This window comes from Ambystoma mexicanum, chromosome 5p (assembly GCF_040938575.1).
Source record: "Ambystoma mexicanum isolate Mex_15411 chromosome 5p, UKY_AmexF1_1, whole genome shotgun sequence".
NCBI lineage: Eukaryota > Metazoa > Chordata > Amphibia > Caudata > Ambystomatidae > Ambystoma > Ambystoma mexicanum.
The window spans coordinates 64795329-64867417 of record NC_090930.1 but is presented as its reverse complement, the minus strand read 5'-3'; positions in this window follow the sequence as shown (position 1 = coordinate 64867417).

Here is a 72089-nt window from a genome sequence, read left to right as displayed (position 1 = left end):
TAAAGTGTGGGATGCTCATCGTATGAGCCATGATAGATTGCAGGTCAGGTCTGTCGGGGTACAAGGCCGTTAATATGTTCCATACTTGCATTCGACAGTTGTTAAATGGGGAGCCATCATGGGTGGTATTATTAAACGTTGTCCCCTTATACCCTAGCTTTCTCCATACCACGTCCGCCTGCTCCCCCAGCAGGGAGGCAAACAGACTGTCCATGTTCCCCACCGGTAGTTGATGCCTGCTGTATGTTTCTCAAGGGCATAAATCCACTTGCCAGCTCCCACTGTAAGGAAGGGCAGGGCACCCATTAAATGTTCCCAATTCATAAGAGGTCAACTGGGCACCTGTGACCTCTGAACCTGCTCTATGCCCCTTGTAGAGCAGGTGCTGCAGGTCAGGATACTGATACAGCTGGGCACAGGTTAAATACCTTGACACTCTTCCACTGCAGTGCCCCATAAAAATGTAATAGGGTTATTTTGCATATTAAGTTTAACATATAATTACACACAAATTGATTAAACTCTTTACCTTGTGAGACAAAAAGCCTGCAGGATTTATTATAATGTTAAATCAACAATATCACATCAACCCCATCATTACATTCCTTATGGACAAGGAGTGGCGCAAGCGACCAGCGTTTGGGAATTGTTCCTTCAAGCCCCCACCGGGGTCGGGCTGCAACTCCTTACCCATGTCCCCTCAGCAGCTGGCATGTTTATGCTGGTCACCACTGGCCTGAGCTAAAAGGAGTGTTGCTACTTTCAGCTCCTGGTGAAGGGGGCAAGTGGCAAGGGGTCTGCAATTTTATACCAGAGTTCCCCTGCGGTTTGACATCCAGAGGGTGCTTGTCCATTTGTGGAGGGGGCAGAAATCCCACTCATTTTTTTAATTTGCTTGTTGCATATAACATTGGACAGCCTGGTTGCATTTGTAACTGCCAATCTGTCTCTTGCGACAAAGTAATGTCTTATTCTGCCAACAGGGCGGGTCGGAAGGTAAAAGGTGATGGCCACCCATGCCCAAACACTGGGGGGAGAAAGCAATTGTCTCCAGACCATTGGTGCCTCCTTTTATGCAACAGCAGCTCACCCCTTTGATGGCCTCTTCCTTTATTTCTTTAAAGGTTCCTCGCCAATCCTCTGACCCTTGTCTTGGGCACTGCCATATTACCCCTATATTTCCATGGGCTTCACCTGGCAACTCTGTCCATCCCCAGGGTGACCATCCCCCAACAGCCTGGAAAGTAGATTCATAGTACCATCCTCACTATGTCGAAGGCGATTGTTGCATCCTTCACTTGCCCAGCGTTGCCAGGTCAGAAGGAAAATGTTAGCTGAATGCACCCTTCAAAACAAGCCCAAAACAAGCTGACTCCCAACCAAATGAGCTGGAAAAGCAAGGGCACCTCTAAGCCACTGTGGATAGGTCTCAAAAGTAAGACAAATAAAACAATGAAGCAAACATACAGAGAGAGAACACAGCCATAGTTTGTTAGAACAAAAAGCATTCATTAAAATTCCATTTTATTTTTCTGACAATTAGTGTCTATTTTGATTCTTGTATGTGTGTGACTTATAAAAGCACATCGTTGGCTTTTTGGGTCCTTGGCTTCTCGGGTCATCGTCCAACTGGTCTTTGATTAGCGGCCCTCCTCTGGCCCTTGGCTCCCTTGCATACCTACCGGGTAGCCCCGGCCATGCATGACACTGAACCAGTTCATGCATTTCCTGTTGAATGCTGGGACTGGTATTTGTGTTCTACTTATTATAAGTAAGGGCCTACAAGAACTAGCATGGAAAGTGAAAATCCAGGAATGGCTCCTGGTGTCTCACATGACATAGGCCCCCCACTTGGCAGCAATCCCTCGTGAGTTTCTTCTCTTGCCTGTCACCACTCTGGTCCTTGACTCCCATTTGTGAGTCACTCTCCTCTGGTCAGTCACCGTTCTGGTACTGGACAACCTGGTTGATCGCTCTCCTCTGGTCTTTGGTTCATATGGTCCATCACCCCTCTGATCATTGGCTCCCTCGTGAGTTTCTCATCTGGTCCCTACCTCCCAGATGAATCACTCCCATCTGGTCAATCACTCCCCCCCCCGTGTTCCTTGGCTCTGGGTGAATCACTCCACTCGGGTCAGTCACTCCACTGACCCTTTCCTCCCTAATGGGTCTCTCTCCTCGGGTCCTTGTCTCCCTGGTGGCCCACACCTTTCTGGTCTTCGGTTCATACAGTCCATCACCCCTCTGGTCTTTGGTTCATATAGTCCATCACCCCTCTGGTTGTTGGCCCCCTCGTCAGTTACCGCTCTATTCTCTGCCTCCCAGATGAATCACTCCCATCTGGTTAATCACTCTCCCTGGTCCTTGGCTCCCCGGTGAGTCACTCCCCACTGGTCAGTCACTCCTCTGACTCTTGGCTCCCTAATGGGTCACTCTCCTCTGGTATTTGGCTCCATAGTGGGCCTCTCTTGTCTAGTCCTCAGCTCATATGGTCTATCACCCCTCTGGTCATTGGCTCCCTTGTGAGTCACTCTCCTCTGGGCAGTCACCCTCCTGGTCCTGGGCAACCTGGTTGATTATGTTCCTCTGGTCTTTGGTTCATATGGTCCTTCACCCCTCTGGTCTTTGGCTCCCTTGTGAATCGTCCTCCGGTGCATCAATTCTCTGGTGCTCGGCATGTGGTGCCTGGTTGGCTTTGTCAGCTGCTACTTGATGATGCATGTCCAGTTCCATTGTGCCATAATCCCATGTAAGACTGAGTGTTGCTGGAGTGTCTGTAAGGAGTCAGTGGGCAGTAAGAACGGAGGTCCCGGGAAACCCACTAGAAACTGTGGGCCCTAAATTGTTGCCATGGCAAAATCATCTGGTTTAGCAACGCTTAGCCCAACATTACACAAAAGGGCATAAGTAGGCATAAAAGCTGGAGAATTAATCTTGTGCATTGAGTTAAGCAAATTATTGCAACCAGCTGTAATGTTTCCAAATGAAATTGTTGTCCCAAGCTGTCATTAGGTGGTCTGTTGAGCAAAACATGTTAAGAGTAACCACATGAAAAGCATTCTACATCCTACCCTAATCAACAACACATCTTTAAACAGAATTGCACCAGCGAAACAGCACAGGTTACACAATAGAACACACACCACCTGAAGACATATCTCTACATTACATGCGCCTACATAGTACACTAACCCACTACAGATAAACCAACACAACTCTCTGCACGCCTTAAACACCACATTGACAAACACTACAATAACACCCAAAATGTACGTTAGTAACCAGAAGTGCACATTAACCACTGCTCCAAACTACTCACAACATGTATCAAACTTGCACACCACAGAAACCCCTAGATTTTCACTTCAAGCACACATGAATACTGCAACAAGGAAGCCTTGCCATGCTTGTACGTTAGACCACTACCCCACCTCGTGCACATCCTGAACTCCAAGAAAGTGTGAAAATGATAGTCTGTGTGCTATAAAAGACTCAATAACATAGCATAAGAGGGCATACCAAAGAGTTTCACTCATTCTCCTGTCGGGCACTCTGACATCCCCACACAACTTTCTGTTCTGGGAGGAACAGAGGAAGAAATAAGATTTGGCCCTACTCAGTTGAGCCCTCCATACTAGCTGAGATTACATTATTTGCCTAGGATCACCCACTTTGGTCAAGAAGATTTTAACCCATGCTACAGTTTAGGCACTTGATCACATACCTTCCAAGTGCTGGTTAGCACAAGTATTTACATTCTGTATTTCAAGGCCTACATTAATGTGTTACAGAGCAGAGCTCTCAAGCTTCCTGTGGCGGCTATGCATGAGAATGGCACCTTGTCTTGATTTTGCTTGGCATCCTTGGACTTTTAGGTTTCCTTAATTTCAAATGGGAAAGAAAACTACTAGTCGGAGAATGCAAAGGGGCAAACAGGACTGCATGGACTTCTCACGCATGGTCACAGGAAACTTCAGAGCTTCTGAGTTTACTGGCTAAATACACATATCTCATTAAATCAACATTACAACATGTACATCTTTAGAGAAACATGCTAAGCAGAAAGAATGTTGTTGCAGATTATTTTCCCACATCCTAAATGGAAAACTACAAATCTCAGAATGTAAAATAATACAAGCCTGAACAAATATCTTCTTTTTAGGCCACTGCAGTAATGTCGCTTGATACTGTTATGCATCCATTGAATCCAACCCCTTTTTCATGTCAGACACAGTGGCTTTCCTTTAAAAAATAAAAGTTTTATTTTAGGTGGCCCCTATGAGGAAGATAAGGGATACAAACTGCAACAAACGACGAGGAAACCCTATAAGCATCTACCCTGTGGATCCCAGCCTTGACCTGGGTCATAGATATTCAGAAGGGATTATGAGCCGCCCACTCCTTACAGAGGGTGGCGAGTATGCAGGTACTGCGCATATGCAAATGACATCCGGGTCATTACCGTTGGGCCTCAGACATTTCTTGTCGCTCTTTCTCAGCGTTTCCCTTTATTTGGGTATTGGAGCTGCATGGGCATGAAACAGGAAGGGCATTGGAGCAGCCAGGGCATGAAAAGGAAGGGCATTGGATCTGCCTGGGCATGAAGGAGGAAGAGCATTGGAGCTTCCTGGGCATGAAGCAGGAAGGGCATTGGTGCTGCCTGGGCATGAAGCAGGGAGGGCATTGGAGCAGCCTGGGCATGAAGCAGGAAGGGCACTCGATCTGCCTGGGCATGAAGCAGGAAGGGCATTGGATCTGGTTGGGTATGAAGCAGGAAGAGCATAGGAGCAGCCTGGGCATGAAGTAGGAAGGGCATTGGAGCCGCCTGGGCATGAAGCAGGAAGGGCATTGGAGCTGCCAGGGCATGAAAAGGAAGGGCATTGGTGCTGCCTGGGCATGAAGCCGGGAAGGGCATTGGAGCTGCCTGGGCATGAAGCAGGAGGGGCATTGGAGCTGCCAGGGCATGCAGCAGGAAGGGCATTTGATCCACCTTGGCTTGGAGTTGCTTGAGCATGAGGCAGGAAGTGCATCCAGAATGAATGCAGCTTTTGGGCAGTGGCAATATTACAAGTCTTCCTTATACATAATTTAGACCTCTAACGAGGTCTTCCAAAAATTGATTGTACCGTCATCACCGCCACACGAAGGGCAAGTGACGACGTGTATAATCGGGCCAAGCAAACGAAGGACGATCAGTAACCTTATGTAGTACCTATAAGAACCAAAACACTGCTCACCTATGGTCGCCCATAGATGTTCACATATTATGGGAAAGAAGACGTGAAGCGCCGTCGGGCAGAAATTAGGAATTTATTTAAGATTAGAAGAGAAACTTGAGATCATTCAGAAGATTGCACGGATGCAGATTACCGCAAGGCGTTATGGGTAAACTGATATTCACCACGGGTTTCTTGAGGAAGGGGGCGGGGCGCGAGGGAGGGGCTACATTCTACACCCACTGAGTTGACCCTGTTTAATTCACCCTCTGGATGCCCCTTATTGCCAGGACTGATAGTGGTTGCCCACCCTCTTACCCCACCCCCGCGCCCCCCTCTGGCAGGTGCTACCCCTGATTATCCCTGTAAGTAGCTGCACCCCCTGAAAGCTCTTGCACCAGTGTCCAGTGTGCAGCAGGGGGGCATTTACAGTTTACATTGATGGGGCATTGGGTAAATGCTGCTGTTTGTCACCTTTATGGCACTTTGCTCCAGTGGGCAGAGCCTGCAGGATTTCTTATGGGATTTCAGAAGGAACATGCAGCCCTTGGCAGAAATGCAAACCTTTATCAGCTTTTACCCATCACAGGCTGACCTGCCTGCTTCTGATGCTTCCTTGGGAGGACATCTGTAGGTTGCCAGTGGTACTGCAGCATTTTTACCTTCATGCCATCTCTAGTGCTTTCTAAAAAACGAATGTAAAATAATCACTTTCAGCCAAGACACACATGCCACCAGCAAAGGTTCATGCCTGTTCAGAGCCACCGAGCAATGCATTGTGGGTATGCAAATTATCACAAGTGCATGCTTCATCATTAAAACTGCTTGTCTTATAAGGCAGAGGTGAACTTCCATAGGAGCCTCCTGGGTCCCTGAGCAAGTGTTGATTGCTGTCCTCCGCACAGCAGGTCACACAGGAGCATATCAAAGGACGCTCCTGCGCAACCTGCTGCACAAGGGACAGCAGCCCAGGGACCCACAAGGCTGCATGAACACGTGCGGGCGCAGCCGCACACAGTAAAGACACAGTAACCCTGTACAGGTTTCTCATCAACATTCCACTCAACATTGCACACTGAGCATGTGGCGCCTGTGGACTCCTCTTCAGAGGATTCTTCTTCTGATGCACCATTTTTAGTGTTGGCTTTGATTTCTTTTATACTTGTACTCTTATTGGACGGGCTGCGACAGAATTTGGTGTAGTGCCCTGGCGCTCTAGCGGCTCTGAAAAGAAAAGAGGGAGGGGGTTAGTTAGTGGGAATAAGCTGGAGAAGTGCAAGAGAGCAGTGATGTGCTGTTGGCGGCCTCAACCCAGTGGGTCCATTGGTGGGGCTTAGGGTGTTTTACAGTTGGTAGTCATTGTGTGCTGTTGTGCGAGTCTATGTGTGATTTGTATTGTTGTTGCAGTGTAGTGAAGTTTGTGCGGATTGTTGTGTTGTAGGCTTGTGGTTGTGTTTGGTTAGAGTTTGAGAGGTGTATGCAGAAGGGTGAAATTGTTAGTGGATTGGTTAATTGGTGTTGTTGTCCGGAATGGAGGAGTCGAATTTCCGTGTTCTCTCCAGGTGAGGTGCGGGAGCATTTTTGCATCTATGTCCTGATCTGGGCCGTCTGATCCTCACAGTCCCTTTCAAACGTGGCATCCATTTACATTCATAACTTTGTCCACCTTCGGTCTCGGCCACCTATGTGACACCTGTCTGTATGCGGGGCAGGCAGACGTATGTGCAACCCTTCAAATCTGGCCCAGAGAGCATTCCCGATCCAGTCGGTGCGTGGCCTTAACTAGCCAGGCTATGCCATCCATTTGTGGCGAGTGGTTGGCATTCATCATCTTATTCAGTTATTCATGCAGGCTACTGCTCCCAGCCCCTTCGAATCGTGGCACATGCCAACGCTTCCAATTACATTCAGGTGTGGCACCTGCCTTCATTCACAACTGCATACGGTCACTGTCCATGCCATTGTCCACAACTTAGTTCAAGTGTGGCCAGTGCTGACATTCACACAACTCTATACAAGTATGATACCGCATAGCAATTATGGGGCGGGTGAGGTTGTTGGCCGGAGATGGCTAGGGATGCTGATTTCTCTGGTCGGTTCTGGGTGTTGGCAGTGTCATCCGAAGTTTAGTCATCCTTTTTTGTGTTTCCTGTTTGGTTGTTTCGGTTTTTCAATTTGAATCTGTGGTGTTGAATAGCCAGGTTTTTAGTAATTTCTTGAATTGTAGGTAGTCTTTGGTGTTTCTTATTTCTTTCGGGAGATTGTTCCAGGTTTTTGCTAAGCATGAGAAGGTGGAGCCTCCAAGTTTTTTCTTAAGGTATGGTTTTTGTTCCAGGTGGATTTCGTTGCTTGATCTGAGGAGTCTCGTTGGCTTGCAGTTTGTTATTTTCTTTTGTAGGAATTCAGCTCCTTGTCCGCTGATTGCCCTGTGTGTTATGCACATTGTTTTGAAGGTAATGCAATGTTTGACTGGGAGCCAGTGCAGTGTTTTTAGGGCTGGAGTGATGTGGTCTCTTTTGGATAGTTTGAGGAGCAGTCTGCCTGCTGTGTTTTGGATCCATTCTAGTTTCTTCAGGAGGTAGTCTGATATCCCGAGATAGAGGCTGTTTGCATAGTCGATTCTTGACATGATGACGGCAACGATTGTGAGTGTTTTGTGCGTGAAGGAGAGGAAAGGTAGGATTCTTCTTGCCGTTTGGAGGAGGAAGAAGCATTTCTTGATGATGCATTTATTTGTGGTTATAAGGTTAGGGTGTTGTCCATTAGCACTCCCGGACTTTTTAGTACCTTTTGGTGCGGTTCCCATTCCCGTTGGCCATGGAATGTAGGTGTTGTTCTCTTGGTTATTGGATATAATCATGATTTCTGTCATTCCAGGGTTGATTTTCAAGTTGTTGGCATTCATCCAGTTAAAGACTTCTTTTAGACACTCAATTAGGTTTGAGTGATCGGCTTGAGTGTCTTGGATTTTGTAGATGATTTGAATGTCATCTGCGTAGTTGAAGCATGTAATGTTGTATTTTTTGAAGATTCTGATTACTGGGGTCTGGTAGATGTTGAAATACAGTTGTGATAGTGAGGACCCCTGTGGTACTCCACAGTTGTTAACTCGTGGGGTGGATTTGAAGGGTTTTATCCATACGGTTTCTGTTCTGTCTGCTAGGAATGATTTAATCCAGAGTAGTGCTATGTCCATTATGCCTATGTTTTCCAGTCTTTTGGTTAGGGTGTCATGGCTAACTGTATCAAAGGCTGTGGAGAGGTCGAGCAGAATGTGGGCTGAGGTTGTGTTGGAGTCTCTGTTAGTTTTTAGGTCGTCCCAGATGGATAGTAGTGCTTTTTCTGTTTCTATTGCAGGTCTGAAACCAACTTGTGCTTGGTCAAGTAGGTGGTGTTTTTCTACGTGTTCTTGGGTTAATTTGTATACGTAGGTTTCAAGGAGTTTTGCTGGGTATGGAATGTTTGAAATCGGCCTGTAGTTGCAGAGGTCTTCTACGTCGTCACTTGTGTTTTTTTAAAAGTGGCTTGATATATGCTGATATGAAGGCTGTTGGTACAGTTCCTGTTGCTAGTGAGAGATTTAGGAGGTTTCTGTAGTACTCTGATGGCGTTCCTTGTGCGAGGATTGACTTGTAGATGTTAGGGGGGCAGGGATCCATGGGTGATCCTGCTTTCTTGCTGTGTTTTACCAACAAGACAAATTCCTCTGCTGATATTTATGGATAGTTTTGGAGTTTGTGCTGTGGTTCTGTGTTTGGTCCGGTTGGTTGAATGTTGTGGTTGGTTGGTCTGTTCTGTATGATTTGTCGGATGTCGTTGATTTTGTTCTTGAAGTGGTCTGCCAGGTCATTGCAAAGTTTCTCTGACGGGGTTGGGGTGTTTTCTCGCAGCCTGGTGGGTTTCTCATTTCTTTAATGATGTTGAACATTTCTTTTTGTGTATTGGTGGCATTGGTGATTGTGTAATCATAATGCCTTCTCTTCGCCTTTTGTATTTCCTTCTTGTATGTGTGGATTCGTTTCTGGAACCATATTTTTTTGTCTGGATTGTGTTCTTTTCTCCATTCCAGTTCCATCTTCTTCTTGTTCTTTTTGATGGTGCTTAGTGGTGGTGTGAACCATTTTGCCATTGTTCTTTTTTTTGATGGGGTGAATGGTTTTTCCGGGCCGATCTTATCAATTGTATTAGCAATCCATTTGAGTAGTAGCTCCCCTTTCCCGTCTAGGTCAGCCAGCTCTAATTCTATAGTTGAGGGTTTGGTCATCTCCAGTTGTTCGAATAGGTTGCTTGCCTTGACGCTTTTCCAGTTTCTTTTTGAGGTGGTTGTGAGTTTGGAGGGTTGGATCAGACTTGGGTTGGTAGTCTGATCACGAAAAGAGTGATGAGCTGGTCATTCCACAGTATTTGTATCAGCGGTGCCGTGGTGATAGGTTTTTCCTTGGCAAATATTGCGTCAAGGGTGTGTCCTGCCGAGTGTGTTGCCCCTTTGACCAGCGGTTGTAGTTTCATGGCTGTAAGTTGTCCAATCAGTGAGTTTTGGGAGTTGGCGTGACTTTCTTCAAACCAGATGTCGAAGTCCCTCAGGATGATTAGATGTTCGTGCTTGATGGCTATGTTGGTGATGGCTTCTATGAAGTTATCGACAAAGGTTGCATCGTATGTCGGTGGTCTGTACACCAGGATGAATGTGATGTTGGTTTTTGGGTTTGCTGATAGGTGTATGACCATGGTTTCACAGTTGATGATGTTGAGAGGTTTGTCTGTTTTTATTTTCAGATGTCCTTTGAATGCTATTGCGATGCCGCCTCCTTTTTTATTTTTCCAGTTTACTTGAAGGTATTTGAAATTAGTTGGGGGGCAGCTTTGGAGTGTGATTTTGTAGTTGTCGTCCAGCCATGTTTCTGTGATGAATAGGATGTCAATGCTGTTGTCATCGAGTAGGTTAAAGAACTCAGTTGAGTGTTTTGACATGGATCTTGCATTTATTAGGTTGCAGTGGAGTTTGTAGGTGTAGTTTGCTTTGGGTTTTATTGTTGGGATCGTCTTCCGATCGGTGTTGAGGTTTCCTTTCTGGTCGATCTCTAGTTGAGGTGTTGGTGCAGGTGCGTCTGTGTCGTCGAAAAGTTCTTCTAGTTTCTGTCAGGGGTTTTTATTTTCATCAGGTTCTTCTTCCAAGAATTGTGGGTGTCGGGTGGAAGTTCCTCTTGTTTTGTTGATGTAAGGTGTTATAATGTCTATTGTGTTTTTGTTGTTTCTAGTGTTGTCCGTCCTTCTTCTGCGTTGTTGTGTTCGGTTGTCTGCTGTTGCTGGTTCTAGCGTTGGGTTGGTTTGTTCTGGTGACCGATTGTTTGCGAGGTATGGAGTTAAGTAGAGAGATTTGTCTCTTCTCTCAGCGTTGGTTCGGTTTTCGTTCCTGTCTGTGGGAGTGTGTTCTGCAGTTGTCAGTCTTTGTTGCTGTTCTGGTGTGTTTGTTCTGGGATGTCATTGACAAGGTAATACAATGACCTGAAGGATGACCCTCAACAGTTATTAAAATAAGTAAACAGGGGGGTCAATCAAGATGAAGAAACCTCTGTACCAATGATGGATGCAATAGCAACTCAGATTAGAATATGTTCTCAAGTATAAAGATCTTACCAAGCTAATGGTGGAACGAGGCAAGGCAGTATGCAAACAATGCCTATGACAAGAGCAATAATAATAACTTCACATATGATGCTCAAAGGCTATCAATATAAGTCAACATTATGGCTGCAAGATAAGCAAAAATCTGTACTAAAGGTAAATGCAATGACAACTCAGTTCAGCATAACATCCCAAGTATACAGACCTTATAAGGTTAATGATGGGACGTGCTGGAGGCAGTAAGTAAATGATGGCAAAGTCATAATACTAACTTGGCAGATGATCCTCAACAAGTATCAAAATGAGTGACAGGTAAGGCATGCAAGGTAAACAAGCATTTGCAGTATGGGTGTATGCAATAGTAATTCAGATCAGCAAAGCGGCCCAAGTATATGGACCGGACCAAGTTGAGGATGAGAAGTATAAGAAAAGAAGAAGTTGCTCTGGCAAAATGGAGCAGGGAATGGACTAGTCCATGTGAACAGAACGCCATATGCTGAAATGGAGAAGATCTGTTGAGAATGGAGGCTGAGTGAGGTTTGCCTAGGTTGGTAGGCAGATGAGGATGCTATACTGGCAACGTGGGTAACGCTGAGAAGGTAGCTCAAAGTGGAGTAGTGTGCTGTACTCTGAACCGCCTGACGAGGTGGGGGCCAAACCAGGTAAATGATGTTGTGAAACCTCCAAATTGAGCCTGAATGGCAGTCCACGGTGAGGCATCAGTGAGGACAGAATGAAGCCAGAGAGGCTCTGTGAAGGAGGATGAGCTCCTGGGTGCTGCTGGCTAAGGGGCTGGCTTTCAGTTACAGGTGTGGCACCTGAGAAGTGAAGCCCCGAACGTGAGAGGTGGCAAGAGACCGCCTGAAATGCCCTGAGAGCACGTTTGAAGGGCAGAAGGTGCTCCAGGAGGAAGTAAAATCCAGCCCAGAAGGAGCAGAAAGTAGAGCAGTATAATGAAGGTGCAGGAGGTCTTTTAGTAGACATTAGCTCGTCGCCATTCTGAAGTAAGTGATTTCCCGGAGTCCAGTAGGTTTCTCCAACTGAAGTACTTATTTTCATAAAGAAAAGAAGCCCCCCTGCTGCAGCTGATTCCCAACTCCAGAAGGCTGGCTCACACATATACACAATGCTGTAGAACCTTGTGCAGACTCTATATCTCAGTGATTCTCAACTCCAGAAGGCTGGCTCGCACACATATACAATGCTATAGAACCTTGTGAAGATTCTATATCTCACTGATTCTCAATTCCAGAAGGCTGGCTCGCACATATATACAATGGGCCTCATTACAAGGTTGGCGGTTCGGTAATAACGATACCGGTAAGGCATTACCGGCATCGTTTATGGGACCGGCCCATCACGACCTGCAACGCTGGTCCTACCGGCATTGACAGGGACCCGCTGTGGCCGCGCACCACTGTACCAGCATGCGCGCGTGTGCACGTCCGCCTTGCCTGTAATACCGGCATGCCGCAAGGAAGAGGACATTATGAGACGCACGGACATGCCCATACCGGCATCCAGATGCCGGTAAGAAGGGCCACCAGGATGCCGGCAATACTGGCATCTCAGATCACCCGTTAATAGGAAACTGCTGTGTTTCCAACTGCCACAGGTGCACACAATCAGCACAGGTGGAGACAATGGAGCCTGGCCCTGCACAAAAGGAGCACACACACACACCCCTTCAAAGACCAAAATGATACCACTTGCACTCGCCATACTGGAGCAGGAGGACATGCCTGCACTGCTACTCCTTGAGCAGGCAGTACAACAGGCAACACAGAGGAGATGCAGGAGGAGAAGGAGGGTGAGAATGGTCCAGCAAATCCCACCAGTGCAGGCAGTGGTTCCCCGCAGGCAGCCACAAATCCCACGTATAAGGGCCAATCCATTCAACTTAACCCCAGCACAGATCCACACCCTGTACTGTCTGGACAGGGACACCATCACCAACATAATGGAACTAATACATGAAGACTTGGTCAGCCTGACCAACATCTGCACCGCCATCCCCCCTCTGCTGAAGGTGGCATCTGTGCTCCACTTCTTGGCCACAGGCACCTACCAGCACACAGTGGGCCAGCTGCATGGCATCTCACAACCATGTTTCACTGGTGTGCTAAACCAAGTGCTGGATGCACTCTTAAAGTACGCAAGGGCCTACGTATCCCTAACGCGGATACCACAGGAGGCGAATGACACCAAAATAGCATTCCATGCACTGGCAGGCATGCCCAATGTAATTGGTGCCCTTGACTGCACCCACGTGGAGTTGGTAGTCCCACATGCCGTGAAGGTGGTGTACTGCAATCTGAAGCTATTCCACTCCACTGTAGATGGTGTGTGATGCCAGCAAGATGATAACACATTGCTGTGCCAGATTCCCAGGATCCACGCATGATGCAATGGTGCTGCGGAACTCCTCGCTACCCCGCTAAATGGAAGGTGATGTCGGACGACGTGGCTGGCTGCTGGGTGAATCTGCTCTCTGGGCCATGGGAGAGTGTTTAGGGGGGGGTGTACATGCATATGCAAGCAGTCTGCTCACTGGGCCATGGGAGAGTGTTTGGGGGGGTGTACATGCATATGCAAGCAGTCTGCTCACTGGGCTATTGGAGAGTGTTTGGGGGGGGGTGTACATGCATATGCAAGCAGTCTGCTCACTGGGCCATGGGAGAGTGTTTGGGGGGGGGGTGTACATGCATATGCAAGCAGTCTGCTCACTGGGCCATGGGAGAGTGTTTGGGAGGGGGGGTGTACATGCATATGCAAGCAGTCTGCTCACTGGGCCATGGGAGAGTGTTTGGGGGGGGTGTACATGCATATGCAAGCAGTCTGCTCACTGGGCCATGGGAGAGTGTTTGGGGGGGTGTACATGCATATGCAAGCAGTCTGCTCACTGGGCCATGGGAGTGCCCTCAATGGGGTGTCTGGACACTGTCCATGCTGCCTAAGACCGTGCCCATAATCAACCAAATAAGATGCATGACACAGACAATGGAGGCTGATGCACTCTGGCCGCACACCAATGTGTAAATGTCAGACTCACAATCAGTGCACACCCTTGAACATGTCCACCGGACATCACCTGACCATGCCCTCAGCATCACAATGCACCATCAGATGTCCACAAGGCTCAATACACTTGACCGCATTGAAGCACCTCGCAGGACAAGCATCCATGAGTGCACAGTATTAATTCCACCTCAGGCAATTCCGCGGTCACCGCTCCTCCCCGACAGCAACACTGCATAACACCATGGCAACATGTGTAGATGAATACAAATGGTGGAAGACATGCAACAAGGATGCTTCAAATTGAACCCATTAAGTAGGGAGCAACACCTACATGGGTGCGATTGGTGTGGGAAACCCCCACAGCACATGAGTACCAGCATGCAAGTTGACAACCTGCTTCATCTAAAGTACTCTTCCCAACACTGACGGACACTACCAACATTCACATTGTGCCATTGTGACTGGTGTGAAGAAGTTGAGGGTCACGTGCATGGCATCTACAATAAACCATATGCATCACAGTCTGAACAAGCAATATCAAGTAGTCCAGCAGCCTAATGCATCAAACATTGCCCAACATGCATTTAGCCTCATCCCTGCCACACAACCCTCACATGTGTGTACATCATGGACCTTGTCACTCCATCTGGGTGACAGGTGATTCCAATGTCAAGGCCCCTAAGTCGTGTACGTCACCCAAGACCAGCACCATGGATTGACAAGTAGTGTACAGGGCAGATAGTTGTGCAGCTGTGAAGTCAATTGCTGCATTGACGAAATAATGCATGCGAGCATGAACGATGTACAGGCAGAGCACAAATGGAAATTGAGAAGTACCCTTACACATACCTTCTTGTGCTCTCACGCAGGTGATGCTGGCTATCCCCCTCTCCCATGTCAGGAATCCGCAGAACAGGCACGAAGAGGACTTCAATCGTGCCCATACACGCACGCGTGTGGTCATTGAGCAGACCTTTGGCCTGTTGAAGGCACGGTTTCGCTGCCTCAGCAGGTTGAGTGGCGCCCTCATTTATGGGCCTAAGAAGGTGGGCAGGATCATCATGGTATGTCCCATGCTGCACAACATGTGCATCCGGCGGAACGTACCCCGGCCACCTGACATGGACCAGCCACCACCAGGTGAAGTTGAAAATGAGGAAGGAGTAGATGTTGGACATCGGCCAGGTCGCGATTCACTTAAGGGACGTGTTGTGTGCCAATCGGTCATAGACCATTCTTTCTGACACACTGGGATGCAGAGGGTGCTATGTTTGTGGGACTCTGGGCACTGGGTGTGGGGGTATATGGGCAATGTGCACTGTAATGCAATAAATTGACACACCCAGAAGAAGCAATGTCCACTCATGTGAAGTTTCTGTACACAACGGGTGTATTGAACTGACTGATGGTAAATACAATGTGAATTGACCCTCCACCCCACACACACCACCTCCGCCACCACCCTCCCCCCAAAATCCCTACCCCCTTCCACCCTCCCCCTCCCCCAACAACCCCCACACACCCGCTCCTCCCCTCCACCCTCCCTCCTCCCCCCAAAACCCCCACACGCCCCCACACACCCCTCCCAGACTGCACCCCACACCCCCCAACACCCCCAGACATCAATGGCACAACAGGTGACCAGATGCACTGCAAGTCAACATGGGCAAAGTGCCCTGGCTACTGCGGATCCCCCTTCGGAGGAGGGGGTTGCATCTCAGAGCACCGCGTGCTGCGCAGGGACCTGCGCACAGGGCTGGTCTGAGTAGAACTGGCAGGCGTGGTAGATGATGAGGATGTCGATGGTTGTGGCTCAGATACCGCTTATGCCGCTGCTCCATAGTGTTGGCTATCCTGGTGAGGATCTGGGCCACAGCAGCGAATTCATCATGGACGCGCTTAGAATTTCGGTTGATGGCCTTGATGACGGCCGCAGTGTTCTCACGCATTGCACAGCGTGTTGCCTCACCTTCTGCGAGATACTGTTTGACAAATCCATGCATCTCCTCCTGCCGGCCCTCTATCCTGGACAGACGTCCCTCGACGTCCCGTATTGCGGTGGTGGAGGTGGATGGGAGGTTTGCTGGTGTGCTTGAAGCTAATACAGGGCTGTCCTTTATCGGAGACCACTCTCCATGTCTGCCCTGTGCTTCACTATCCTGGTGAGGGGTGCCCTGTGGGGTGACCTGGGGGCTTGGGGTTTGATCAACATCCTCAGAGAAGATGCCTCCTACATTGGTGTCGTCATCATGGCCCTCATCCTCATCCCCACTATGAAGTGCCGAACGGGCTTTCTCCCCTATCGAGCTTGTGGCGGCGGACTGTGAGCCCTCACGCTCAGTTTCCACATATGTGGCCTCAACCTGTGTGGATTGTGTCTCCAGGGGTGCAGGGGCAGGTGTCTGCTGGTCCTGTGTAGGTGGCTGCAGGGTTGGTTGGGAGCTGGTGGCTGATTTGTGTGGCACTTGGGCCATCCTTGTACCCCTCGATGTGGATGGCCTGGTGCCATCATCCCGGCCCCTGGGCCTTTTGGCAGGTGTCCTGCCCTGTTCACTTGCATCGTGTTCATCACTGTCTGCATCAATTCCTGTGGGGGACAGAGAGAGGCAGGGCATCAGCGATGGTGGTACTTGCATCATGCATGCATTGGTCTTTGTGCAGTTAGTACCATGTGGATCGATGCATGCTTGTTGTTGCAGCGGACTGGGTGCGTGCATGGTTTGGGGGGGAGTATTGCCATCCCTCAGGTGTTCAAATGTTCACCATGGTGTCTGCTGTGGGGCCCACGGGTGTGTTGTGTCTTGCGTGTTGTGTGACACATGCAGTTAATCTGTGTATCAGGTGTGTATTTGGGTTTGGGGGTGGCATGCAGCATGCATTTTGATGTGATAGTGGTGGGGCCAGCATCTGGACAGGGAAATGTGAATGTGTGTATGATGGGCCATGTATTGGCTCGCCTCACAATCACAATCACATTTGTTGATCAACTATGATCATTGGATGTCATGTGTTTGTGGGGACACTCACCTTCATCTGACGATGATAGGACTCCGAACTCCGCTCCACTGACTCCTTCGATGGACTCGACATCGATTAATGTGCTGCAGGTCTCTTCCCACCTTGCCAATTTAATGGGTGGGTGGGCACCGCCGCTTGTTGCCTGCCCCTGGCTGCGATTGGCCGATAGGATGTTCCTAACTCTTAGGCGCAGGTCGTCCCACCGCTTTTTGCAGTCCCTGATGGTACGTGCGGTGATGCCAACCGCACTCAATTTCCTCGCTACCTTCTCCCAGATCTCCTTCTTCCTGAGCTGTGCTGGACGCCTCAGGTCAGCACAGACGACCACGTCCGCATGCTGCACTAACGTGTCCGCTAACATGTTGAGCTCCTCGTCCTTGAATCTGGGTTTGCTCAAGAAGTCAGTGCCTTTCTGGGTTGCTTTCAACATCTTCTCCAATGTGTGTTAGGGGTTTTGCCTGAACAGGTCCAGTCTGTGGAGAATGGCAATGGATTGTGTTTTTGAAGATGGCCGCCAAAGCATTTCCTGTTCCGACGCAATTACGTTACTTCCGGGGCCGGTAGTAACGGACCCGTTAATACCACTGTGCTAATACTGGTACCGCTATTTGGGGGCTGCCGATGGCAGAGGTGTTATCTGTGCATTTCTTGATGCCGCTATCTGGGGGTCGTTACCGGCATGGCGGTATGACCGTTACCGGCATGCAGGTATGCGCATACTCGCACACTCGTAATCTGCTGCTGTTTGCGGGATCAAAGCTACACGGACATGTTGTTACCGGCATGCCCGTAATGAGGGATTATTAGCGCCAATCTCGTAATGAGGCCCAATGCTATATTGTGAAGATTCTATGGGGGTCATTACGAGTATGGAGGTAGCCACGATGTTATTAGCGCCATGGATACCCCAATACCGCATACCGGGTCTGGGTTCCGTGAATGGGGAAATACCGTGCCATTCCACCTTGGAGGACCCGGAATTCCCCATTCAGGGAACCCATTCCCAATCGATCCCCGATAGGGCTCAATGGGAATGGGGAGGGAGCTAATAACAGGCCCGTCAATAACGGGCCCGTTGTTAGCTCCCTGGTCTGCTAGCGGGACCCGCTAAGGGTGCCTGGTTTTACCAAGCACCCTTAGCGGGTCCCGCGAGCAGACTCGTAATAGGGCGGTAAGGGGTTAACGGCGCCGGCATCATTACCTCTTTCACTCTGGACGCCCTCCTTGGGCCCTCTGCCTGTGCCTTCCTGCAAGGCAAAAAACCTTAGTGTCAACTTCAACTCCACCCTCTCCTTCTCTCGTCACATCATGGACCTCTGTAAGAAGTCCCACTACCAGCTGCACCTCCGCACAGGTATTCTTCCCTTTCTCACTTTTCACCAGAAGCTCACTGTGTCAAGAGCCCTGGTTCTCTCTAGGCTGGACTACTGCAACAGTCTCTTTCTAAATCTTTCCGCCTATACTCTTTGCCCTCTGCAACTAATCCAGAACAGGACTGCGAGACTTGTCTTTGGCCTCAATCCCAGGCATCGTATCTCTCCAGCACTGAAATCTCTCCACTGGCTGCAAGGATCAAGTTCAAGACCCTTTGCATTGTCCACTAGGCTTTCTGGGTCTGGGGACCACACTGCATCCAACTCTCTCTTCCTAAGCACTTTCCTTCTCGAGCCCTGCGCTCATCCACCTCCAACTCTCTGAGGGTCAGGCGCTTCTCCAGGCAGAGGGTAGGGGTATATCTCTCTCCTCAGCTGGTGCCTCCCCCTAGAACAGCCTCCCTGCACCTATAAAACTTGAGCAGGGCCACCTAAGGCTCCAGAAGCAACGCAAGACCTTCCTTTTCGCTTCTGTTTTCTCTCTCTCCCTTGCTTGCTGATATATTTTTATGCTGCGCTAATTGGTTACCTGGCCACCCTTTGAACCTTGTGTGCACCAGGCTCCTTCACGACCAGTAGCCCCATGTACTGCCTCCAGGCCTACTGCACACTTAGGGACTGTATCTGCAACCCTAAAGTCCCCTGCCTCCTTGCACTTACTTAGGGCCGGCCACCCCAGCGGCCCTTACTTGAGCTTTGCTTATTGCACTCTCCCCTGCTTCCCTCTGGCACTTCTCCTCACCCTTCCCCCCCATTGCACTTGCATGATCTGAATGAAACAAGGCCTAGTAAGATCGTCTGTTTTGTCCCCCTTTTGTCGCCCCTTCATTGTCTTTTCGCGCCTAGAAACACTTGTGTACAGGTGCGTTATAAATAACTTATATCATATAATATCTAAGATTGCTGCTTATTGTCCCAACCGTACCCTGCGCTCTGTCGGACAGGGTCTTTCTGCAGTTCCTCCATCTAGAACTTCAACCTTGGGGGATAGACTTTTGCCTTCGCTGGCCTTCGTTCTTGGAATTCTCTTCCACAGAACTTGCGGCAAATCAAATCATTGAGGACATTTAGAAAGCAATGAAAGAAATATTTATTTACTAAACCCTGTTAATACTAAAAACAAGTGTATAAACTCTGTGCAGAACTTGACGATAATGTTTTATCTGCTGTCAGATGCAGTTCTTTGCTGGGTTCCCATTGTGAGATATGCACTATATAAATGTACAAATCAAATCTGCGGTCACAACTGGGCCTAGTCCCTCAGAAGAAGAGAAGGGGCCCCCTCACAGAGGTGGGTTTCTTCCTCTTCCTCTTTGCCTTGAGTTGCCCCTTTGGCTTGGGTAATTGGCTGTCAGTCAGACCCTGTTTGACCTGTGACCCAGTTACTGCGGCAGCAGTCAGGAGTAACCCATAAGAGTAACCCATAAGAGATTACACCATCTCCACTAAGGAATTACCCAACAAAATGTTGGCAGGTACATTGTCCTGCACCAGGACAGGAAGCTTTGCTGTCTTGTGATCAATCTAAATGGTGACTAGGGCTACAGGAGAACATTTGGGGGGCCCACCAGCTAACCTGATGGTTCTCAGAGGAGCACTGACTTAGTCATCTGGCCTGAGCATGGTCATGTCCTCCACTGTCATGCTAGCCCCAGTGTCTCTAAAGCCATTGGACGACCATTTATGAGGACACTTCTCACAATCTGTGGGTGTTCTGTGGGATAGTAGGCAGTACTTCTGAGTACTGCTCCAAGGCGCCAAGGCACACTAAGGAAATCTCTACAGGAGCATTAAAAGTGATCCCATGAGAGGAGGGGAGGACAGTAGCCGCCATTTCAGGCAGAGAGTAAGGGTAGGTCAGGCTGACAACCTGGACGCCAAGTGACTTACCTTTACACTTGGGGTTATCCTTCAGTGGTCTAAGGCCCCATACTCCCAACAGGGGCCAGGAATGCGAGGAACTGAGCCTGATGCGCTGGGAGCCTGCTTTGTAGGGGTGTACGTGCTTATTTCGTAGCTGAAAAATTAAAATCAGGAAGTTATGAATTTGAAATGTCAGGCACACAATAATCACGTACATACCCTCTGCCTGCTATCCCACCTCCCATCACCCCCTAACGCTAAAACTTACCTTCTGTGGCACACTTACCTGTTGTGCTTCTCTGCAGGTCTTTCCTTGCGATGTGAGTTCTGCCTCCCCATTGAGGGGTAGAACTTCCACCACAGGGTACTTTTCTTTCTCTTTCTTTTCTCTCTCTTTGTCCCCCACTTTCCTTGAGATTCAAGGTCTCGAGGTGTTGGTATTGGAAAGCTAACTGCTCTCTCTCTCTGTAGCTCTAGCCATGGGATGCCGAGTCCAAGAAGAGAAATGTAACAAAAGTCTCTATGAAGGGCAGCAGTTTTTTACTTTGCAGTGCCCTCGTTGGTCGACGATTTCTCCGACTGTAGGAGTTCTGGGAAGATGAAACTTGCTGTGGTCTCCTATAATGCTTGGCAGATGAGAGTAAGACCTCTGGGGACCTTCGATGACTTCTGGTGGTGATGGCTGCAGGGGTCGGGATTTCACAATTTTCTGGCTTTCCGTCCTTTGGTGTTTTTGCTTCTGCAGCTGCAGCACGGACCTCTGGAGGGCTTTTGGTGATCTGGACTTGATCACTGGAGTGGACTTCAGACCCTCATCAGGTCTGGACCCTCTGACATCTTTGTATTATTGTAGTGGCGGGAAACCCACCGATGGACCTTCCTCTGCACTCACTGACCCTGGTCCTTCTCCGGCGAGGAAAAAGTAGTCAGTGATGATGGCAAGGATGTGCCTTGAAGTATTCTTCAGCAGTTTGGAACTTTCACAGCTCTGGCTCCCAACTCCATTCACATCGATCCCAATCCTAGGGTGTACCCTAAAAACACAGTCCCTGGGAAGGTTCCGGTCGGTCTGACAGGAGCCAGCCACAGCGCAATATATGGTACTTCCGCCCAGCAGCCATTCAGGGGGAAGGGGCAGTGTCAGGGCTCCCCAGGACTTTGGGAAAACAAGGTGTGAAGGCAAAAGAAACCAAGATGCTACAGTGGTCATCTTGCCTTTGTCCAGGAATCCATTGATTCCTATTGCAGGGCCTGGGTGCCCCAAAATGGAGGACACTCAGAGCCACTGTCAATTCAGCGGGTAGCTGCCACCAGCCCATACCCTGTTCTGTGTGCAGCACACGTGTGCCCAAACATATATACTAGGCATACAAGGTTGTACCCCCACCGTTGCGTGACATATGGGTATGTAGTTGAGGTGAGCGGGCACAGCTTAACTTAAATCTGACTTGTCTATGATGTCTTTATTAGATTCTAAAGGTGATAATTCTTGTGAAAGAGGTGCACACCGAATGATTAGTGCCTCCGTGCCGGGCTCACAAAATGAATGAACAATAAAATGAAGGCAAGTTTGCCTGCTGTTTGGGCTGCACTCCCTAGACATCACAATGTGGTTATATTCAGTAAGTACGGTTGTACATATCTTTGATTCAAATTCTATATCCCATGAATACACCAGACTTAGTTTTGTTTTTCTTCATTAGCGCCAAACTGGCTTATTTGAAGAGAATTCATTTGAAGATGCACCTACATCCGATGCATTTCGGACTATGAAGTCCTTCTTCAGGTCTAATAATGGTTATCTTACAAGTCAAGTCATGTGTTTAAACCCATGTTCAATAATCACACAGTTTATACAAATAGTTGAACCAATGTTTGTTAAGCAATGGTTCCCACATTCACAGTAATAAAACATTCAGGCAGCAAATCCATATTATGCATCAAATCAAACAGTCATCAAATACATTTCCGTAAAATGAATGTACAACGGCCACAAGACAAACAACAAAAGAACAACATGTAAAAGAATGCAAAAGAAATATTTGTGAAACATGGTACATCATCAATGTTCTTGAGACACACCACTGTTTATCATGCTTACATAATATCAGCAGGGAGAAGAATAACGCCAGAAAGGGCAGCAGCAGTACAGAACACATCGCAGCCTACTACTGTTAAGCAGTTGGCGCAGTTGTTAGGTTTATGCAACTATTCTTGGGCATGGATATTTGACTATTCATCTTATACCAAAGCCCTCTTCCAAGGGCTAAAGGAAGCGCAAATAACAAAAGGACCAATTGTTTGGACAGTGCAGGTGACTGAATCATTTCAGGAGCTCAAAAGCGTGATCAGTAATGCCTGAGTTTTACCCACATCATATTACAAAAACAATTTGTTCCTCTTGCTTATTTCAGTGGTCTCCTGGACCCTGTCATGCAGAGGTCCTTCCTGTGTGAGCAGGATCTGGCAGCCACTACATTTCCCCATGCAGAAATCATCTACCATTACCATGGGATTCCCTTTCACACTTTAAGTAGAGCATGTAGTTCTTTCAAACCTAGAAAAGTAAAAATCTACTCTCACCATCCAACGAGCATCATGGTATGAGGTCATTCTGTGAAACCCCTCTATTCATATTGTGAGATGGTACACCATGAATCCAGCAACCTTTATTGTGGAGCCAATACATCCAAATGGCACGGTGCATGATTGCACTACCTATGAGGACACCACCGTTGAAACTGGCCACCTTAGGAAGGAACCGCTCAAAAAGGGAAAAGTGATCTTCTTTGATGGTTTGTCATTAATAGATCAGAACACAGGAGTAAGGCACATGGGAGCAGTAGTAGTGAGCCTCTAATCAGAGGAATACCATGTGTTAGCAAAGATGCCACTGTCCTCACACTACTCTGCGCATGTGGCAGAACACGTAGCCCTGATAACAGCATTAGAACTTTCCCAAGGGTGCTCCACTACCATCTGTTCAGACTCAGCTTATGTTACATCTACCATACATCCCGGCCTGTCCATATGGCAGAGGAAACGGTTTAAGAAATTGGATGTTACGCCCTTGCAGCATGCCGCGTTACTCTCCAGGTTAATAGATGCATTATATCTCCCTACAGAAGCAGCAGTGGTAAAATGCTCAGCTCACACAACCAGTACAGACCCAATTGCTAAAGGCAACCGTGCAGCAGATTTAGCAGCCAAATGGGCAGCTTACTTACAGAACCCGAATGCCACAATCTCCTCTGAATTGATTTTATAGCAAGTGGAAATTACCTTACAACACCCTTCCCCTGACCCAGCCCATTGAATTACAAGCATACACTCCCCATCAGGACAAATAATTATGGATGAAGATGGGGTGTTCATTGTCTCTCACAGACCTCACATGGAGGCTGAATATTTCAGTCAAGTCTGTTATGCCTCAAGCGTTGTTCACCGTCACCCTTGATCAGTTGCACTTTCCCTCACACACATCCAAACAATACATTGCTGCTGATTTATAAGATGATTTGTTTATCCCAATCATACAAGAGCTTGTTGCTAATTACATAACAAACTGTATTAGTTGCCAAACATATTCCACTGTTTGCACACTTAGAAAGCTCAAGGTGACATTTCCCTGCCCTTCGGGCCATTTCAAGATCTACATATCGATTACTTGGACGTTTTTAACAGATGCATTAATGATCGTTACCTAATTGGTGGGTTCTGCCCATTCTCACAATGGATTGAAGCAGGTTCATGTGGTCACCCTGATACTAGGTCTGCAGCAAACTTCCTAGTATGTGAAGTGTTTCCCCGATGGGGGATTTCTGATGTTTACAGGTCTGACAACGGTACTCATTTTTATAATGAAATGTTTAAGGAAATATGCTCTTTGCTAGGTATAAAACACAAACTATGCACTATTTTTCACCCACAAGCCAGCGGGGTCGTGCACTGCATAAACGGGTTGTCAAGCAGACACTTGCAAAATTATGTAACACGCTTAAGAAAAGTTGGTAGCACTGTCTGCCTCTTGCTTTATTTGCTCTAAGCAATCATCCAGGGACTGACCATCACCTCGCCCCGCGTGAAATAGTAACAGGCAGGAGATTGCATACCCCGCTCACACCCACACACACTGTTAGAGATGCACATACTTCTGCTCAAATTTGAGGGGGTTTTATCAGGTTTATATCTCACCAGGTTGGGCTCCAATGACATGATCATGATCATCGTGGCCACAACAGGAGTCATCGCAGCTGCAGAAATCACAGCTTTTCCCAGGTGACTGTGTCTTCATCAGGAACTTCGTTCAACAATGGAAGGACCCCAGGTTCGAGACCCCTTTTGAAGTAATCTACGTAACTCCCACAGCTGTCAAGGTTTCCGGCGCAAAGCAATCTATCTATTTATTTATTTATAGTTTGCTTTGGTTGCACAGCTGAACCTTTCACACATAAACCACATTAACACAGTGAAAACAATTAATATTCAATATGTTTAAATTTTGTTTCAAAACTATTAAACATTCCATACAAGACAAGTCATAGAAAAATACAAAAACTATTTTAAGATCAGGACTACAATGCAGTACTAAAATCAGTCAATACCATTTCCACAAATTCTAAAATTACAATTAACAATGAAATAATTAGTATTTTGGATACAGACCCATAACTGCTGAGCCCTAGTAATTTCTAGGTTCTGTATACATCTGTTCAACCTCTCATAGCGTTGATTCTCAAGGGCAGGGCACTCCATGCACAAATGTCTTGGGGTCTCAATGCTATGACCACAGTAAAAACATAACCTTTGATCCACACGAGACTTCTGCCTCAGTCCTAGGACATCCTGTGATGGTAGCACATTCAATTTCTGTCTTAGCACTCTAGTTCTAACATCTCTTCACAGGTGTTTAGATAGGGAGCAATACCGTTAACATTGTTTACATTCCAATTAAAATGATCACTAAAACATCACTGTTCCAGTAAAATCTCCCTCGTCCTAATCCATTGATATCTGTAAAGTTTTTTTTTTTTAATTTGATTTTATTAAGTTTTAACACATAACAGTTCTCTCAATGAGAAAAGAGAAAAAAGAAAAAGTTACATATGCATCCATATTCGTTACACAGGTGGAAGTAATTCTAATATACAGTGCTTAGTTTTGTTTCTATACATCCAACGGTATAACAATAGAAAAAAACAACGTATTTTTCTCGTTCTCCTTATTCTTTTACACCTTCCCTGCTCCCCCCACCTCTCACGGACTAAGAAATCGTGTAACCAAGGAGTTGTGTTTTCATGGTCATGCGCTCATTGTCGCAGGCTGAAACTGTTCCGATGTGGTGTGTTCAGGGACTCGCCATAAGGAGGGTGTCTTGTCACGGTTCTACTGATGCCTGAGAGGTAGCGTAGAAGCAGTCTCATAACAGGTAGAGGGGGAAAAGTACCCAAGAGGAGAAGGACCCAGTCGGGCCCTATAGACAGTGAACCCTATTTCCATTTGGGGTTGGATGTCTGTTTGATGTGTGTTTGCCCTGCCGTGGAGTGATGCGGTAATTTTCTCCATGGTACATATGTTCATTGCAACATTGATCCATTCATTCTCGGTCGGGGTCGTGATTGATTTCCATTTGGTGGCAATTAATGCCCGAGCAGCGAGAAACAGATGGGGAGCTAGGCTTTGGACTCTCTGCCATTCGTCCTCTATTTTCTCGAGACCGAACAGGACAAGATGGGGGTCCGCCGTTCTTTGAATCCCGTCTAGATGTCTAATCCACCCCAAGACCTCATTCTAATAGATCTTAATCTTAGGACATCCCCACCACATGTGCCAATAGTCTGCGACATGTCCACATTCACGTCAACAGAGGGGGGAGGATGATTGATACATTTTGGATAGTTTATAAGGGCCATACTGCGAGCGGTGCAAGAGTTTGATGGAATGGAGTTTGTATTGGCACGATATAGAAGTGCGTGTTGCCATGCGGCACATTTCATTCCACACGTCTTCATCGATTTCCGTCCCCATGTCATTCCCCCAACGTGTTCTGAGGTTATGTGTGTTCCCTCTACCCGCCTCCACTAGTAATTTGTACATGGCGGAAATCAGGCCCTTCCTATCAATCTTGGAGTCCAACAGCTTTTCGAAGGGGGTGAGCTCCCTACTCAGTTTTTCCTTCCATGCTGCCTTTGTTAAGACCCCTTTGATCTGTAGGTAGTGGAAAGTGGACAGCACACCTATATTTAGGGCCCTGTTAGCTCTGGGAGAGTGATAAAGGAATCGTTTCGGAGAAGCTGGCCCACCCTTTCTAGTCCTGCTTCATACCACGCCTGGAATCTTTCAACATTGGGGATGTGGTTATTTATGCCTGGGGACCATAGGTGGCTCAGCGGAGATGGCCATGTTCTGATTTCTCTCATCTCTGGACCCTCCCTCCAAATTTCCCATATGGTGTCAAAGAGCGGATGCTCCTTCGTCCTCCTCAACACTCTCCTTCGTGGGGCCCATAGCCACTCCGAGAGTGTTGCTGGGTCTAAATAGTGGTTGTCCATTGCTATCCACTGTGGTTCTTTTTGGTTACGTAAGTGAGGGACGAGCACCCGTAATTGGGCAGCAACATAATACTTCTTGAGGTCTGGGAGGCCTACCCCTCCTTTATCTTTGGACAACGTTAATGTGTTGTAGGCGATCCTGGCTTTTTTCCCACGCCACAGGAATTTCAGGGTCGCTTTTCTAACCTCTGTGAAGTATTGCTCCGGTATTTTAATGGGAAGCATCTGAAAAGGGTAGAGAAACCTCGGGAGACAAGTCATTTTAATGGCGTTAACCCGGCCAAGCCACGAGATTGTCAATTTGTCCCACCTGGCCATATCCGCATGGAATTTGACAATAAGTTGTGGAAAGTTTGCTTCATAAAGATTGTATATTTGTTTCGAATCCCTAAATATCTCATGGTGTCGTGCTCAAGCGTCAGTCGAAGGGAGGAATATTTTGTTTCATTTACCTCCGCCGCCCCCTCGAGGGGGAACAATATGGATTTGGACCGATTGACCTTGAACCCTGATAACTGACCATATTCTTCAAGGAGGGATATAGCTCGGGGAATAGATCTTTCAGGATTGACTACATGTAGGAGTATGTCGTCGGCATACAATGCCAACTTGTACTCTGTGTGTCCCAGGTGCATTCCTTCTATACTGGTGTCCGTTCTCATCTTGTGTGCTAGTGGTTCAAGCGATAAAGCAAACAGGATGGCCGACAATGGACATCCCGGTCGGGTACCCAGCTTGTATTTGTATTTTGTATTTATTTATTTATATTGCGCACCTAACCGAGAGGTAGCTTGGTGGAGGCATTTGTGGGTCAGGGAAACCGATTTGAGGAATATTTTGTCTTTAGTGGATAGCCAATTGATGGATCTTCTAGAGTCAGAAATGTGGGCTTTCTTCGGGATGCTGAGGGCCGCTCTTAGGGCATTATTTTGAAGGATCTGTATTTTATTAGTGATATATTTGTTGCAGCCTACATAAAGTGCGTTGCAATAGTCCAGCTTGGATAGGATCAATGCCCTGGCTAGTGTGATGCAATTGGAAGGGGAGAGAAAAGGTTTGGCTCCTCTGATGAGTTTGCAAGTATACGCTGTGGCGGAGGCCATGGCATTAACTTGTTTTTTGAAGGTGAGAGTGGAGTCTAGGTAGAAACCAAGGGTTTTGACCTCCTTAGCTACTGTGATCTTATTATTGTCAATTGCAAAGGAGGAGTAATTTTGGTCCAATTTGCTAAGGTTGTGTGGTGATCCCAGAATGAGAAGTTCCGTCTTGTCATCATTCAGGCATAGACCGTGTGAGGCCATCCATGCCTGAATGATGAGGTACACTCCGTTGACGAAGGCCAAATCCTTATCATAACCCCCCGTCAGCGGGATGAGGATCTGGTGTCATGATGCCCGCTTCCGGGGAGCCGGTTCAAGCCCTGCGTCCCCGAAAGCAGACGTCCAGTCCCCAAGGAAGGACCCAGCAACCCCATATAGGGGCCCTTTGGACAGTGTCCTGGCACCTATGGCGCCAGGCTCATAAAAGACATCAGTCCTGGCTCCATAGGCGCCAGGCTCATTATGGATATGCTTGGGTGCACTTACCTGATGCAGACCATGCTGCAGGATCCCGGCCTCCTTGAGGCCTGAAAGGAACTACTTTACCTGTGGGACTAATTTACCATCTGGGCGTGGTCGGGGAAGAATACATACCTGATTGGAGGAAGGATACATACCTGGAACTTCTTCCAAGGCTATTTAAACCCTACCCGAACAGCCACACGTGATTCGCGTTGTTCTGCATCTAGCAGCTGGACGCTCACCGTGTCTGCTCCTGCATCCTGACTTCTGCCACGCCTGCCAGCATCCTGGATCACCTGCAAAGGAAGAGAAGAAGAGAACAGAAGAAGGAAAAGTCCTTACCTGCTAAATCCGCATCCTGGAAACATTTCGCCGACAATCCTGAAAAGGAAGATTTTTATTTAAAAGCTCATCGCGTCGATCGCTGCAGCGCCGCATTCCACTCACCTTTACTGGGCGCCTCCATGTTCAGCAGCGATCATCCGGATTCGCAGTCACGCCCCAGCACCTAGGGAGAAAAAGACCAGAACAAAAGGTGAGAGAGAGAAGGGAATAAGGAAAGCTAAATCTCCATGTTAAGATTTACCTGTTGATTCATTCCCTCTTCATTTCACCTCTCATCTCGGGTCGGTGCCTGTTCCCCGGCATTCCTTACCCCGGCCCCTATGGGGAAAAAGACACTAGCATTAGTACATTAATGCATGGACACAAGGGGAACCTCTTATCAAAAAACTTACCTGGAAGCCAAGCAAGTTTGGTTCTCACCAATCCGAAAATCCAGTGAAGTAACTGGATACCAACGCACCCCTGCATCAGAAGCAGGATGGAGAGCTCGTCCTTCCAGACCCTAAGGTGAGACGCTACGAGGAATCACAGAAGGGTTTCGAGGAGGGTGAGAGGGGAAAGTGGGAGGCTGATTGCATTACCCCGCAGACAGTTAATCCCCTATTTTCGCCTACAGAAGGATACGTCTGCGAGCCAGACAAGCCAGATATGGGGGCCCGGTCCAGTCCGTCTTCCGAACCCTGCACATCACCTTAGAAGAGGTCACAGCAGCGCAAACCAGGCCAGCGCCTCCGTGGGAGTCAGGTGAGTGTTACAGAACGCAAAGCCTTCTTACAAATTCCCACCCAGGCGCTATGGAAAGTTCTGAGACTGATCAGTTGGCCCAATTACTGGGGGAATTACGGGCCGAAGTACATGCCGCTCGTCAACAGACTAATGCCCTCAGGAGGGAATTAATAATATCAAAGGAAAGAACTGATGACCTGGCCAGACAGCTTTTGCAAGGTCACGCTGGGCAAACTCCTCTACCCGGTTCCGGAGGGAACCCCGCTCCTGTGGTTTCCAGTAACCCTGTGCAGATTAATCTACCTGGAAACATGCCGCTGGCCCCACCCGAACGCTTTGCTGGGGACCCCAAACGATTTGCCGTATTCATGAATCAGTGTCGTTTGCACTTCCTATGCAGACCTGGGGCCTTCCCTAATGATCAGACCAAGGTAGCCTTTGTATTGTCATATCTCAGCGGCTGCGCTGCCGATTGATCAGTTCCACTGGTTACTCAAGATGACCCGATTCTCAGTGATTTTCAAAGATTTCAAGCAAGCATGGAAAGGTTATTTGCTCGACACTCTCAGGGGCAGGCTCTGGATGACGAACTTCTATCCCTGCGACAGGGCAATCAGGACCTCCTATCCTATATTGCAACCTTTAATAGACTAATTGTGGAAACGGGATGGCCAGAGGATAAAAGAGTCACGTTGTTTTATCGAGGCCTACGCGGAGAACTTAAAGATGTCTTGGCCCAAGTTGTAAATCCGCCCCAAGAATGCACAGAGTATATAGACTTAGTGGTCCAATTGGATCACAGACTTCAAAACAGAAAAGCAGATCGGTCCAGGTTTGAGACCCGGGTGTTGGTCAAGACCCATGCTAATCCCAAGGGAGTTGATGTCTCTGAGCCTATGCAAATTGGAGGGGTTAAAGGACCCTTAACTCAAAAGGAACGTGAAAGGAGGCGGCAGTTAAAATTATGTCTTTATTGTGGGAATTCTGGACACTTTCTACGAGATTGCCCGGCAAAACTGCCCCGAAAGGCGGTAGGAGCCGCTGATAAAAACCATGAAGACTCTGTTTTGGGAAACGACTCTGCCCGACAAGTGTAGGGGTCCGCTTGCCGAGCTTGAAAACTAACTCTCAGACCTCGCATTTCATTGTGCCAATGGTTCTCGTAAATCCAGAACAGCCTAAGCGGTTGCATGCAATAAAGGCATACATCGATAGTGGGGCTATTGGAAACTATGTGGATCGTGAATTGGTCTCTAGGATTAACCTCCCTCTCCGTCCTAAAACCAGCAAAGATGTCATCACCACAGTCGATGAAACTGAAATTGCCTCTGGACCGGTAACACATTCCACTACTGAGGTGACTCTTATTGGTCCCGACGGCCATCGGGAGGGTGTTGTGTTTGATGTGATCAAGGCTCCACAGTTTCAGGTTATTCTTGGAATCCCTTGGTTAGAGACACATAATGCTCGAATTGATTGGCGAGCTAAGAGCATAACCTTCCCGGATTGTACACAAACCTGCTACCCAGAAAACCTGAAGATTAATCTAGCATCTGTAACCCCTGCCTCCATGCAACTACCTCCGGAATACCAAGACATTTAGGACGTCTTCCAAAAGGAACAGGCCAACACGTTACCTCCACACAGATCGTACGATTGCCAAATAGATCTGGTGCCCGGAGCACAACCCCCTTGTAGCAGGATTTATGCCCTTACCGAACCTGAGAATCTGCATTTGAGACAATATTTGGATCAATACCTAGCTAATGGTTTTATTCGCCCGTCAAAGTCCCCGGCATCCTCGGCTTTGTTCTTCGTGCCCAAAAAAGAAGGCAACCTTAGAACTTGTATCGATTACCGCGCATTGTACCAGATAACGGTTAAAAACTGTTATCCTCTGCCTCTGATCCCTGAACTCCTTGACCAGGTGAAGGACGCTTGCATATACACCAAGTTAGATCTCCGGGGGGCTTATCATCTGGTACGAGTTAAAGAAGGCGACGAATGGAAAACTGCCTTCCGTACTAAATACGGATTATTCGAGTACCAGGTGATGCCTTTCGGATTGTGTAACGCGCCGGCTGCCTTCCAATACTTCATGAATGATGTCCTTCGGGAACTCATCGATGTTTGTGTTGTCGTATATATCGATGACATTCTGGTGTACTCCTCTTCGGAATCTGATCACAGAAAACACGTCAGGGCAGTACTTGAAAAACTGCGCCAACACAAACTATTTGCTAAATTGGAGAAATGTGTTTTCCATACCACAGAAGTCGAGTTTCTAGGTTTCATCCTGACACCCAAAGGAGTCCGAATGGACTCAAGAAAAGTGGATGCCATCCTCGAATGGCCATCACCTAGCTCTGTAAAAGGGGTTCAAAGCATGCTTGGCTTTGCCAATTTCTATCGCAGGTTTATCCCGGAATTTTCACGCGTGGTACAACCCATTACTGCACTCTTGAGGAAAAATAAACGTTTTGAATGGTCTGAAGAAGCCAAGTAGGCCTTTCAGGATTTAAAAGCTAAGTTTACCTCCGCACCTATATTGAAACACCCGCGTCCAGATCTCCCTTATGTCGTCGAGACTGACGCATCCAGCCTAGCCATGGGAGCTGTCCTGTCCCAAAGAGATCCCGAAACCAACCAACTGCATCCCGTAGCATTTTGGTCCAGAAAATTCTCGGCACCCGAGGTTAATTATGCAATCACGGACAAAGAACTGTTAGCCATTAAGTCCGCTTTTAAAGCCTGGCGGCATTATCTGCTTGGCGCTCGACATACCATCACAGTGATCACTGATCACCGGAATTTACAGTATTTGAAAACCGCCAAGGCTCAGTCATCACGGCAGCTCCGATGGGCTTTGTTTTTCGCTGAATTTGATTTCGTGATTACCTATCGACCTGGCTGCAAGAATGGCAAAGCAGACGCCTTATCCCGAATTGGAATGGGAGAATCTGATACAAACTCAGAACCAGTACCAATAATTCCCGTACAGAGGATTCTAGGCATGACTTCGTTACAGACGCTTGAAGACATTCAAGCCAGAGTGAAACAGCTCCTGGACCCTACAACCTTACAGGATTGGATACAAAAGGGATCAGAAGACTTTACCATAGATAATGGTTTACCTTATTTTCAAGGACGCTTATTCCTGCCACATAAGGAATTACACGAACTAGTTATTTCCGGTTATCATGATGCATTAATAGAGGGACACCCCGGTATTGCCAAGACAGAGGAAAAGGTGAAACGACAATTTTGGTGGCCCTCTTGGCGAAAAGATGTTAAATCTTTTGTGATGTCCTGTGGTGTTTGCGCCCAAAATAAAAGTCAAAAGAAAAGACCAGCCGGTCTCCTTCAACCTCTAGACATACCGCCAGCACCCTGGCACACCCTATCAATGGATTTTATTACGGACCTGCCTCCTTGTTCGGGGTACAATACTATTCTGGTAATTGTGGATTTGTTTTCCAAAATGGCCCACTTTATTCCTTTGAAAGGTTTACCTTCAGCTTCTGTCCTAGCCAAAGAATTCCTCGAAAATATTGTTCGGCTACATGGATTCCCATCTATACTAATCTCTGACCGAGGGAGCCAATTAATTTCCCACTTCTGGTGCAAATGTTGTCAAATGGCGCAGATCGACGTAAGATTATCGACCAGTCACCACCCTCAGACCGATGGTCAGACCGAGAGGACAAATTAGACCCTTGAGCAATACCTACGGTGTATGTTACAGCAATCTGAAAGCAACTGGAAAGACATTCTTTGGATAGCCGAATACGCATATAATAATTCGGTACACTCTGGAACTGGCCACAGTCCTTTTTATACTTTGTTTGGGCATCACCCTCGAACCTCAAACCTTGACTCACCTCAGAACCTCGGAATGCCTGCAGTAGAACATCTGCATTCTACAATTACCCAAGCCTTGAAAGAGGCAACTACGCATTTACAACAAGCCAAGAGAAAATACAAGGAGAATGCTGATCTACATCAGAGTGAAGCACCTCCGTATCAGATTGGGGATCAAGTGTGGTTAGCTACCAGACATTTACCACTCAAAGGGCCTCGAACTTTGAACCCAAAATATCTGGAACCTTATTCTATTACGGCAATAATTAACCCATTGGCTGTTAAACTTGATTTACCAGCTAGTATGCAAATTCACCCTGTTTTTCATGTGTCACTTCTGAAACCAGTGGTACCCGTAACCCGACTACTCAAACCTCCAGAACCTATTCTAGTAGATGGGGAGACCGAATTCCAAGTGAAGAACATTTTAGACTCAAAAATGTTTAGGTCAAAACTGTTCTACCTAATTGATTGGAAGGGGTACGGACCTCAGGAGAGGTCGTGGGAACCCAGCGACCATGTGCATGCACCTCGATTAGTCAGGAAATTCCACCGACTCTTCCCAGACAAACCAAAACCCCCAGAGGGAACAACCTTGGGAGGAGTCTTGGAGGGGAGTGCTGTCATGATGCCTGCTTCCGGGGTTGAGCCGGTTCAAGCCCTGCGTCGCCGAAAGCAGACATCCAGTCCCTAAGGAAGGACCCAGCAACCCCATATAGGGGCCCTTTGGACAGTGTCCTGGCGCCTATGGCGCCAGGCTCATAAAAGACATCAGTCCTGGCGCCATAGGCGCCAGGCTCATTATGGATGTGCTTGGGTGCACTTACCTGATGCAGACCATGCTGCAGGATCCCGGCCTCCTTGAGGCCTGAAAGGAACTACTTTACCTGTGGGACTAATTTACCATCCGGGCGTGGTCAGGGAAGGATGCATACCTGGAACTTCTTCCAAGGCTATTTAAACCCCACCCGAACAGCCACACGTGCTTTGCGTTGTTCTGCATCTAGCAGCTAGACGCTCACCATGTCTGCTCCTGCATCCTGACTTCTGCCACGCCTGCCAGCATCCTGGATCAGCTGCAAAGGAAGAGAAGAAGAGAACAGAAGAAGGAAAACTCCTTACCTGCTAAATCCGCATACCGGAGACATCTCGCCGACAATCCTGAAAAGGAAGACTTTTATTTAAAAGCTCATCGCGTCGATCGCTGCAGCGCCGCATTCCACTCACCTTTACTGGGCGCCTCCATGTTCAGCAGCGATCATCCGGATTCGCAGTCACGCCCCAGCACCTAGGGAGAAAAAGACCAGAACAAAAGGTGAGAGAGAGAAGGGAATAAGGAAAGCTAAATCTCCATGTTAAGATTTACCTGTTGATTCATTCCCTCTTCATTTCGGGTCCACGCCGCTTCCTGGCATTTCCGGACCCCGGCCCCTAAGGGGAAAAAGAGACATCAGCGTTAATGAGCGAATGAAAAGACATTACCAAAAAACGCTCATTAAAGACTTACCTGATTTCTACAAGGATTTCACCTCTCATCTCGGGTCGGAGCCTGTTCCCCAGCATTCCGTACCCCGGCCCCTATGGGGAAAAAGTCACTAGGATTAGTACATTAATGCATGGACACAAGGGGAACCTCTTATCAAAAAATTTACCTGGAAGCCAAGCAAGTTTGGTTCTCACCAATCCGAAAATCCAGTGAAGTAACTGGATACCAACGCACCCCTGCATCAGAAACAGGATGGAGAGCTTGTCCTTCCAGACCCTAAGGTGAGACGCTACGAGGAATCTCAGTAGGGTTTCGAGGAGGGTGAGAGGGGAAAGTGGGAGGCTGATTGCATTACCCCGCAGACAGTTAATCCCCTATTTTCGCCTACAGAAGGATACTTCTGCGAGCCAGACAAGCCAGATTTGGGGGCCCGGTCCAGTCCGTCTTCCGAACCCTGCGCATCACCTTAGAAGAGGTCACAGCAGCGCAAACCAGGCCAGCGCCTCCGTGGGAGTCAGGTGAGCGTTACATCTGGGTATCATCCGCATAATTGGTGTAGGTGATACCCAGGCCATCTAGATCATCAAAAAGGGGCTTCGTGAATATGTTGTACAGTGTCGGAGAAACGCATGAACCCTGGTGAAAAGACTCTCATTGTGCAGTTGCTTAGAAAGGATTGGATCCAGTCAGTAGCCTCTTGAGAGAAATGGGCTGCTTTTTGAAGGTGATCACATAAGATCTTGTGGTCGACCAGGTCGAAGGCAGCTGAGAGATCAAGAAATAGCAGGAGTGCGGTCCTGCCCTGATATCTCAGTTCATCTATCTGTGCCTTAAGGTCTATGAGTGCAGTTTCGGTACCATGTTGAGGCCTGAAGCCCGATTGTCTGACTCCTAAGAGCTGGAAGTGCTCAAGGTGGTGTTGGATCTGTTGGTATGCTACTTTGTCGATGATTTTAAGAAGGAACGGTACTGTGGTGATGGGGTGGTAATTAGTGGGAGTGGAAGGGTCTAGATTTGGTTTTTTGAGCAGGGGGAGGACCCAAGATTGTTTCAGATTGTTGGGTACGGTGCCTGATGTGAATGACGCATTTATTCGTTTGGTAATAAATGGTGCTAGATCACTAGCCGCATCTTTAATCAATTGTGCAGGACATAGGTCCCCATGGCAGTTCGATGGTTTGAGAGAGAGAATGACCTTTTCTACCTCTTTGGTAGATACTCTGTGGAAGTTGAATTGGGGATTATGAGCCTGAGGATGCGCCTGAGTAGGGTGAGTCATTTTAGGGGTGGGACTACTAGGCTTGGTAGAAGAGAGAAGAGAATTTTTTTTGGTGTTTATCTTTGTCTTGAGGGAGGAGATTTTGTTGGCTAAGGCATTTTGTATACCCATGCACCAGTTTTTGTCCTTGAGGCACGAGTCAGGCGCTTGGACGGGAGATTCAACCTCTTTTAGTATAGTAAAGAGCTCTCTGGTGTTAGATTTAGCTTGTAGGATTCGGGTGCTATAGGATGTATGTTTGGCCAGGATAATGTCTTTTTTGTAGTGGGAGGCTAGTCTACTTAGGTTATTCTTACTTTTTTCCGAGGGATGTGATCTCCAGATTTTTTCGCAGCATCGCTTTTCCTGTCTGAGGGCTTTGAGATGGGGGGAAAACCAAGAGTTGATGTGTTTCCTAGGTTTGCTCTTTTTCAGTTGCAGTGTGGCTATGACATCAAGAGATGAAAGCATGACTTTGTTGTAAATGTCTACCATCATAGCTGGATCCGTATGGTCCGGGATGGCGTTCAAGGTCGGTGCAATGAATGGGATCAGATTTTCAGGGATAATGTTCTTTTTATTTCTCATCTGGACAGCTAGGTCTATGCTATCAATTTGCGCTGGTGTCGCCTCTAGTGTAAACGAGATCAAGTAATGATGTAATGATCTGTCCAAGGCTGTGGAAGTATAGAGGAGATGAGGACTGGGCAATTGTGCACAGCTAGCCAGTCCAGAGTTCTACTTTTGTATGAGTGGGCTCCGTGATCTTCTGGGAAAAACCCAATTCCTCTAGGGTATTATTAATTGTTGTGGCATTGGTATCAGTGGGGTCGTTAAAACCCAGGTTAAAGTCTCCTAGTAAAATACTTTGTGAGGAGTTCTTGAGGTTATTGGATAGGATATTTGTAAGGTCTTCCTCCAATGACCCTAGGGGGCCAGGTGGTCGGTAAATGAGGTTGATGGAGATGGATTGTGTGTTGGATATGGTTAATTTAGCAGTTAAGGATTCGCAAGATCCTGCATCGGGAGGTGTCTTAATAGTCAGGGGGAATTTAGTTTTAGCTATAATGGCGAGACCTCCACCTCGCGAGGTGGTACGATCAAGTCTTAGTAGGGTATAGTCATGCGGAATGGCTAGCATAATTGCGGGGCCTGCTGTTGGGTGTAACCAGGATTCAGTAACAGCTAGGAAGTCCAGGTCTTCATTTTAGAGTAGGTCTGCAATGTCATTTGCACGGGCTACCATGGAGCAGGCATTTATCAGTGCTCCCTTGGTCCCAGGTTGTGCTGGTTTTGACAGAGGTATTGAAGATTTGTGCGTACTTTTCATGGCAAAGGTAGGCTGGCGATAGAGTCTGCTGTTTAGTTGAAGAGGGTGCTGGGAGGAGCTGAGGGGGCTGGTAGTAGCCTTGCTGTGAGCTACTTTGGTTCGAGGGTCATAGAGCCTTGGGAGTCTTGCACGTAATTTGAGGTTCCTTTGGAGGACAGTGCAAGGTGTGGTGATCATGTTGGTAGGTTTGTGCAAGTTAAGTGGGGACTCGTGTGCAGGTAGATTGAGTGGCATGGTTGGGTACTGGACATTCATAGTATAGAGCAGTAGTCTTAGTGTCACAGTATAGAGCGTGTGGAGATACATTGTATGCGTGTGCAGGATAGGAGTAGCCAGTTGTTAGTGGTTGGTGTGCAGTCATGTGGCACCTCGGTCTAAGGAGGTAGCGGTTTGGATACAGGGCAGTAGCACACCTAAATTCAGTTATAACACTAAAGTCTGACATGCAGCTCAATACATGGGAGGTAGCAGTTTGGATACAGGGCAGTAGCACACCTAAATTCAGTTACAACACTGAAGTCTGACATGCAGCTCAATACATGGGCATTAGCACACCTAGGTTCGATTTTACCACTAAGGTCTGACAGGTAGTAGTTCTGGGCATTGGCATGTCTATACTGGGCAAATTTGGCACTAAGGTTCGGTAGGCAGTAGTTCAGTGCAGGGGTAGTAGCCCTGAGAGACTAGCAAACACGTTTAGAGTAGCAGCTAGATTCGAATTCTAAGCACACTAGCAAGATAGCATGTAAATGGAGTGACTAACAAACACATTCAGAGTAGCAGCTAGATTCGAATTGTGAGCACACTAGCAAGATAGCATGTAAATGAAGTGACTAATAAACACATTTGGAGTAGCAGCTAGATTCGAATTGTGAGCATACTAGCAAGGTAGCATCTAAATGGAGTGACTAATAAACATATTCAGAGTAGCAGCTAGATTCGAATTTTGAGCACTCTAGCCAGATAGCATGTAAATGGAGTGACTGACATATACGTTTAAAGTAGCAGCTAAAATCAAGTGGCATACTGACACACTAACAAGATAGTTCATACGTAGAATAGTCAGAGAGCAAATTGAGGTAGCGGCTAGGTAACTAGTAGTTCTAAGAGCGCCATTGTTTATCTAGTGCCAGGCGCTTACCTTGGCTCCGGCGGTAGTGTAGTTGCTATCCGGTTTTGCAAAGAGATCAGTCCGCTCTATCGCGGCTCGCTGCGGACAGCTTCAATTGGAACCACCTAGAATATACCCCATTTACAAATACTGAAGCTGTAGGCATCGAATAGACCGCCTGGATTCCCTTTCTAAGCTTGGGGCCCATCCCAATTTTTCAAAGGACACCCATTAGAAAGTCCCAATCTACCCTATCAAATGCTTTTTCTACATCGATGGAAAATAGTGCGGGATCAGTGTTCAGGTTGTGGGAGGCATGTACCAAGTGCAGGGTCTTGCGCATGGTGTCTGCACCCTGGCGACCCAGTATAAAGCCCGCCTGGTCAGGGTGGATGAGTCGGGGTATGTATGTTTCAATTCTCGCTGCCAAGACCCTTGTGTATATCTTTGCATCTAAGTTGAGTAGGGAGATAGGACGGTATGATCCGCATTTTTTGGGATCTCTCCCTTCTTTTGGGATGACAGTTATGAGCGCTTTGACAAATGAATCGGGAGGTTTCCCCGTCTCCAGGATCTCATTAAATAGTTTCACTAGAAAGGGTGTGAGCTGTGAGGCAAATGTCTTGTAAAAATCTGCAGTATACCCGTCTTCGCCTGGGGATTTACCTAGTGTTAGTCGTTTGATGGCCTCCTGAATCTCCTCCTCAGTTAGGCGGCGTCCAGGGTCTCAGACTCAATGTATGTCAGTTTGGGCATATCGATATCAGCTAAATAGGATCGAATGCTAGACGGGTCTGATTCCGTCTCTGGGGTATACAGGGCTTCATAGAAGTCTGCAAAGGCTTTGGGGATGGTGGTCCTACTTATAACTGTGTTGGGTCCACCATCAACTATTTCCTGTACTCTGTGCTCTGCCTGCTGTGCTCGTAGCCTGGCCGCTAACAATGCGTCTGCTTTGTCTCCTTTCTCATAAAATCTTTGTCTTAGGAAAAGAAGTTTGCGAGCTATTTGGTCATGTTCTAGGAGACGGAGTTCCTCCATTTTTTTCCTTGCTTCACTGACTTTTTCATGGTCCATTACGTCCCCTTCCTTTGCTTCGTTATCTAGTTGGGCGATTTCTCTATGGAGTCTATTTTCAATCGGGGTTCTCTCTCTCTTTTTATTGGCTCCCTCCCTCATCAGGACCCCCCTCCAGGTCGCCTTTCCCGCATCCCAGACCCCTTGTGTAGAGACCTCCCCGGTATCATTCAATCGAAAGTAATCAGCAATTTCAGTTTCCATCTTCGACTTAAAGAGAGGATCTTTCCATAGGGTCTTGTTGCATCTCCATTTTCCACCTCTAACTGGTAGGGATTCCCATGTTATATCGGCGGTCACCATGTCATGGTCAGACCATCTGATCGGTGTGATTTCTGTGTGTGAGGCCGTATCACATAGATCTCTTGAGAGGTAGAGGTGGTCAATGCGGGTGAGTGTATTGTGAGGGGCTGAAAAAAAGGTGTAAGCTCTCGCCGTGGGGTGCATTCGTCTTCACACATCAGTCAATCCATACAGTTCCATCATCACCCTGAATTGAGTGTGGTCTCCTCCGAGTTTATCACATGTTTCTGGGTTGCCGGGTTTCCAATCTAACGTGGGATCTGCCCATGTATTAAAATCTCCTCCAAGGATGATATGACCCGTTGACTCTAGCATGATTTTGGGGATTGTTTTGGAGAGGAATCTAACCTGCCCTACGTTGGGGGAGTAAATCGTGGCGATCGTAGTGGACACATTCCGAATGGTCCCTGAAAAAAGCAAGGCTCGGCCTTCAGCGTCTGACCAAACCTTTGTGGTCTTGAAGTCTATCCCCTTCTTAATGATTATTCCCACTGCCCCCTCTTTAATGGTCCAGAGCCCCAGAATTCAATCCCGGATCGCCTCCCCAGGACCGCTCTCTCCTCACCCTTCATATATTTAGTCTCCTGCAATAAAAGGATAACGATATTTGATCTGCGAAACTCTCTAAAGACAAGTGATCTCTTGGTCAGTGAATTAAGACCTTTGACGTTCAGCGTTCCCACCCTTATGGCACCCCTGCTATATGGTTCAGCGGTCATCGTAACAACGGAATCTGAAACCATACATACTCTCTGACCATTTCAACCCGCTTCCTCTGTGTTTAAACAACCATGTAACCATTGTACTGATCATAGTTCTTGAATATCCCCTTGATTTGACACGTGCCTTCGTCTGTCTTCCCCACCCCCCTCCCTTCCTTCTTCCTGAGTTTGGTGGCGTCCGATCGAGCTTAGTTAAACGCACTAGCCCGGAACCGAACCACCAGTGGAGACCGTTACCTCATGGTCCCCTTGTAAAATAGGCATCAAAATAACTAATGAGCCCCCGGTAACCTCCCCCCAGAGCGAGCACATTTCTGCAAGATAAGTGGAGGTCTCAATCACGTTACCCCAATAGACACCAATGTTTTCCCCTTATCAAATGTCAATTCAAGCAAATAGTACCATACTTGTTGAGGATCAGCTGCCCCCTTCTGGGGAGCCGTTTCCCCTGCGATATTTCCTCAAGCCTTTCACCTTCTTCCTCTTCGGGCCCTGTATCTGCCATTCCCTCCCGTCCTTGGGGGCATGGTCACAGGATTCCTCCTGATCCTGCGGGCCCAGCCAGTCAGATATGCAAGCTTTGATTTGTTGCTCAGAGCTCAACCTGATCCTTGTGCCTTCATGTTCGAAAGAAAGAGAAAAAGGGTATCACCAAAGTGTGTGTCACGAGATTTAAGCCATGTCGTGAGTGGTTTACACATTTTCCTCAGGGTCAAGGTCAGGGAGGAGAGGTCCTGGTATATCGTTATTTGGGATCCATTTAGGGAGATGGTGCTCCCACTCCTCGCCTTTTCCAACACTCTCATCCTATCCTGATAACGGTGAAATCTTGCCAGAACTGATCTCGGGCCTCCAGGTGGGCCTCCCGCTCTATGAATGCGCTCTGTCTTGGGTTCATCAATGTTGTTGTCGGCAACCAGGAGCTTGATGATGTCGTGGAGGGTTGTTTTCAGGTCCTCTTCTGTTTCCCCTTCTTTCTCGGGAATCCCAAAAAAACGTAGGTTGTTTCTCCTTTCACGATTCTCCAAATCGTCCATCTTAAGTCTAAACTCCTGCTCTCTTTGTTCTAGCTCAGTTATTCTGTGGGCCAGCTGTGTTTCCAAGACATCGATTGAGGCCTGGTTGTTTTCGACACCTTCAACCCTATCCTTTATGTTGTCAAGGCGCTATGTAAGTTTATCGATCTTTCCTCCTATATTGGCTCCCATGTTCCTTATTTCCGCCAGTAAATCTGCTATGTCTCCTTTTGTGGCAGCGGTTTCTGTATCTGTGATTGGCGATGTGGCCATTTTGGAGCCGACGTCGATTCGGGGTATCGAACCGTATGCGTATATGGCAAGTTTCTGTCGGGTGTTCATGCGCCTGATGTCGTAGTTTCAACGTGTCGGACAGCGCCGCTGCTAGAACGCCTGTTACCATAGAGGAGGCACACGCCCCAAGGTCACTTAATTTGTGCTTTTACTTTCCGTCCCAAGGGGGCCTTTCCCTCTGTGAGGTATATGTGTCCGTTATTACAGTCTGGGTAAGGTCCTTAAACTCGCCGCGTGTGTCCCAGGTCCTGGCGTCAGACCGCTTCCAGAGTTCTCCCCGCTCCTTTCTCCACTATTCCGGTCTAACGTCTGCTCCGCCGGGTCCACCCATCCAGGATTGGCGTTGTGTGGACGTGGGGACCCAGCCTCCAGCGCGCTCCACTGGGTGTTGCTTCTAGCAGGCCAAGAGTTCCGGGCAGAGTCAAGGCCGATTCTAGTTTCGTTTTCACCTTCACAGTTTCACGACGATATTTGGTGGAAGCCGGGCCGTTTTCACCCGGGATTTCTTCCGTATGTGGCGAGTACCTTCACAGACCTTTGTCTCGAGTTTCCACCCCAGGGGGGGGTCAAAAAACGGGGGCTCATTCCGTTTTTCGGGACCTCGGGACAGTAGCTCACGCGGGAGAGGATCTCATCCGCGCGCCCCCTGGTGGCCACCCATCTGTAAAGTTTTAACTTCACTTTAATAAGATTAGTACTAAGTTCCTCAGCGGAAGACTCTGTCTTGTCCAACAGGTCCTCACACTTGCATTTCCAATTCAAAAGAGCCTTACTTGTGCCTCCACCCATTTCAACCCCTAGACTCGTACATGCACATCTGGTTGTTCCAGGGTCCCGGCGGCAACTGCCTCGCGGACTGTCTTTATTCTTTACGCACATGCGCGGCCACAACGAGGCTAGCGCATGCGCACATACATTACGGACGTAACATCCCTTTTTTTCTTTAAACAAAAGAAACAACAAATTACAACTGCAACACATTTACATGTCAACCATAAACGTTACCAACATTAACTTTCTGAATAATGTCTCATTGACCAAGGACAGTCACCTGTTCAGTCTCCTGAGTCTAGAGTGTAATATTTGAGCCGAACAGGTATGGCGCGGCCTTGTCGCGCCGGGTGCTGCCGTTCCGCCTGCGAGCTGAGCGGTGGGGTCCCGACTGTCGGTGGTGGACCCATGGATGGGTCATCTTCCGGCACCTCCATATCTTCCTCCTGCTGCGTAGGCCCCGTCGGATCAGCGTCTGGTGGGCGGCTGTCAAATTCTTTGAAAAAGGACTGATTGCGGGTGATGGTTCCCCGTGCATTCGCCGCAGTAATCATAGATCCCTTGACATGGGTGATGACCCACGGTTGGGGTTCATATGGCAGTGACAGTTTTCCCTCTGGCCTGCGGTTGCATACCAGTACAGAGTCTCCAACCACTATGTCCTTTTCTCGAAGTCCTCTCCTTTCGTTCTCCTTGGCATTGTGGGCTTCGCGTTCCCTTCTCACCTGGTCATTGTCTATGATCCCCTGCTCACGACCTTCCACCTCCGGGAGGAGTCCCCTCAGACATCTCCCAAACAGAGCCTCGGCCGGAGCCACACCTGTGGATTGATGCAGTGTCGACCTATATTCTCGAAGAAACTCAAATAGGGTTCTGTTTAGTTCCACCCCACTGTTGGCCGCTATGCGGAATACCTTATTCAGTGTCCTCATGAGCCTTTCGGCCTCTCCATTCGCCCTGGGCCACAGCGGCGACACCTTCCAATGTTGTATGCCCCTTTCTCTCAGGTATTGTGCAAATTGGTTCCCAGTGAATGGTGGCCCATTGTCCGAGCAGAGGATTTCAGGGAGGCCATGCATGGCAAACATCTTTTCCAACGCAAGAATTGTATGATCTGTGGCATGTGAGTCAACTAGTTCCACCTCCGGATACCTTGACCATTGATCTACTGCCACTAAAAAGTACATGCCCCTTCCAGTTGACCCAAAGTCAGTGTGGACTGTGCCCCACGGCTTCTCGCTCCGTTCCATGGAATTTATCGGTGGTGCTCTTTCTACGGGGCTGACAGCCTAGCACGACAAACTCCCTTTTACATGCAGCTCAACTAGGGCTTCCAGATCTGGGAACCAAACTTTTGTGCGCAGCCTCGCCTTCGTCTTCGCCACTCCCTGATGTCCGGTGCGAGCCAGTTCCATGACTCGGGCTCTTAGCGACCGTGGTTCAACTATCTGCCGACCTCTTAGTAGCAAACCCTCCTCTGAAGTGGAGAGTTCCTCACAGATTTTCCATAGTGCTTGAAGATCCCTCTGGGCTCTATCCTCCCTCCTTGTGTTATTCTGCAGAATGCTTCTCCAATCGCCACTCTGAATTGCAGCTATGATGATTTTAAACACTTTGTCGTCTGCCGACTCTTGTGCCATCTGATTTCTGTCCAACGCCACCGGCATGGCAACTGCCACGACATTGTGTATGAACTCTTTGCACTCTGCCACATCTCCCTGATCACCTTCCCTCTCCATATTGGGATGACGGGACAAGTAGTCCGCCGGACTGTTTGTCCCTTGCCGGTACACCAATTTGACCCCGTATTCAATGAGGGTGAGCATCCACCGTTCTATCCTGGGAGGAGGTTTCGAGGATACACCCGCTAGGATTGGAAGAAGCGGTTTGTGATCCGTGATGACAGTTACCGGTTTCCCAAGAATGTACAACCTGAAATGTCTGCAGCCCCATAAGGTGGCCAGGGCCTCTCTCTCTATCTGAGAGTAGCGACGTTCAGTCTCCGTGAGGGCTTTACTCGCATATGCGATCGGTAGCATTTCACCTCTCACGTCCTTCTGCATCAGCACAGCACCTAAACCCACCAGACTTGCGTCTACAACCACCTCAGACTCGGCTGCGGGATCAAAATACACCACTGTGTCCTACTCTGACAATGCCTTCTTGATCTCATCAAACGCATCTTGTTCTTTGGTACTCCAGACCCAAACAGCGTCATTTTTCGTGAGGGCCCGGAGGGGTTCATAGAGTAACGCCAACCCCTTGATGAAGCGGCCGCAGTAATTCACCATCCCCAGAAAACTGCGAACTTCTGTCAGCGATTGTGGGGGTGCAGCCTTGCGGATGTCTCTGACCTTTTCCGGAACCGGGGATACACCGTTGCCATGAAACACAAAGCCAAAAAACCCAATGCGATCTCTGAAAAATTCACATTTCTCCCGGTGTAAGGTGAGTCCAAGATCTTTCAGTCTCTGTAGGGTTGCTTCTAGACGCTTCAAGTGTTCGGCATGTGTAGTGGCAAAGACCAAAATATCGTCACTCATGTTTATTACTCCCCTTAGACCTGCCAAAGCACCCCTAATGGCATTCTGAAACACCTCCGCTGCTGAGGATATCCCAAAGCTGAGGCGCTTAAAGTGGTACAGACCCTCGTGCGTTGTAAAAGTAGTAATGTACCTTGAGTCCACGTGCAACTCCAGCTGGTGATATCCCGCTCTTAAATCTAGTTTCGAGAATATCTTGGCACCCTGCAGTTCATTGATGATATCATCTATAGTGGGTGTCAGGTGTCTTCTCTCTTGATAGCAACATTGGGCAACCGCATGTCCACGCAGATGGGAACCTTGCCCGGTTGTTTGGGTTTAGGTGCCACCACGATTGGCAAGACCCATGGAGTCGGCCCTTCCACCCTTTCAATGATATCCATACTGATCAGTGCTTTGAGTTCCTCTTAAACCTGGGACCGAAGATGAAACGGAATTCGTCGGTGTTTCAATGCCGATGGGCGGATCGTTTCATCTATGTGCACTGTTTCTGCTTTTAGTCGACCAATCCCGTGAAACATACTCTCAAATCTCTCCAAAAGTGAGTCTATGTCCCCTTGGTAAACTGCACATGCAAAGTGGACCAAATCTAATGCTTCCGAGGCCGCACAACTCAACAGGGACCGCAGGCTTACATCCGTGAAGAAAAACCTCGCCTTAATCGCCTTTCCTTCACGGGCTACAGGAGCTACAAACACCCCTTTGATTGGTAGGGGAGTGTCACCCCCAAACGTGAAGATCTTTGCCCTCGAATGGTCCAATGGAGGGGAGCCTGGGAGGGCTTCATAATGTTCGCTAGCCAACACACATACTGAGGCACCAGTGTCTTTAGGTACCTGCGTACGGACCCCATGAATGTTTACAACACACATCGGTTGTCTGCGTTTTCTCGCCCCGGTAGCCAAATTTGAGATAAAAAAGACCTCTTCATCCTCTTCCTCCTCCTCTGCGATGTTGAGTCTTTGGACATCCTGTTCCACAGTAGCGACACTGCGTTTTTTTCTATATCCACCACTTAACCTCGCGGGTCCCCGCTGTGTGGCAACTGGGGCAGCAGCTCTGCATATTCTACCATAGTGCCCTGGTGTGTTGCATCTTCCGCAGGTCCTCGATTTGGCTGGACAGTCTTCCGAATGCGACAAATCGTACCCACAATACTGACAAATGACTGCATTGCCTTGTGGAGATGTCGGTTCCTGCCTCTTCTGGCTCCACCTCGACTTTGTCTGGGACTGTCTCCCAACTGCAAAAGCTTCCTCGAGCTTGTCTGGGCGTGCAGCAGCGTCCATTTTAGCCCCTCTACTCTCGACAAGTTCGTATACCCTTCCGCTGTCCAAAATCTGCCCCAGCGACATACCTGGCTCTCTCAAGACCTGCCTCCGCAGTTTCCCTGAGCTGCACCCTTGAATCAGTTGGTGGCGGACCATTAACTCAGCATCAGTCCATCTGCACGTGGGGGCTAGCTGTCTCAAACGTGCACAGAATTGATCTAATGTCTCCTCATCGTGCTGCTTTTCTCCACACATGACAAACCTGTCAAAGTCCACGTTGGATAAGGGGATAAAATGATCCTTTAGCGCGGTTTTGGCCGCATCGTAGTTTACCACAGGTAAGGTGAGAGACTCATAAATGCGCAGTACCTCTGTGCCCGCCGAGTACAATAGCGTCGCCACTTTGGCATCATCATCTGTTTCTCCAGTGGCGGCGAAAAACATGTCAAGTTTTTATCCAGAGCAGCCATCTCGGGCCTAGTTTCGAGGGGTGACCCGAGGTGTCAAATTCTTGCATTGGTTGTAATGAGCCATGCTGCCTTCTCACCACCCTCACTGTTCCAGAGGCCTCTCCGTCGCTGTTCATCATGTTCACAGGTCGCACAGGCACCTCAGACCGTGTTAGAGGCCGCAAACCTGGCTATATCCATGTCCGATGTACCTGACTTGGCAAAAGGGGCAGTCTCCCTTCCTAGGAAGACTGCAGAATGTCCAGAAATTTAGGGATTGTCTACCTCAGTGTTTAGACAGCGCACGAACACCCTCGCGGGCCACAACCGCCTTAAACACCATAAACAAAATGGCCGCCGTCACTCGTGTGAGGATCGTGGCACACGTGAGATGAAATTCCCATAACGACACGTTTGTACGTGCTGGGCGTTTCTCTCCCCGTATCCCACCTCGTTGCCAGTGTGATGGGGTTTCCCGTGCCTCGGGCCGCCCTGTACTAGCATCCAAGCATACGCACACAATGAGACTCGTACACGCACGTCTGGTCTTTCCAGGGTCCCGGCGGCAACTGCCTCGCGGACCGTCTTTATTCATTACGCGCATGCACGGCCACAACGAGGCTAGAGCATGCGCACATACATTATGGACGTAACATGACCCTGGACCTTCTCCGGCGAGGAAAAAGTAGTCAGTGATGATGGCATGGATGTCCCTTGAAGTATTCTTCGGCAGTTTGGAACTTTCGCAGCTCTGGGTGTCTAGCAGCCCTATGCCAGGGTACCCCCTTTTCTGGATGCTTCACTCCAACAGGCTTCCAGCTGTCACAAATGCTCCCCTGGACTCTGGGTGACAACAATAGACTTATTTGACTTAAGACATTCCAGCACTCCACTTCCGGATTCACAAAGACTCCGTCTCTGGACAGCAGGCACACAGGAATGGCTTCCAGGGTGCTTCTAGTAAAGAGCAGCAAGGAGCTAGTTCTCCTAGCCAGGTCCTCTTTTGGAGCAGTCCTTGAAGCAGCACAGCAGCCTTTGGACTTCTCTGAAGACTAACAGCTACAATCTTCTTCCTCCAGCTGAACTCCATGGATCAGCTTCGTTTTCAACTCTAGCTGGAGAACAAATTGGTGCTTGCAGAGACCTTAGTTATACACATTTGTTCCCCATTCACTCAGGCTGAGCCAGGCTCAGTCAACCAATCACACAGAAGGGAATTTGTGCAGACAATTAAGCAATCAGGCTCACAGGCATTCAGGCCATTCACCCAAACCACACACCCATAACAAAGATTGTGGATTGGAGTAGGCACCCAGCCTTTCAGAGCACTACAGTGCATTCATACCAGTTTCAGTCAGGGATGTATCAGGCATTGTGTCACACACACAGGAACCTGACACTCATAACACAGAATGTGAGTTGGCTCCCAACTCCATTAACACACATCCCACCCCAGGGGTGTACCCTAAAAACACAGTCCCTGGGAAGGTTCCGGTCAGTCTGACAGGAGCCAGCCACAGCGCCATATATACATATATTCCATCCAGCAGCCATTCAGGGAGAAGGGGGAAGGGGCAGCGTCAGGGCTCCCCAGGACTTTGAGAACACAAGGGTGTTAAGGCAACAGAAACCAAGAGGCTACAGTGGTCATCTTGCATTTGGCCAGGAATCCATTGATTCCTATAGCAGGGCCTGGGTGCACCAAAATGGTGGACACTCAGAGCCACTGACAATTCAGTATGTAGCTGCCACCAGCATATACCCTGCTCTGTGCGCACCACACAAGTGCCCAAAATATATATTAGGGTCAAAAGGTTGTACCTCCACCCATGGGTGCCATATGGGTATGTAGTTGAGGTGAGTGGGCACAGCTTAACTTAAATCTCACTTGTCTTTGATGTCTTTATTAGATTATAAAGGTGATCATTCTTGTGAATGGGGTGCACACCGAATGATTAGTGCCTCTGTGCCGAGCACACAAAAGGAATTAGCACAAAAACAAAGGCAAATTTGCCTGCTGTGTGGGCTGCACTCCCTAGACACCACAATGTGGTTATATTCAGTAAGTACGATTGTACATACCTTTGATTCAAATTCTATGTCCCATGAATACAACAAACTTTGTTTTGTTTTTCTTCATTAGCGCCAAACTGGCTTATTTTAACTGAAATCATTTGCAGATGCACCTACAGCTGATGCATTTCGGACTATGAAGTCCTCCTTCAGGACTAATAATGGTCATCTTACAAGTCAAGTCACGTGTTCCAACCCATGTTCAATAATCACACAGTTTACACTAAAAGTTGAACAAGTCTATGTTAGGCAATGGATCCCACATTCACAATAATAAAACATTCAGGCAGCAAATCCATATTATGCATCAAATCAAACAGTCATCAAATACATTTCCGTAAAATGAATGTGCAATGGTCACAAGCCAAACAACAAAAGAACAACATGTAAAAGAATGCAAAAGAAATATTTGTGAAACATGGTACGTCATCAACGATCTTGAGACACACTACTGTTTATCATGCTTACATATTATCTCCTGATGTGCATTCATAATATTCTTAGTGCTTTTGTTAATGGATATTGCTGTGTACTCTAACACCTCGTGGATATGACAGGTTGACCCCGGCTAAGTGTCATTAGTATTGTAGCGACTTCTCATGGTTAGTATCCTAATCACCTAACTCATGTAGTCAGACCTGCATGGGTAGTATTGCTCAATTTTTCATAACAGACATTGCCGTACAGAGTCTTTCCGCTATATAATGGTATGAGAAACAAAATTAGAACATCTCTCTGTATAGGATTGAGACTTCATGGTATGATAACATTGACAAAGAACTTATCGAGGGGAGCGTATCTGCAGACCAGAATGCCTGGTCGCCACGCCGCTAGGCGGCAGACGCTCGATACGGGGCATGAAGACAGCAATGGGTCACCATGGGAACCGTGCCATCACGGCTCATTGCGAGTTTACTTGGAATCGTGCAGTATGGTCGTCGGCCATCTTGGAACAGTGTACCCAGCCCTGTGTTTGGTGCCCCCTTCAGCATTATGTATATAATCTATATCAAGAGTGATGTTCATGATGCAAAAATGGTCCAAAATAGTCGACATCTGTGTTGATGTACCATCGGTGCTGGAGTATATGTTGTGATTCCCCAAAAAACTTTACCTACGACTCAGCAGCCCCGGGGGTCAGTCAGTGTATCTTTCTTTGATGCAAATGAATTGTTCTACCATACGCTATTGTCCTCAAGGGTCTAAGGACTGCCAATCATAGTGTAAACCCCAGTCAGTTAGCGTTCATATAGCCTCAAGCTTACACAAGTACATGTCAGTAAATTACTGTAATCATCTTAATGAATTCAATCACGCTGAGCACTGTGATAACATATATCACCACAAAATGTACTACCAAACACTCTTCAGTAATCAAATATATACATTGTTTTTATAAAATACTTGAGTAATACGCGTGCCCAATAGAACTTGCTGGATAAAGTGTGCATGTTAAAGTGACTCATCTCAAGCCCCTTGCTGAAACGACATGTCTCATTCTTCATATACATAATATCTAGTGACTCTGATTCATTGCCTTATGTTTCTAGATTGTTCGCTCAGAGAAAGCAATTCAAATCAAATTCTTCATTTATTCCATTCAGAGTTAGTGTGTCAAGTCGATCTATCCCGAATGCTTCTCTTTGTGCCCTTCTTTTCTGTTTGTCAGAGAATGTGATTTACTGTATTTGGGGGCCGATTCATGGAACAAATGTGTGCCGAAAATCTCAGTGCAAGCTGGCGCAAGCTGGCGCAAGCGTGAAAAAGCAAGTGCAGGAAGGGCCTGCGCGTGTTTTCACCAGGATGTGCGCCAAATCCGTGCGTGGCGCACACGGGCGCACATGTCATTGCAACATCCCGAACGCCATGCGCCACGCGCACAGGGAAAGCGCACAACGTCGGCGCACACACCAAAAAGGGGGTGGGACACGGGGCGTAACACGTGGAATGGGGAACAACGCGTGAAAAAGAGGGCGTAACATGGGAAGTACTGCAGGGAAATACACGGAATGCCCACACGCACGCGAACAACACGTATTCATGGAATCGAATACAGGAAACCCTCGCACGCCAAAAGACGTGCATAGGCATCAATACGTCCGCCACACGAAGGCAGGCGGAAGCGTCCCCGCGCACAGTATAAAAGTGCGTGCAAACAGCAGCTTTGCTGGATTTCTGGAGTTTATATTTTCCACCTGGTAAGAGTGTACATCCTTTTTCCACTCTTACATGTGTTTTGCCTATGTGTTTTTACTCATTGTATGATCTTGGGCACTGGAGCACACCAATCCAGGTGCCCCTGTTCTTGTACGGGTTACACAGCACCTTTAGTGTAGTAACCCAGGGTTGTCTTTAAGACTTCCCTCTGACTCCATTTCGCTGAGGCTGACTACTGTCCCCCAGAGAAAGGTAAAGTTGCCATTTACTTTACATAGAAATACGGGAGGGAGAGCCCCAAAAAATAGCACAGGACAAAGGGCTATCAATAGAAGGAAAACAAGAGGGGGAGTCCTGTCTATGGAGACAAAGCTGATTGCAATTTAATTATATGCAAAAGAAATTTGAAGTGTATCTACTCCTATATTGTAGCATGATTTATGCATATCCAAAGGATGGGTATATGAACAAAGGGAAGGTAATACACGCACTCATGTAAATTAAATTAAATAGAATCTGAGAATAGTTTTTTATTGTCTCTTCTCAGTCATTAAACAAAAACTGGATTGTAAATACCAGTAGGTAAAGCAGACATTGCATTAAAACAATTATACAATTATTCCGCATTACCAGAAAAATGCTGCATTGAAAACTTTTGCGGCACATGTATAGCGGACCTGGGTTAGTGAATACATGCAAATACCGTATAATGACATTTCAAGGAAAAAACACATATACAAGCTCAAATTTTTTTTACTTTTAAGTACATAGCTTGTTCTTACTTCACCTAATGACTGAGAAGAGACAATAAAAAACTATTCTCAGATTCTATTTAATTTAATTTACATGAGTGCGTGTATTACCTTCCCTTTGTTCATATACCCATCCTTTGGATATGCATAAATCATGCTACAATATAGGAGTAGATACACTTCAAATTTCTTTTGCATATAATTAAATTGCAATCAGCTTTGTCTCCATAGACAGGACTCCCCCTCTTGTTTTCCATTTACTTTACATAGTCATTTTTTCCACAGATCCAGTACACCCCATCTTACATGGAGTACTGGAAAGGGCTAATCTGTACCCCTTTTCTGTCTGTACCTCCCTGAGCATTGTTTCGCTCTTTTAACATTTAGACTTGGCTGGTGGCAGTGGTATCTACCCTAACTTTTCTATCGTGATTATATAAGATAAACGTGGTACTGTTCTTGGCTATTATATTAGCCTCGAACATAAACCTGCTTGACCAAATCGTCTTTCTTTTGGCTCCGGTTGGGTTTATTTGCCATTTCTTTTTGTTAAAGTCCTTCTTGTGTTTTACTTTGCGTGGCAAACTACGTTTGCCTTCTTTGTTCACCGTCTTTTGGTGGGCTTCTGTAGAGAAGCCCTCCTCTTGGTGCTTGGGTGTCAAGGTAGACTGAATGTGGGGAAGGGGTGTAGTCACCCCCTGCACAGGGTATCCTAGGAAACCCAAGTCGCACTTTGCCATGATTGGCTGAGGTGGTTGTCCCGGCTGGACAACCCCCCTGCTGCGTGATTGACAGCCAGGCTGCGTGAATGGGGGTTTTGCGCATAAAAGGCAGGTCTCTTGGGCTAGAAGTCAGAGTCTCCTCTGGAACTACAAGGAACCAAAGAGAAGCGGAGAGAACAATGGCTGCTGCAACTACCCCATCCCGGTGAAGCCCTGCTGCAATCCTGAGCTATCTACCCATCGACAACTAAGAGGAGATCCAGTCCGGAGTCTTCTTCCCTTGAGCCTGGTGGGTATAACAAGCTCATGTTCTTCAGCCAGAGATCTCTGCCGTGGTCGAAATCGCTGCACACTGCTGTAGTGGTCCTGATAGCCACCTGCTGAGCCTCTCCTGTTTTTAAGGAGCACACCTTTTTTTGTTGTCGCTACTGCCGGCTTCATCCCTGCGTGGTGCAGACCCCCTTCAGACGTCCTCCTTCACAACGAAGCTCCAGGAATCGTGGGTCTGCGGGAAACCAACAGGAACAACTGCCAGGGCACCAGCTGCATCGTGGAAATAAGGTACTGTGTTATACTCAAGGAAACTGGGTAAATCCCTTTTCTTCATCCTCAAGGCTCGTCCTTGTCTTCCCTCCTTCTTATAACTTTTGCTTCTGAACATTTGACAATATTCAAGTACTTTTGGGCTACGCTGAATTGTGAACTGTCTAACAGTATGATCTTCCGCACAGGACTCCGGTGTCACTTAAACCTGGCTCCGACCCTTTGACTTTTGAACTCCTGTTTCTGAGTGTTTCTCGATACTGTCTGCCTAACCTAAATATTGCCTGTGATTTTTGCCTCCAACTCCCTCTGGGTATCTCAGGTGCTAAGTGTGCTTTTTACCCCGGTAGCATTTCATGTCACAGATACGCGTTTATTAAGTAGACCGAACTGTAGAGTATGTCTCAAGGTAAGTACCCTGTGTTTGAATGAACTGGTGTTATGAACAAAACATGATACAGCGGATACGGTTGCGATTACTTTTTGACAGTTCGTATCATGTGCAGTCTGTGCCTCGCAGGGTGTCCTTGTGCGCTGTATCAGTTTCTGAGTTCCCACTCATGTGCAGTGCATATCATTTGCATGTGCAAATTGCCATCTGCACTACCTATTGACCTATTATGACATGTCACTTCGTATCTTATTGGTCATGTGTTGGCCTTTTGCTATTGCATGCCATGTTATGGTTTGGCCTACAAGGGTGATGTGGGTTGGGAGGGTTTGGGTGACATACCAGGGATTGTGATGGCCTGTTTTGCGGGGGGGTCTGATACACACTTTGCATGTGTACCTTTTGGTCACACAGGATTGGTTATGTAGCTAGGGATGCACACAATGTAGCACTTCCATGGCAACATTCTCAGGGTGTTAAGGTTGTGACAGTTGACTGTCTCTTTGTCATCATCTATTGTCACCTGGTATGTGCCAGGCCTGTGTGCCCTCCGCAGGGGTGGGAGTTTAGGTGTAAAATGTGGCCACAAGCTGGGTCCGGGCTGCCTCGCCACGTGCCCTTTCCCCTCCCATGGGCAGCGCCTGTGCCTGTGGTTGGGGATGTGGGGGCACCAGCATGTCCACTGGTATGTCCCGCCGTGTTGCAACATTGTGCAGGACGCATGCTGCCACAATGATCCTGCACACTACTGGGGGTGCATATAGTAGCTGGCCGCCAGAGCGGTCAAGGGAGCGGAAGCGTGACTTGAGCACTCCGAATGTGCACTCCACTATGCCCCTGGTTGCAATATGGGCAGTGTTGTATCTTACCTGGGGTGGTGTGGTTGGGTTCCGGATTGGCGTCATCATGTGGTTGCTCAGAGGGTAGGCACTGTCCCCTGGGGAGGTGATAATTGTGATTATTGGGGTTTGTGTATTTGGCTGTGTGTGACATGCATGCATGTGCACAGGCATTTGTACTCACATAGGAGCCATGTGTCTCCATGCTTCCGAGCTTCCAGGGCCCGGCTCAGGGCCGACATTCTGTATATGAAACTGTCATGGGTGGAGCCAGGGTTGTTTGCATAGACAGAGGTGATGATTCCCTTTGCATCGCATACTGTTAGGCAGAATCTGTCACGACCGCGGGTCGCTGGCGGCTGTGGAAGAGGTGGAAACTGGGCCGGCATTAGGTTGTGCCGTCAAGTTTCCCCCCTGACGGCACCAGCGTTTCTAGTCTTTCCTAACATGGCCGCCGCCTGCGTGTAGTTACACTTCCACGTTAGGCGGCCCGGCGCGTTGCAACTTCGGATTTCCCTCTGTTGCTCTCGCTCCTCCATTGTTTTCTCCTTGGCGGTGCTCCGCCCGCTCTGTTCCTATTCTCCTGCCCTGCTCTCTCTCTCTCTGAACTCTGCCCTTCTTTTCCCGGTTCCCCTGTTTCCTTCCTCTGTGGTTCCCGGACTGCTCCGGTATTTTATTCCTTCATTCCCGTGAGGTCCTCCCCCCTCCCTTGCTGGTTTTGTCATTGCTCTCATCTCTGTCCACGGAGCTTGCCTCTCATAGCTCCCCCTCGTACTCACCTCGCATTGGATCATCAGAGTGCGGTTCACTGAGTTATCTTGGTTCCGGTTCAGCTTGCTCCAGGACTCCGGAGGGGTTTTTACGCCATTGGCTTTTCCCCTCACTCCGTTGTTAGTCCGTCGCAGAGGGGGATCACCGTGCCTCCTGTGAGGAGCTGCGGTGGCTTCCTTTCGAGGCCGACCTTACCTCTTAAAGAAGAAAAGACTTCCCACTCTGCACGTCAGAAGGAAGAAGCTAAATTACTCTTCGACTTCAGGTGAGGAGGAAAGGGAACCGGGAGACGAGCTGAGTTCCACTGATGAGGAAGACATTACTGATTTGCCTGATAAAGTGGTGAGTCCGCCAGCCCAGCCTGATAGAATCCTGTGCAGTGCCCTTAGGGACCACTACACACAATTAAGACTACAGGTGGCAATGCAAGTTTACCTTTGGTACAAGCCCGTACTACTAAGTTATAGTGGTAGCAGTATCAGAGCAGCCAGGCTTATCTCAAGAGTATATGAGCAGTAGCAGAGATTATACAAAGGGACCACAATTACTGTGACTCAAGCAAACACTGACTCAAGGTTTCAGGTAAAAAATATAAGTAGATTTATTTTTAAACCATCAGTTATAAACACAACACCTCTATTAAACTTTAAACAAAACCACACGTTAAATATACTACAACTAACCAATTCACTTTGTACAGTATGTCTCAAGGTAAGTACCCTGTGTTTGAATGAACCGGTGTTATCAACAAAACACGATACCGCGGATACGGTTGCGATCACTTTTTGACAGTTCGTATCATGTGCAGTCTGTGCCTCGCAGGGTGTCCCTGTGCGCTGTATCAGTTTCTGGCTAGGAACGCTACTGCCCTAATAACTCTGCTTCAATGGAGCAGGGGGTACTCGAGGACATGTTCGATGGCCCCTGCGTGTGTCCATGACAACTTGTAAAGCCACTTTGCATTTGGCCCTCAACGCATGTCAGCTGTACTGTGCGCTTCTCCAACAATGCCTGTCAAAGCTCCCCAGCACTGGTGCTACTTAGCATGCATGTGCAAGTGGCCTGGTGGAAGGTTGGCTGCGGTGTTGGCCCTTGTGCTGCTTACCTTGCCTGGAGCTCCTGGAAACACGTCTGCTTCGGTCGGACGTCTCAGCACAAGCCCTCTGCTTCTGCTTGCGCACACATGCACACGTCTGCACCACCGAACGTGGCCAGTAATCAGGATTACTCGGCCCTGTGTCTGCTGGCAAAGGTAGTGTGGAGGCTCATTTTTCTCAGAAAGGGCATCAAGCACATATACAGGCGAGAAAATAACATGCATCACAATCCACATCAGTTAATGGAGACATCAATCACGTACTCACCCAATTTGATCACAGACATGGGGTGGATAAAACGCTACAAATCCCCACTAGGGATGGTAACACAAGAAGTACAGCAGCAGACAGGCCACAGTTATGACGAAAGTCCAAAGCCCTTGTGTAAATGTTTGTTAAACCAAACCATCCTAGCAAGCCCATGGATAAGGGAAGCAGGAGTGGCCTCTGTGAGTCAGGACCCCAAGCTGCAAACACATACACGAGACAAGCTTGAAGGGCCCAGCTGGAACAGACAGTGGATGCTTTCAAAAGCCACAAAGCACCACACCGTCACATGAATGCACAATAGACAAACAATATTAAACTATATTAACTAATTAAACTAACAATGAACAACCTACATAACCTAATTAAAATAACTATCAAATAGTCAATCTTAACTAACTAAACTAAAATCAAAAATCAAAAATGGCCACATACGACCCGGGGGGTGGGGAAGCATCCAGGAGTGGGGAGGTACAGGGTACACCTCAACACCCACATGCGATGATGTTGAGACAAAAGAAAACCTCCATGGGCTCAACGCCTGCACAGCCCGACCTGTGTGGGAGATATCTAGTCGTCCGAGTCAGCCTCTTCCTGAAAAGGTTGACAGGGCACAGGAGCCCGGCCACGTCTAGGCACAGCTTGCCCCTCGTCAGCAGCAAGTCTGCCGGACGGGTGAGCCTGGTTCTGTGCGGCGATTGCACGTAGGTCAGCATGCAGTACCTCCCATGATACACGTGCTTCCTCTTGCAAGGTAATAAGTGTAACAAGGAGTTCTTCCTGCGTGGCCTGGCTGGACAACTGATGCACCTCCCCACAAGCACATAGCTCAGCCGAGATGGTACGCTCAAGCTGCTCAAACCTCTCCTCTGACCGCACCCTCTGGGACATCAAGAGGCCAGCCAGAGTGGATCTGAGGGACTCATACTCAGCCCTCAGGGCCTCCATGTGTGCATCTGCGTGAGCAGCAATTGCGTGACGCAAAGACAACATTTCAGCCTGGTGTGCCTTGTTGGAGGCCTCCATGCCCAGCCTGAGTGAGTGGGCCGTGGACTGTGCCGCCCGCTGCTGGAGAGGCACCTGCCTAGCAGGGGGGAGCACGGATTGGGCCACACGCTCCATGCTCACAGCAATGTTTTCCATTTCTGCCCCCTGGTGTTCTGAATTGACAGTCATGTCTTGCTCCCATTCAGTATACCTCGGTGGCGCGTAGCACCGCATTGCTGGCCTTGACACCTGCGAGTCCCAAGGACCAGCCATCCTTGTCGGGTCGGCACCGCCCGTGGCTGCAGGACTACATTCCCCCGTCGATGTGATGTCCCAGGCACATCAGTGACTGGTGGGGAGGGTGACCCTGCGTCCCGATCCACCACAGGCGGAGGTCCCACCACCATCTGGCCCCTCAGTGTGGGTGTCGCGGACAGAGGTGCGTCCACATCAGAATCACTCACCCCTGTCAAATGGACCTGATGGACATCCAACTCGACACGGACATCAGAGTGGTCATCTGGGCTGGACTCATTGTCAGCCATAGACAAGATGGTCTGTAACACATGTGGGTTCTCGTGGTCTGCCACCCGACGACCCCCACTTGTGCCGGGTTGCTGTTGTGATAACAACCCTGTGCCTGGCATGACAACACCATCCTCTGGCTCCATTGCGTCATCATCTGAAAAGTGGACAAAATTAACAACAGTACACATGCCAGAAGCACATAACACACACACACATAGACATCACACAGACAGCCAACACATTAAGCAGACATGTCAGACACAACTGAGAACCTGCCATGCATGCAAGGTCACTTTGACATGGCATCAGTGAGTAGGCATGTAGAACGGTGTAACACGGCTCAGAGGTGGGTTCATGCAGTGCAGTACATGTGTACATTACCCACTATCTACATGAACAAGTGCATCATGATGTACATAGATATATGTGAATGCAGTGCAAGGGCAAGTTCAGGCATCATGTGCAATGTGCATGCAATGGGTTGCATGGCTACAAGCAATCCACCCCTCCCCTTAAGTGGAAATGCAGGGATGGCTTGCATGGTATCAAAAGGATGACCAGAGACGTGTGTATTGGCTGACAGTGTTGACTAGCATCAATAGCATCATCTGAGTCAACTGACAACACAGCAGATGATGATGGGACAGTAAGCAGGACACATGATGAACCCTCAGTAGTACACACATGTGTGCAGAAGACACTACACCAGTTGGACAGAGTCAGTGGGCCTGAAACAGGGTGAGGCCTGTGCCCCACACAGACTGTCACACCCTAAACATGTGTGGGACGCGGGACTGAGCCAGAGTGGGCATGGGAAGGCTGATGAAATGCCATGAAATATAGGTCACCCTAGACACGTACTACAATGATCATCCAGTAAAGGAGACAAAGGGGCATGCATGGAATGCACATGGAGCATGAATGGGCACTCATGTCCCTGCGGAGCATCTGCCATCTGCACAGTCCAAGTGACACACCCTGCAAGAAGGACAGAGGAGGTACCCCACTGCATGTGTCTGGCAGGTTGGCTTCTGGAGGTTTGCATGTGCACAGGAGTCTGGAGCAGGCCATTGCAGTACGCCAACATGATGCACACCAGTGCAATGTTGAAATTGGGGCGCGGGGGGTGGAGGGGAAAGGGAGCATGCCTACGTGGAGTACCCGCATGCAGGCAGAGGACACATGCATGTAAGTCATGCAATGACATAGTCCCAGTGCTATGAGAAAGGACACCCCAGGCTACATGCAGAAGGGCCAGTGAGCTGGAACATGGACCAGAGGGGCATCCGGGTGACTAGCATGTGAGTAGGGTGCAAGTGTGGTGATGAGGACAGTCCCCTTCTGCTCTACATGTCCACCATCCTGCACGGCAGGCATGCATCAGTGAAGCATTGCATGACTTGCACATGAGAACCATGTACACATGACATGTAGTGCCAGTCGTGCACAACACATCACACAAGTAAAACACACATGGCCTCGACAAACACGCAACAACACTCACTGGACTGGGCATCAAAGTCCTGCATCTTTCCCACTCCTTCGACCAATTCTGATGGTATGAACTCCGCAACAAGTGACTCGTGCGGAGTGAGGTCTTCCTCCTCCGGTAGTGGCCCACTGCAAGTCACCAGAGTCATGTTGTAATTTGAGGCACGCTTTGCCTTAGCGCTGCATTTGAGGTCATTCCAACGCTTTTTGCACTCTTGCGCCGTGCGCACCTCATGGCCGAATGCACTCACATGTTCCGCAACTTGCTTCCAGTGGGTATCACTATGGGCAGCCGTAGTTTGACAATTCGACCCCACTAGCATGTCACGGTTGTGGTCCCGCACGTAGTCGATGAGGAAGTCCAGTTCCTGCTTGCAGAAAGGCTTCTTCCTCAATGTGCAAGAGGCCATAGCTGTGTCTGGGGTCCCAGCCTGTACTGCAGGTGCAACCTTCCTCCTCTTGGACGCTGGTCCAGACCCTGGCTGGCAAATGCCGCCCTGATCAGTATGGGCAGTGGCGCTGGTCGAATGAGCTGAGGGAGTGGCAGATGGAACATGGAGTGAGGCCCTGACTTGCATCAGTGGCTGCTGGGTGCCCTGGAATGGACCCTGTGCAGCAACATCTGCTGTACCAGTGTCATTAACCGTGACTGTCCTGGTTGGTAGACTCACAACCGGCTGCATCTACCCCTGCACTTGCCGACACCCGGCTCTTCCCCCTCTGCAGCCACCCTGGACACCCTGGAGTCCCCCTACTCCCTGGTCACCCCGGCCATGTCCCTGACTACGCCCGCCACGTGGAGTACACCCAGCTGAGGCACCCTCACCTTTCGTGGCCTCCCAGCCATGACACAGATGGAGTAGTGCCAGCACAGATGGAGTAGTGCCAATGGGAGGTGTACACGACAATTTTCCTTGGCAATTGGGGTGAAGGGGATGGGATACAAGATGTTAACAGCACCCCTGCACCTGCAAGGCTGTATGTGACCCCTTGTGATAAAGTGATGGGTCATGCAACACGCAGGCACCCCAAAACTGCAGTAAAACCGTGCACGCCACCCCCGGTAGTCCTCGTGTGTGGAGTTAACCTCCCGCAATACGCGGTGGCACCCAGGCACACGAAAAACCTGTACGCGTGGGACACGCAGTCTACTATGACCTCGACAATGGGTATGCAATACACAGGGGCACCCGCAGTGGGAAAAATAGCGTGCGCGACTCACCGTCAGACTAGCGTGATAATGAAAAACATGCGTAGCCAATACCCCCGCCAAAAGAAGAGATACGTCCTTGATCTGCTGTAAAGTTGTGTTGGTGCGCGAAACAACACGAAGTAGCAACACACATGTCGGTCTCCACGAAAGGCACGTACAGCAAACTGCTGGCCCCGCTCACCTTTAACCCGTGCTGAGGGAAACACCCGCGTACGTCACGTCACTTACACGCTTAGGCCCTTTCCTCGGATCACACACATTAGCACGCGGACGTGCTGTTTTTCCACGTGCTGAATCACTATGCACCCGTCACGAGGGAAACACCTGCGCGCGTAACGTCACAGACACGCTTACACGCTAAGGGCCTTTCCTCGAATTACACGCTGACGTGCAGTTTTTTCACGTGCCAAATCACTCCGTATCAAGCTGGCTGCGCAACAACACACCGAAGACCACGCTCCTGCCCAGTAGGCCATTTTCCTGCCCCCCAGAACCCCGAGCACGCTCCCACCTGCCATCTGCTGCTGCCTGCCTGCTGCCCACGTGCCCTGCTATTTGGTGCCTGCACATCAGCCATCTGCAGGGGTCCAGTTGCTGTGTCCACCCCCGTTGGAACAGAAGACTCCCGACTGGTATACCATTGCTCCACAGCCCAGCCCCAGGACCCAGTTGCCCACCCACACCTGCCTCAGGGGTCGCCATGTTGGGGCAAACTCCATCCGAAACCAATGGCGACCCCTAGCCAGAGAGGCAGAGGGCTACCAGCTTCAGCGATAAGGAAGTTGCTATCTTGGTGGAGCAAGTTCTGGGGAATTATGATGCCCTCTTCAAACCATCGTGCACCGACAAGGAAGGACGGGAGAGGATCTGGGAGGACGTAGTAGTTGCCATCAATGCAGAGGGGGAGGCAACCCGCGACATCAAACACGTCCGGAAGCGCTGGGAGGACTTCAGGTCCAGGACCCTCAGCAAGGCCCAGCGCCTCTTGAAGGCAGAGGATGCAGATGGGTGCCGGGTCAGCCTGACCAACATCCAGATGAGGGTCCTGGAATACAAAACCCCAGCGCTCCACGTCCAGATCCTTCAGAGGCAGACCGTCTGGAGTTGAGCGGTAAGTGGCCATGCATTGCTGTGTGAAACAGGGCATGTTGCAGTGTGCTGGTAGTCAGCTACTGTATGTGTGACATAGGCCATGCATGGATGTGTGTGTGCAGGGACATCATGGTGCTGCATGTGAGACCAGTCATGCCTGAACCACATGGATGGTGCATGTGTTCCAATGCAACATGGGGAGCAGCATGCAGAATGCACACATGAATGCATGCCTGTCTCTGTTCTTGGACATGGATGGGGTGTGAGAAATGGGTGCTGCTGTCATAGACATGTATGGTGTACATGTCTGTGTGTCTGAGTAGCGTGTATGTGACTTTGAAATGCCATGGATGCTTGACACATGTCCGTGACGATGTGTTGATTCACTGATGTCTAGTCATCCTTGTATCCACTGTGTCTGTGGTGTACAAGGCCAGATGCATGAGCCTCCGGTGATGTGTGCGCATGGGATCAGTATGACCCATGATGCATGTGAGTTTGAAGACAACATTTATGTTAATAGAGTCCCTTGTACATGGATTCTAATGTTGATTGCATGCGCCGTGCCTGTTTCTGCATGTGTGTTGCCTGCATTGACCCATGTGTTGTGGAGGGACAGGATGGAAGTGACGTTTGTCAGTGCCACTCATGTGCTATTGCTTCCTGTCTAGGGTACAGAACCCTGATGCTTGTGTTCTATGTCTCCTCTACACAGCATTGAGTGAAGAAGAAAGCGGAGCCAGCACTGTGGAGCAAAGCGGCAGGGATGTCTCCACCGGCCGGCGACGCAAGGCACACCCACCCTCCCAGGAATTACCATCATCCGGGAGCGAGGGGACTGGTGCCGTGGCTGCCACTACTGCTGCAGCAGAAGGGCCGGGTGAGCCCCCACAGGGGCTTGCGATGGCGGAAGACGGTGCAGAGCCATCCAGGTTGGTGGTCTACACAGAGGAGGAGGAGGCCGCTACTAAGCCGCACATGGGGTCTGGTGGGGGTGGTACCACTGGTGCAAGTGGTGCAGTCCAGGGCCAGTGGCAGGAGCCAGCACAGGTCGCCATGGAGGGGCCTGTGCATGTCACTGTCCCTGACCCTGTGACTGCACCACCATGCACCATCATGGATGCCCCGGCCCGTCCGCAGGTAGGGGGGAGGCCCACGTCATCTGGCACTCCACTACCTGCGGACGAGGAGACCCATGACCGCATGGGGTCCGTCCTGACTGGTGTCGCGATGCGCACGCGTGTCATTCGTGATGATGTGCGTGCTTCTTGGGGGGACCACACACACCATCATGAAGAGCTGCGTGGCAAAATGGCACAGGTGGGACTGGCCCTGGTCGGAGGGTTCCTACATGTGTCGAGCACTCTGGCGGCTCTCTCCTCCTCTGTGGAGACTATGCGCCAGTCGTTCTCCCTGCCGTCTTCCGGCCCAGATTCCACCAGGGCCCCCTGTGGACCTGGTCCGACCAACGCAGCCAGCTTGGTGGAGATCACATCCCTGCCACAGTCGGGAGTCGGAGGTCCAGCAGGGGTGGACACCCCACCAACTGGAGACCAGCAGATGGCATATGTGCCGGCTTCATCGGGCAGGGCACATGGACAGCAGCAGCAGGCTCAAGGTGGGAGCAACAATGGCTCGGGGCCATCAACATCAGAGGGGCAGACATCGGCCGGAGGGCAGGAGAACCCTGGAATGGGAGTGTCTTCCGTGTGGCCGCGGTTGGGCCAGCGGATAGATGCCGAGCGGTGGCGGATGGAAGAGGCACGGCTCACCATGGTCAGGGCAGAGTTCTCCATGCGCCGGGCGTTGAGGCGGGCTGAGTGCCTCGAGGCAACTCGCAGGGAGTTGGAACAGGCTATGACTGCATCCCTGCGAGACCTCGGGGCCAGGGGAGAGGCCTGCCTCCGGGACATCGACATGGAGTTCGATGATGCCCTGGCCCGGACATCACAGAGTGAGCCGTAGGACTTGCCCGCCGCCATTGTATGTAGTTAGTAAGTGTTAGGTTTCCTTTCTGTTTTTATTTCTTTTGGGGCGCTTGGACAATGCCCCACCTTTTTGTATATAGTTGTTCATTAGGTAGGGTTTTTTGTAGGTTTCCTTTCAATGGTTGGGCTCATGGAGCCTGGATTTGTACTTTGTATCTAGTTCTACAATGGATTTCACTTCTTTTTTTTGTTGTTCCATGGATCAATGGTTTTGTCTTGTTTTTTCACTTTGGATTTTTTTTGACGGACAGACACTTTGGACCCATGTGCTTTTGGATTGATTTGGATTCTGCTTTCACACATTTTTATTTTATATTTTGGACATGCAGCTTTTTCTTCATTATTTCCATTATTGTGTGTTTCATGTCATTCCCTTGCCTTTGTGTTTAATACATTTTTATTTCATACTTCAATGTGTGGTATTCTCTCTTTGGTTTCATGCATGTCACGATGTGTCTTTTCACAATCACATGCACCCATTGTGTGTGTGACGGAAATGTGTTGATGTGCATACTTGCAATTTGGGATGTATCATGTGATGGGGATTTCAGTGTGGGGAGGATGTAATACCAGGTTGTGTGTTTGGATTGGGGTGGCGTGGGGTGTTATTTGGGTGTCCATAAGGCCCATGATTGTGGATCGTCATGACATGTTGGGGTGGACATGAGTCGGGGCCTGCTGGCAGGTGCCTGTCACTGCTGGGTGGGTAAGTGGGGGTGCAGAGACATGAGTCGGGGTCTGCTGGCAGGTGCCTGTCACTGCTGGGTGGGTGGGGGTGCAGGGACATGAGTCGGTCCCTGCTGGCAGGTGCCTGTCACTGCTGGGTGGGTGAGTGGGGGAGCAGGGACATGAGTCGGGGCCTGCTGGCAGGTGCCTGTCACTGCTGGATGGGTGAGTGGGTGGGGGGACATGTGTTGGGGCCTGCTGGCAGGTGCCTTTCACTGCTGGGTGGGTGAGTGGGGGTGCAGAGACATGAGTCGGGGTCTGCTGGCAGGTGCCTGTCACTGCTGGGTGGGTGAGTGGGGGAGCAGGGACATGAGTCGGGGCCTGCTGGCAGGTGCCTGTCACTGCTGGATGGGTGAGTGGGTGGGGGGACATGTGTTGGGGCCTGCTGGCAGGTGCCTTTCACTGCTGGGTGGGTGAGTGGGTTGGGGACATGAGTCGGGGCCTGCTGGCAGGTGTCTGTCACTGCTGGGTGGGTGGGGGAGCAGGGGCATGAGGCGGGGCCTGCTGACAGGTGCCTGTCACTGCTGGTTGGGTGGGGGCGCAGGGGGACATGTGTTGGTGCTCACTTGTGCATGGTGACATGTGGGCTGGCTGGGGGGCATGGCCAGGGTGGATGGGCTGCCTGCGGGGCATGGCCAGGGGTGCAGGGTAGTCCCCTGTGTTGTGGGCTTCCTGCAGGGCCTGGGGAGGGGGGAGAGGGCACACCTGGGAGGACACACACTGCCAATTCGCGTTGGGGCGCCCCAGGAGTACACATACCCCTCCCGCGGCAGCGAAAATGCGTGTAAAACTCCCCGCACACCCCGCTGAATACACGTACCCCGCTCGCACAAGGCCTATCGTGTGTAAAACATCCCGCGCACCCCTCAGAATACACGTACCCCGCTCGCACAAGGCCTATCGCATGTACAATGTCCCGTGCACCCCCGACATACACGTACCTTGCTCGCACAAGGCCTATCGCGTGTAAAACGTCCCGCGTACCCCTCAGAATACATGTACCCCGCTCGCACAAGGCCTATCGCGTGTGATACTTCACACGCACCCCCGAAATACATGTACCCCACTAGCACAAGGCCTATCGTGTGCAAAACGTCCTGCGCACCCCTCAGAATACACGTACCCTGCTCACACAAGTCCTATCGCGTGTAAAACATCCTGCGCACCCCTCAGAATACATGTACCCCGCTCACACAAGGCCTATCGCGTGTGATACTTCACGCGCACCCCCGAAATATAGGTACCCTGTTCGCACAAGGCCTATCGCGTGTAAAATGTCCCACGCACCCCCAGAATACACGTACCCCGCTCGTACAAAGCCTATCGCGTGTAAAACGCCCTGCGCACCCCCAGAATACACATACCCCACTCGCACAAGGCCTATCGCATGTGATACCTCACGCGCACCAACCAAATACACGTACACCACTCGCACAAGGCCTATCGCGTGTAAAACGTCCCACGCACCCCTCAGAATACACGTACCCTGCTCGCACAAGGCCTATCGCGTGTGATACTTCACGCGCACCCCTCTGAATACACGTGCCCCGCTCGGCCAAGACCTATCACGTGTGATACTTCACACGCACCCCACAAATAGACGCAGGCAGCCCATCCACCCTGGGCATGCCCCACAGGCAGCCCATGCCACAGGGAGGGTTCTTTTTCTATGCTATTTACCTGGCGCAAGTGGGTTACGTGTATTCAGAGGGTTGCCTGTGGAGTTTTACATGCGTTTTTGCCGCTGCAGGAGGGGTACGTGTATTCTGTGGCGTGCGCGGGAAGTTTTAGATGCGTTTTCGATGTTGGGGGGCTGGATGCTGGTCCACTGGCCTTTGCTCCATGTACTGGATTTGTGCGCTGGTCATGGCACACGGGGCGGGATTGGGGGTGTAACTGGCGCTGCTGCAGGGTCGCTCCGCCACTCTGCACCACGGCTGCTTATAGATGTTGAAATCCATGAATACGCTGTGCGCTGATATGGGTTTTGGTGCACGCGGCTGGCGCAGACTGCCACACGCGCACACCCTGCACCAGCCACGTGCGCCACTTGTGCGCCGAATTCTATGAATTACCCCGTAAATGCCGTTTATTGTATTTATTACATAGGTGAAACTACAAGAAAGGTCTGCATAAGGATTAACAAACATAAATCATGCATTAGAAATAATAACATGACTTCGGCAGTAGCGAGATACTTTCAAGACAAAGGACACAGCATATCAAAACTCAGATTCCAAGTGTTGGCAATGATCAAAACAAGAAACCGCAAAGAAGTTGAAAATAGGGTGTAATTCCACCGCAGCCTTGCTCGCCCACAGTAACTGCCTTCGTGTTCGGCTCTTCTCCACTTAGATCCCCACTTCGGAGACAGCCATCGGGACCCTGAATTAGCCCTGTGCTGACACGCTCATTGCGTGTCTTGCTATTTTTTTATGGTTGTTTGCGCAAGTTATAACATTTTGTTTTTTGTATTGTTTTGCCCAGTATTCGAAGAACCCAGTGGCCCAGGTAAGCAACAGAGAATATGGTACGCTGGCGGGGGGGGGGTGGGGTTGAGGTGCTGGGTGGCGGGATCCGTGTGCACACCCGCTTAAAACCCACCGGGCCTGTAAGTAAGTGGACTAGGCTGACCCAGCACAGAGGGTGTCTTCTAAGGGAACCCCACAGATGCAGTAACACTATGCTGTAGGGAGTAATAAACAACACAGAAGCACCACTACATCCAAGGTGTATTAGCGAGAATACAAATATAGGGAAAACAAAACAGTCGCCAATCAGAAATACCAGTACAGGCTGTCCCAGGTTGCTGTGGCTACTTACAGCCCTCCAGGTTCCTGCTGGTACCACTGTCCTTTGCTCCCAGCCACCGGGTGAGAGCAGGCACCCCCCCCCCTCGCTCGGGGGTCCCCCGTCATCAAGTACTGGTACGTCAAGCAGACTACAAGCACACAGAGCAGAGCAAACAGATAAAAACAGAGCAGCGCCCTCAACAGCATTGTGTTCTGCAATCCTTAGAGTAAAGTATCCAGCAACAATACCACATCACACAGGAAGCCGAGAAGCCGTCAAGCCGCACCAGCGTTTCAGAAGAGACAGGAACACTGTCCGCTTCCGACAGCTACCAAATCAGCTAAATATATTGTTGGCATCTGCCTCACAGGTGGTGCAGTTCGACCGCAAATTTGGATGGTTCTCAGTTGTACCAATGGTTAAATTGTATAGACAGAAAGTAGTTCCAAAACTAATCTTTGGTGCTGAGACCACTACCGGGGACATTCCTGTGGAGAAAGGTGCTGCGTCTGCCAGGTTCAGTGGTAATGATGGGAATCAGATATGAATTAGGGTTACTACCACCGGGAATGCCTTTAAAGTGGAGGGTGGAAGCACAAGTAGGGCTCTTTTGAATTGGAAATGCAAGTGTAAGGACCTGTTGGACAAGATAGTGTCTTCAGTAATAATCTTATTAAAGTGAAGTTAAAACTTTACAGATATGAATAGATTAAGACATGGGAGATTTTACTGGAACACTGATGTTTAAGTGATCATTTTAATTGGAATGAAAACAATGTTAACGTTATTGCTCCCGAGTTGATCAAACACCAGTGAAGAGATGTTAGGACTAGAGTGCTAAGACATTTATTGAATGTGCTCCCATCACTGGACTTCCTAGGTATGAGGCAGAAGTCTCCTCTGGATCAAAGGTTATGTCCTTACTGTGGTCATAGCATTGGGACCCTAAGACATTTGTGCATGGAGTGCCCTGCCCTTGAGAATCAACGCTATGAGAAGTTGAACAGATTTATACAGAACCTAGAAATTACTAGGGCTCAACAGTTATGGGTCTGTATCCAAAACACAAATTATTTCATTGTTAATTGCGATTTTAGAATTTTTGGAAATAGTATTGACTGATTTTAGTACTGCATTTTAGTGCTGATCTTAAAATAGTTTTTTGTACTTTTCTATGAATTGTCTTGTAAGGAATGTTATAGTTTTGAAGCAAAATTGTAACGTATTGAATATTAATTGTTTTCACTGTGTTAATGTGGTTTATGCATGAAAGGTTCAGCTGTGCAACCGAAGCGGACAATAATTAAATAAATAAATAAATAGATTGCTTTGCGCCGGAGACCTTAACAGCTGTGGGAGTTACGTAGATTACTTCAAAAGGGGTCTCGAACCTGGGGTCCTGCCATTGTTGAACGAAGTTCCTGTTGAAGACACAGTCACCTGGGAAAAGCTGTGATTGCTGCAGCTGCGATGGCTCCTGTTGTGGCCACGATGATCATGATCATGTCATTGGAGCCCAACCTGGTGAGATATAAACCTGATAAAACCCCCTCAAATTTGAGCAGACGTATGTGCATCTCTAACAGTGTGTGTGGGTGTGAGCGGGGTATGCAATCTCCTGCCTGTTACTATTTCACGCAGTGCGAGGTGATGGTCAGTCCCTGGCTGATTGCATACAGCAAATAAAACAAGAGGCAGACAGTGCTACCAACTTTTCTTAAGCGTGTTACATCATTTTTCAAGTGTCTGCTTTAACAAACTGTTTATGCAGTGCACATCCCGCTGGCTTGTGGGTGAAAAATAGTGCATAATTTGGGTTTTATACCCAGCAAAGAGCTTATTTCGTTAAACATTTCTTTATAAAAATGAGTACCATTGTCAGACCTGTAAACATCACAAATCCCCCATGGGGGAAACACTTCACATACTAGAACGTTTGCTGCAGACCTAGTATCAGGGTGAACACATGAACCTGCTTCAATCCATTGTGAGAATTGGCAGAACCCACCAATTAGGTAACGAACGTTACTGCGCCTGTTAACCACGTCCAAGTAATCGATATGTAGATATTTAAATGGCCCGAAGGGCAGGGAAACGTCACCTTGAGCTTTCTACGTATGCACAGAGTAGTGTGAGGACAGTGGCATCTTTGCTAACACATGGTATTCCCCTGATTAGAGGATCACGACTGCTGCTCCCATGTGCCTTACTCCTGTGTTCTGATCTATTGTCGACAAGCCATCAATGAAGATCACCTTCCCCTCTTTGAGCGGTTCCTCCCTAACATGGGCAGTTTCACCGGTAGTGTCCTCATAGGTAGTGCAATCATGCACCGTGCCATTTGGATGTATTGGCTCCACAATAAAGGATGCTGGATTCATGGTGTACCATCTCACAATATGAATAGAGGGGTTTCACAGAATGACCTCATACCCTGACGCTCGTTCGATGGTGAGAGTAGATTTTTACTTTTCTAGGATTGAAAGAACTGCATGCTCCACTTAAAGTGTGACAGGGCATCCCATGGTAATGGTAGAGGACTTCTGCATGGGGAAATGCAGTGGCTGCCAGATCCTGCTCACACAGGAGTTACCCCTGCATGACAGGGACCAGGAGACCACTGAAATAAGCCAGAGGAACACATTGTTTTTTTAATATGATGTGGGTGAAACATAGGCATTACTGATCACGTTTTTGAGCTCCTGAAATGATTCAGTCACCTGCACTGTCCAAACAATTGGTCCTTTTGTTATTTGCGCTTCCTTTAGCCCTTGGAAGAGGGCTTTGGTATAAGATGAATGGTCAAATATCCATGCTCGATAATAGTTACATAAACCTAACAACTGCAGCAACTGCTTAACAATATTAGGCTGCAGTGTGATCTGTACTGCTGCTGCCCTTTCTGGCGTTATTCTTCTCCCTGCCAATGATATTATCTGTCCTAGGTACACAACCTCTTGCTGACAATGCTGTAGTTTATCCTTGTCCACCTTGTAACCCTTCTCTGCCAATAAGGTCAGAGGTTTTGCTGAATCATTTCTACATAGATCTACAAGATTCTTCTTCTTGCCTCCTTCCTGATGTCTGCTGCTCCTGAATGAACTTGTGGAATTCACTCCACCTGCCCCTGCATGCTGCGCCGCCACGAACATCTTGGGTAAGCGCTGGATGGAGTTTTGAGCGCTCGCTGGACCATTTAACATCTTTATTGACTTTTAATTGAAAAATGCATCTGAATATGCCCCATGACCGCTTCATTTTGAAAAACCATGAATTCTGGAGAAATCTTCTCCCTTCTGCCTTTGTTTCCTTTGCTTTGGGCATCTTGCAGCCCTGACTGTGTTGAAATTGCCATTTCAAAAATGACCGTATTATTTTTCCATCTGCTTCTGTGTGTGTGGTCTGGCCCTGCTCCTCACCCCACATTGGCTGCACTTATCCCTTAAGCCAATCAGGGCAGCTGGGAGGCGGAGCCGGCCACCACTACCGAAGGCCCACAACAAAGGCCCTGTCTACCCCTGTCCACCACGGTACACTGCATTGCCCCCCCAAAGCACCCCGTGAGTGTCTGTGAGCCCCCCAATGCACCCTGTGCGAGGCTGTGTTACCCCCAATGGACCCTCTGAATGTCTGTGTGCCCCCAATGTACCCCCTGAGTGTATGTGTGCCCCCATTGCACCCTCTGAGTGTCTGTGTGCCCCCAATTGCACCCCATAAGTGTCTGTGTGCCCCAATGCACCCCTTGAGTGTCTGTGTGTCCCAATGCACCCCCTGAATGTCTGTGTGCCCCCAATGCACCCCCTGAGTGTCTTTGTGTCCCCATTGTACCCTGTGAGTGTCTGTGTGCCCCAATGCACCCCCTGAATGTCTGGGTGCCCCCAATGCACCCTGTGAGTGTCTGTGTGCCCCCATTGCACCCCGTGAGTGTCTGTGTGCCCCAATGCACCCCCTGAATGTCTGTGTGCCCCAATGCACCCTATGATTGTCTGTGTGCCCCCCAATGCACCCATGAGTGTCTGTGTGCCCCCAATGCACCTCCTGAATGTCTGTGTGCCCCAATGCACCCGGTGAGTGTCTGTGTGCCCCCAATTGCACCCTGTAAGGGTCTGTGTGCCCCCAATGCACCCCCTGAATGTCTGTGTGCAATACACCCCCTGAGTGTCTGTGTGCCCCCCCATTTCACCCCCAGAGTGTCTTTGTGCCCCCCATTGCACTCCATGAGTGTCTGTGTGCCCCCAATGCGACCCCTGAATGTCTGTGTGCCCCAATGCACCCCGTAAGTGTCTGTGTGCCCCCAATGCACCCCCTGAATATCAGTGTGCCCCCAATACACCCCCTGAGTGTATGTGTGCCCCCCATTGCACCCCTTGAGTGTCTGTGTGTCCCCCATTGCACCCCATGAGTGGCTGTGTGCCCCCAATTCACCCCCTGAATGTCTGTGTGCCCCCAATGTACCCTGTGAGTGTCTGTGTGCCCCATTGCACCCCGTGAGTGCCTGTGTGCCCCAATGCACCCCCTGAATATCTGTTTCCCCCCAATGCACCCCCTGAGTGTCTGTGTGCACCCAATGAACCCCCTGAATGTCTTTGTGCCCCAATGCACCCCCTGAGTGTATGTGTGCCCCCAATGCACCCCTGAGTGTCTGTGACCCCCCAATGAACCCCCCGAGTGTCTATGTGCCCCCAATGCACCCCCTGAATGTCTGTGGGCCCCCAATGCACCCTGTGAGTGTATGTGTGCCCCCCATTGCGCCCTGTGAGTGTCTGTGTGCCCCCAATGCACCCCCTGAATGTCTGTGTGCCCCAATGCACCCTCTGAATGTCTGTGTGCCCCCATTGCATTCCGTGAGTGTCTGTGTGACCCCAAT